This window comes from Arachis ipaensis, chromosome B8 (assembly GCF_059453495.1).
Source record: "Arachis ipaensis isolate K30076 ecotype BB chromosome B8, ASM5945349v1, whole genome shotgun sequence".
In the NCBI taxonomy this organism is placed as follows: domain Eukaryota; kingdom Viridiplantae; phylum Streptophyta; class Magnoliopsida; order Fabales; family Fabaceae; genus Arachis; species Arachis ipaensis.
Genome location: NC_142443.1, coordinates 109996674 through 110068762, shown reverse-complemented (window position 1 = coordinate 110068762; position 72089 = coordinate 109996674). Strand labels below are relative to the sequence as shown.

Here is a 72089-nt window from a genome sequence, read left to right as displayed (position 1 = left end):
GCCTGACCTGAAGAGGTCGGTCGCTTTGTCGCCAATCATCCCAGGTCGGGTAGCGCGACCCGGGGTATGAACAGTACCCCTGCTTGAGCTCGGTCTTTTGTCGAGGTCGAGTCTTTGACTTTGGTCCTTTGAAGCCGAACTCAAGCATTTTGTCGCTTTCTTTGTAGAAGCTTTTGAATGTAGAACGTTTTTCCTCTAAATGCGCGCGCTTTTATATCGGCGCTTCGGGAACGTGCGAGGTTTTAATGTTTTCATTAATTTTAACATTAATTGCCCCGTTTCCCTTTGGCTCTTTATTTTGATTTTGAAAACCCAAAAACGGTTTCTCTCCTTCGCCCTTTTCGTAACTTCTTTTCTCCGCTCTCTTCGCTCTCTGTTTTTCATTTGCACTTTCTGCTTTCTTGTGTTGTGGCGTTTGTTTGGCGATTTTCTGGGCAGCTTTTATTTATGCGCCTCCATTTTCCTTCCTCAAAGCTCCTTTCGTCTCCAGGTTAGTCCCATTTCGTGCTTTCTCTTTGTTTTTGTGATGAGGTTTTGATTTTGGTTTTCCTTTAGAGAAAGTTTCGATCTTTCTGTTTCCATCGTGCCTTATTGTTGTTGAAATGTGCGTTCTGGGGGTTTCTCCACCTTCTGCATGATCCTTTTTGTTTTTGCTTGATGCTTTTAAGGCTTTTCATGTTCCTTGTTGTTTCTGTTCTGGTACCGCTATCCGCATCTGTCCCTTGCTTTATTTGACGGTTGTTTTTGTCTGATTTCTAAAAAAGGTTGTATCTTTAATGGTTTCTGTTTGGCGTGCTTGATGTTTGGGGATGGTTTTTGCTGGCTTAGATTGAAAGGCAATGTTTTTGAAGACTTTTGTGTTTTAATCTGATGGAAAATGCTTGCTATTTGAAGCCTTCTTTTCTTGTTTTGAGAGGTGCTGGGGTGCGAGAAGCATATTTTTACTAGAAACCTTGCTTTATTATTGCCTCCAAAGGATGCCCCAGGACTTTGGTTTGAGTCTTGGGGTTTCTTTTTCTGTGTGTTCGCCTGTATCGTATTGAGTTGTTTTCTCCCTTGTCCGAGATGTTTTTAGTAATCCCATCTTCTTTTCTTACTTGTAGGATTAGTTGGCCTTATGTCTTCTCGCAATAACATTGTAGAGATGTCTTCCAGAGTTCCCGAGGGAATGTCCGATTGCTGGACTCCCTTGTCTTGTTGTGTGTTTCTGTTGTGGATGCTGAATTTTACACAGAGCTGAGGAAGCGCCATAGGATTTATGATAACAGTGCCCGTGAGGGGATTATGAGCTTGTTGCCCCTGATTCTGATGAGAGAGTTTGTTTTCCGACTTCCATCGAGGGGGAGCATCCCTTCTTCTATGCTTATGAATACTTCTTTAGCCAATTAAACGTTACTTTTCCTTTTACTGCTTTTGAAACTGACCTGTTGTGGTCATGTAACATTGCTCCGTCCCAGCTTCACCCGAATTCCTAGGGTTTTATCAAAATATTTCAACTGCTTTGCCAAGAGTTAGGCATAACACCTTCTGAAACTCTTTTCCTTTATCTTTTCGTCTCGGCCAAGCCCGGAGGTTCCTCCAAAAAGAAAGCTTCCTGGGTCTCTTTCAGATCGGCCCAGGGGCATAAAGTTTTTGCCATGTATGATGAGTCGTTTAAAGATTTTAAGAACTATTTCTTCCGAGTTCGTGCTGTTGAGTGGGTCCGCCCCTTTTTTCTTGATGAAAATGATGAGCCCACTTTTCCTCTAGAGTGGCAAAAGAATGTGAGAGTGCCACGTTATACATGGGAGATGCTTAATGAGGTTGAGCGGGCCTTTGTAGTTATTCTTGAAGCTTTGTGGGGGAAACCTCCCCATCTGGATACGAAGAGATTCTTGAGTGATCTATCTTTGGTTTGAACTGCTTTGGGTACTGTCTGACTTGTTTTTATACTTGCTTCTGAGCTTTTCTCCTCCTATGTTGTAACTTGTCTTTTGTGGTTGATTCTGTATTTTCAGAGATGTTGAAAAATAATGATTCTATGAAGGCCTACAAGAAGGCGAAGAAGGCAACTACTGCTCTAAACATCTCGGCCAAGGCGGCCGGAGAGGGATCTTCTCAGGTTCCAGTGATGCCTCCTGTGCTGAGTTCTCCCGAACCGAGGAAAGCAATTCCTATTCCTCGGGTTCGTCTGGTCGATCCTCCACAATCTTCTGCTGCAGCTTCTGGTGCCCCTCCTAGTAAGAAGCAAAAAACAATTGAGCCTTTCAACCTTGATGCTCCTAACTTCGATGCGGTCGAGTTTGTAGATCAACAAATCGGCCCTTATGGTGTCCTTCCCATGGACAACGTGTCGCTTCTTCATCATTTTGATTATATAACTCGGAGTAGTATCAAGATGGCACACATGGGAGCGGCCCTATATCGAACTGCTCAAAGTCTTCCTCTCTATGCCACTAAAGCTTTTATGGAGGAGGCCAAACAGGAGTTTGATCGGATGAAAGGCTTGAAGGAGGAGCTTGAAGTGAAGGTGGCCAAGTTGGAAAAAGATTTGGAGAATAAAAAGGCGAGTTCCATCTCTCTGGCGGCTTCTGTGAGGCTGGCCGAGGACACGGCTATAAGGCATAAGGATAGTTATGTGACATCTTACCGGGAGGTGTTGCGCCTGAGGGAGGAGTTGGAGAATGCCCGAGCTAATTACTTCGAACTCCAAGGTCATCTTGTTGGTAGTGTAACTGCTGCCTATGAGAACCTGAAGGAACAAGTTCGGGTTATTGCTCCCGAGGCCGACCTGACCCTCTTTAGCCTAGATAACGTTGTCAGGGATGGCAAGATTGTCCCTGATGACGCGGATGATGATGATGTTGAACCTCCCCCTGTGTCCTCTGCCAAGGTGTCAACTCCTGCTGTTCCTGCCGAGGTCGGCCCTCTCGCTTCTGATCCTGACTGTCAGATCTTAAACCGGGATGATGGTACTGTAGATGCTGTTCCTCTCCAGACTTGCCCTCCGTCTCCTCGGACTGATGCTGCTAGAAAGTCTTCTGACCCTTAGCCCATTTATTCTGGATATTTACGTAGTTGGCCTGGCTTGTGGGCATTTTAAACTCTTTATGTTTTGTTAGCTGTTGGTACTTTCTCGTTGCTTGCCTAGCAACTTTTTGTTTTGACAAACAAAAGTAACTTTCCAGCTTTTGAGGTAGATTTTGGTGGCCTCTGAAGTTTTATAACTTTGTAGATTATATTATGCTTTTGCACTTAACTTGGTGTCTTTTGAGGTTATGGCTATGTGGGTCCGACTTGTTTTTTGGTTTTCTCACTCTTGCTTGTATTTCTGACGATTTATAACCGATTTCTTCAAGTTGGTCCTCCAAGTTGTTTTGGTAGTCCTTTTTCCCGTCTTTCTCAGGGGTTACCTTTGTAACTTGCTTTGTAGTAGGGCGACTTCTTTACGTCGTCCTTTTCTAAGTTATTTTTGTAATCCTCTTTCTTGGATCTTTGTCAGATCTCTTTCAGGGATTGCTTTTATAACTTTTTAGTAGTAGGAGTCCGACTTCGTTATGTCGGTCTTCTTTAAGTTATTTTTGTAGTCCTCTTTTTTGGACCTTTGTCAGGTCTCTTTCAGGGACTACTTGTATAACTTTTTAGTAGTAGGAGTCCGACTTCGTTATGTCGGTCTCCTTTAAGTTATTTTTGTAGTCCTCTTTTTTGGACCTTTGTCAGGTCTCTTTCAGGGACTACTTGTTTAACTTTTTTCATTTTGGGCCGACTTTGTTATGTCGGGCCCTTCTAAGTTAAAGTAATCCTCTTTAATAGGGTTGGCCAGACCTCTTTCCAGGGTTTACTTATAACTTGGTTTGACTTGGTCCAACTTCTTAACGTCGGCCAGTCTTTAAGTTATTATTTTAGCAATCCGTAAGACCTCATCAGGTTCTTTTTTAGATCACTTTCGATAACTTCTTACATTATTCTGTGTTCATCTTTGCCGATTTGTAGAAAGTGGTTGTCATCTCTAGATCGTCTTTTGGGTGAATCGCGTTTTCACCTTTATCGGACAGTTATCTTTATCATGATCGTGCAGTGAAATTGTTTTTCACTTTCTACCGATCTGTTGCTTTATAATCGGACGATGAATGCTTCAGATTAATGCATCTTGAAATCTTGTAGAATATCTAAAATATATATTTTATTCAAAGGAAAGTACAAATATATACATGTAGGAAATTTTCATCCCTTTACGTCGAATAGTGTTTGAGTCTCAACTTGGTGCCTCATTAAAAAACCTTTCCAGGAAAAAGAGTGCATCCAATAGTGAGATCTTTTTACTTTTCTAGCTGTAGTACCTTCTTAGGTTGCAGGCGTGCCATGATCTGGGAAGCTCTCGTCCATCGAGTTCGGACAGTCTGTAATAGCCCTTCCCAAGTACTTTTACAACTCGGTAGGGTCCTTTCCAGTTTGCTGCCAACTTTCCTTCTCCTGGTCGAGTTGTTCCAATATCATTTCAGATTAGGATGAGATCATTCTCCGTGAAACTTCTTGGTACTACCTTTTGATTATATCTGGAAGCCATTCGTTTTAGTGCTTCTTCCCTGATCCGAGCTCTTTCCTGGATTTCAGGTAGTAGGTCGAGTTCTTCCTTCTGAAGTTGAGAGTTGGCTTCTTCATTGTAGTGGACTACTCTGGGTGACCCTTCCTCGATCTCTACTGGGATCATTGCCTCCACTCCGTATGCTAGTCGAAAGGGTGATTCATTTGTCGTGGAGTGTGGCGTTGTTCAATATGCCCATAGGACTTGCGGAAGTTCTTCGGCCCAAGCTCCCTTTGCCTCTGGCAGTCTCCGTTTTAACCCAGCCAATATGACTTTGTTGGTAGCTTCAGCCTGTCCATTGGCTTGAGGGTGTTCGACGGAGGTAAACTGGTGCTTTATATTCAAGTCGGCTACTAGTCTCCTGAAGCCTGTGTCTGTGAATTGAGTGCCATTGTCTGTGGTAATGGAGTATGGAACCCTGAACCTTGTGACAATGTTCCTGTATAGGAATTTCCGGCTTCTTTGAGCGATGGCGTTGGTTAGGGGTTCTGCCTCAATCCATTTTGTAAAATAGTCTACTCCGACTATGAGGAATTTTACTTGTCCTGATCCCTGGGGAAAGGGTCCGAGAAGATCAAGTTCCCATTTTGCAAATGGCCAGGGCGAGGTTATACTGATGAGCTCTTCTGGCGGGGCAATGTGGAAGTTGGCATGTTTCTGACATGGTGGACATGTCTTTACAAATTCTATAGCTTCTTTCTGTAGGGTTGGCCAATAAAATCCTGCTCGGAGTACTTTTTTGGCGAGAGCTCGTACTCCGAGATGGTTGCCGCACACGCCGCCGTGCACTTCTTCTAGCACTTCCTTTGTATTATTGGTCGGCACACATTTTAGTAGCGGTATTGAGATCCCTCTTTTGTACAGGATGTTGTTTATAATAGTGTAGTACTGTGCCTCCCTTTTTAATCTTTTCGCCTCTTTTTCCTCCGTGGGGAGCGTCTCTGCTTTGAGGTAGTTAATTATGGGGGTCATCCATCCTTGGTCCTAACTTGTTATGGCTAGGATTTTCTCTTCCGAAATTGATGGGTTCTGTAGCATTCCCTGGATGAGGCTTTTATTGTTGCCCCCTGGTTTGGTGCTGGCTAGTTTTGAGAGTGCGTCAGCTCGGGCGTTTTGTTCGCGGGGTATGTGGCAGATCTTATATTCCCCGAGTTGTCCGAGCTGTTCCTTAGTTTTATCCAAATACTTTTTCATGGTGGGATCTTTGGCTTGATAGCTCCCTGTTATCTGCAAGGTGACTACTTGTGAATCGCTGTAAATGTTAAGTTTTTGAGCTCCAACCTCTGTAGCCAGCTTCAAACCGGCTAATAATGCTTCATATTCCGCCTGGTTGTTTGAGGCCGGGAACCCGAACTTGAGGGAGAGCTCAACTTGGGTTCCTTGGTTGCTTTCTATTATCACGCCTGCACCACTTCCAGTCTTATTTGAAGAGCCATCCACGTAGAGATTCCATTCTGTAGGGGTTTCCAAGGCGTCTGTGAATTCTGCGATAAAATCGGCCAGATGCTGTGATTTAATGACCGTCCAAGCTTCATATTGGAGGTCGAATTCTGATAACTCGACTGCCCATTGTAAAATTCTGCCTGCTAAATCCGTTTTTTGCAGTATTCCTTTTATGGGCTGGTTGGTTCGAACCTTAATGGTGTGAGCCTGGAAGTACGGCGAAGTCGTCGAGATGTTAGGATGAGAGCATAGGCAAACTTTTCTATCTTCTGGTAGTTCAGCTCGGATCCCTGTAGTGCTTTGCTAATGAAGTAGATGGGTTGTTGCCCACTTTCGTCTTCTCTGACTAGTGCTGAGGCTATTGCCCGGTTTCCTACTGCGAGATATAATATGAGCGATTCTTCTTCTCGTGGTCGAGATAAGATAGGCGGTCGTCCTAAGAACTCTTTGAAGTCTTGGAAGGCTTGTTCACATTCTGTCGTCCATTCGAACTGCTTTCCCTTTCTTAAGGTAGCATAAAAGGGGAGAGATCTTATCGCTGCCCCTGCTAAGAATATGGATAGGGCGGCCAATCTCCCGTTGAGTTGCTGCACTTCTTTGACACAGGTGGGGCTCTTCATGTTGAGTATGGCTTGGCATTTATCTGGGTTTACTTCAATTCCTCTTTGTGTGAGCATGAAACCTAGGAATTTGCCTGCTTCTACCGCAAAGGTGCATTTTGCAGGATTGAGTCGCATGTCGTGCCTCCTTATAGTGTCGAACACTTGAGTCAGGTCGGACAGTAATGTGTCTTCACTTTGTGTCTTTACCAACATGTCGTCCACATAGACTTCCATGATTTTTCCGATGTTGTCTGAGAAGACTTTGTTCATCAGCCTTTGATAAGTAGCACCTGTGTTCTTGAGACCGAAGGGCATCACGATATAGCAGTAATTTGCTTTCGGCGTTAAAAATGAGGTCTTTTCTTGATCTGGTGGATACATGGGGATTTGGTTGTATCCCAAGTATGCGTCCATAAACGAGAAGTATCTATATCCAGAGGAAGCATCTACCAGAGCGTCGATACTTGGGAGTGGGTAAGGATCTTTTGGGCAGGCTTTGTTGAGATCGGTATAATCAGTACACATTCGCCACTTCCCATTTGATTTTTTCACCAAGACGACGTTGGCTAACCATAGTGGATACTTGACTTCTCTTATGAATCCTGCCTCCAGTAGTGCCTGTACCTACTCTTCCACATCTTGGGATTGCTCTGGCCCAAGTTTTCTTCGTCTCTGCTGCACCGGCCGAGATCCTGGATAGACCGCTAACTTGTGGCACATTAGCTTGGGATCTATGCCTGGCATATCCGTAGCTTTCCATGCGAATAGATCAACATTATTGCGTAAGAATTGTATCAGTAATTCTTTTGAGTCTCCTCTTAGGATTGTCCCGATATTAGTTGTTTTGTCCGAGGTGTCTCCGATCTGAACCTTCTCTATCTCGCCTTCTGGCTGCGGACAGAGTTCCTCTCGTCGCTGCACTCCGCCAAGCTCAATTGTATGAAACTCTTCTCCTCTGCCTCTGAGGTTTAGACTTTCGTTATAACAGCGGCACGCCATCTTTTGATCTGCTTTTATTGTAGCTATCCCTTCTGTAGTTGGGAATTTCATGCATAGATGTGGGGTTGAGACTATTGCGCCGAGTTGATTGAGTGTTGTCCGACCTATTAGAGCATTGTAGGCTGAACTTACGTCGACCACAATGTAGTCTATTTTGAGGGTCCGGGATTGGTTCCCTTTTCCGAAGGTTGTATGTAGTGATATGTACCCTGATGGTTGTATCGGGGTATCTCCCAGTCCGAACAGACTGTTCGGGTATGCCTTAAGCTCCTTGTCTTCTAAACCGAGTTTGTCGAAAGCTGTTTTGAATAAGATGTCGGCGGAGCTTCCTTGATCTATTAGTGTGCGATGGAGATTGGCATTTGCCAGTATGATGGTAATGACCATGGGGTCGTCGTGTCCCGAGATGATTCCAGATGCGTCCTCTTTAGTGAACGTGATTGCAGGGATGTCGGGTGCTTCCTCCTTTCCTTCGACATGATATACTTCTTTGAGATATCTTTTACGAGATAATTTGGAGATTCCTCCTCCTGCAAATCCGCCATGTATCATGTGGACGTGTCTTACTAGTGTACGGGGTGACCGCGCAGTTCGTCCGATATCTTCATCCCTTCATCTCTTTCTTTGATCATCATCTCGGGTTGCTAGAAACCAATCTAGTTTTTCTTCCCTCACCAACTTTTCTATAATGTTCTTTAAATCGAAGCACTCATTGGTGGAGTGACCTCGCACTCGATGGTATTCACAATACTCATTCCAATTTCCTCCCCCTCTTTTGCCTTTGAGTGGCCAAGCTGGGAGTATTTTCTCTGTGTGGCAGACTTCTTTGTATACATCAACTAGGGATACCTTGAGAGGAGTGTAATTGTGGTATTTTTTTATTTTCTCCCCTTGCCGATCTTCTTTCCTTTTGGATTCCTTGTCTTTATCTTGGTAAGGGACCCCGAATTTGGAGGTTTCTCCCAACCGAGTGTTTTCTTCCATGTTGATATATTTTTCTGCTCGCTCCTGTACTTCGTCTAAGGAGGTAGGGTACTTCTTTGATATAGATTGGCTAAAAGGTCCCTCCCGTAGGCCGTTGATGAGTCCCATGATGGCGGCCTCTGTTGGTAAGCTTTGAATGTCCATGCATGTTTTGTTGAATCTTTCCATGTAGTTGCGGAGGCTTTTCCGTTCTCCTTGCTTGATCCCTAGTAAACTGAGGGCGTGCTTGGCCTTATCTTTCTGGATGGAGAATCTGGCCAGGAACTTTTTGGCCAGGTCGTCAAAGTTTGAGATGGACTTTGAAGGTAAGTTGTCGAACCATCTGATTGCTGTCTTCGTGAGAGTTGTCGGAAAAGCTTTGCAGCGAACGGCATCTGAGGCGTCGGTAAGGTACATTCTGCTTCTGAAATTGCTGAGATGATGGTTGGGATCTGTGGTGCCATCATACAAAATCATATCCGGGAGCTTGAAGTCTTTTAGAATTTTGGTTTTCATGATTTCCATGATGAATGGATCTTGTTCTTTGCGTGAATTTTCCTCAGGAGTGGTCCGAGGAGCTTTTGATTTGAGATCGGCTTCTAATTGCTGTAGTTTTTCCTCCAATTCTCGATGTCGCCGTACCTTTCTTTGCAGATCCTTTCCGATCTTCCATTGTTGTTGGGTTTCTTTCTCAAGTTGCTTTAAGCGATCTTGAAGCACTTCTATTGCTCCTGGATTTGGTGAGCTTTTTTCTCCGTTGGATTCTAGAGCATCCTTCAATGTAGTGTCCACGTTCTTGTGCGGTGTTCTGTTTTCTAGATCTGAGTCATGGTCGTTGTCATGGCCGTCCGCCATGGTGTTGGGATGATTTCCAGGTTCCCCGGTAATGGCGCCAATGTTCCGAGGATTACCTGAAACTGGAGGTCGATCTCGGATGAGATCTTCTGTACTGGTCGGAGATGGCGTGTCCGGCTGGCTGGTGACGGCCAGAGCTGTTGTGTCCGACTTGTTGGACTTGCTGCACTGCTGATCCTTGGCCACCGGAGGGTGGGGGGTACCTGCAAGAGACTCCGATGCTTAAGTTAGCACGGGTATTAAGCAGGTTTATTGTAGAGTCAGAGTATGAGTTATACCTGGGTGCTCCAGTGTATTTATAGTAGTGTGGGCTGACCTTTCTGATAAGATAAGTTAGTTATCTTATCTTATCTTATTTGGGGTGAGGTCAGCTTATCTTCAAGGGAACCGCCTTTATCTTTATAGGCTTGGATTGCCTTTGGATGTGGGTCGTGTTCCTCTATTTGGGCCCTTTGTTGGGCTTTCTTGTCGATTTGGCCGACCTCTTTGAGAAGAGGTCGGATAGCCTGACCTGAAGAGGTCGGTCGCTTTGTCGCCAATCATCCCAGGTCGGGTAGCGCGACCCGGGGTATGAACAATAGGTGTCAGGGTGAATACCTTTGGCCTTCACAGTATCACATATTCTCAAGAATGTGGTTAGATATTAATTGGGGTCTTCCTGGGAATTTCCTCCAAATGAGCAATTATTTTGAACAAGGGTGATGAGTTGACGTTTTAACCAATGTTCTGAAAACCGATTCGGACCGGCCAGTCGAACCGGTTAAACTGTGAACCGCTACAAAAAAGACTCAGACAAATGCTAAAACTGTTAATTTCAAAAACCACAATTGAACCGTTGAACCGGCCAAGAATCGGTCAGTCGAACTGAACCGTGACCCGGCCGGTTTTTGAATAAGGAACAGAACACTGTCGTTTCATTGTGTTGCAGACTAACTAGCCCTACCCAAACTCCATCGTCCAGACTCCAGAATCAAATTCCAAGTCCAGAACGCGCCTCTGCCTCAGTGCCTCTCTCACACTCAGTCCTAGGGCTCCTTTCATCGAGCTCTTTGTCGTCCGTCTAGCCACCGCCTACTACCGCCGCTGTCGGAACTTCGAACAGCCACCACATGCTCCCTCACTTCCTCTCCATCACGCCGCAGCCATCGCAACCTTCCTTCCCTTCCATCGCGCAGCCACTGTGCGAACGTGGAAGCCTCCGTCGCACAGGTTCCCACTTCTCCTCCTCCTCTTCATTCAGATACAGGTACACAGCCCCTCACCCCCAAAATACAAACCCTAGGTTAGTCCCCTACCGCCGCAAGGGTCTCACTCGTTCATACCCTGGGTCGAGTTATCCAACCTAGGATGATTGGTGACAAAGCGACCGACCTCTTCAGGTCAGGCTACCCGACCTCTTCTCAAAGAGGTCGGCCAAATCGACAGGAAAGCCCAATAAAGGGCCCAAACAGTGGAACACGACCCAAATCCAAAGGCAATCCAAGCCTATAGAGATAAAGGTGGTTCCCTTGAAGATAAGCTGACTTTACTCGAAATAAGATAAGATAAGATAAGATAACTAACTTATCTTATCAGAAAGGTCAGCCCACACTACTATAAATACACTAGAGCACCCAGGTATAACTCATATTCTGATTCTACAATAAATCTGCTTAATACCCGTGCTAACTTAAGCATCGGAGTCTCTTGCAGGTACCCCCCACCCTCCGGTGACCAAGGATCAGAAGTGCAGCCAGTCCAACAAGTCGGATACAACAGCTCTGGCCAGTACAGAAGATCTCGTCCGAGATCGACCTCTAGTTTCAGGTAACCTTCGGAACATTGGCGCCGTTGTCGGGGAACCTGGAAGTCATCCCAACACCATGGCGGACAGCCATGACAACGACCACGATTCAGATCTAAAAAACAGAACACCGCACAAGAACGCGGACGCTACACTAAAGGATACTCCGGAATCCAACGGGGACAAAAACTCATCAAATCCAGAGGTAATAGCAGCACTTCAAGACCGCTTAAAGCAACTTGAAAAAGAAACCCAACATCAACAAGAGGTCGGGAAGGATCTACAAAGAGAGGTACGGCGGCATCGAGAATTGAAAGATAAATTAATGCAATTAGAAGCCGATTGGTGCACGAAATTGTGATCTCCAGGCTTGAACAAATCCTGGTAATGGCTCCAAAGCTTGGTGCTCTGATCTTAATTCATAATTGTCACAACTTCGATACAAATAACCAGCAAGTGCACTGGGTCGTCCAAGTAATACCTTACGTGAGTAAGGGTCGAATCCCACGGAGATTGTTGGTATGAAGCAAGCTATGGTCACCTTGTAAATCTCAGTCAGGCAGATATAAAGTGATAATGGTGTTTTCGAATAATAAATAATAGAATAGGGATAGAGATACTTATGTAAATCATTGGTAGGAATTTCAGATAAGCGAATGGAGATGCTTTTCGTTCCTCTGAACCTCTGCTTTCCTGCTATCTTCATCCAATCGGTCTTACTCCTTTCCATGGCTGGCTTTATGCAAGGGCATCACCGTTGTCAGTGGCTACATCCCCTCCTCTCAGTGAATAATATGCTCACGCACCCTGTCACGGCACGGCTATTCATCTGTCGGTTCCCGATCATGCTGGAATAGGATTCACCCTCCTTTTGCGTCTGTCACTAACGCCCAGCACTCGCGAGTTTGAAGCTCGTCACAGTCATTCAATCATTGAATCCTACTCGGAATACCACAGACAAGGTTTAGACTTTCCGGATTCTCTTGAATGCCGCCATCATTCTAGCTTACGCCACGAAGATTCTGGTTAGGAGATCTAAGAGATACTCATTCTAGCTTAATTCATGTAGAACAGAAGTGTTTGTCAGGCACGCGTTCATAAGGGAGAAGGATGATGAGCGTCACACATAATCATCACCTTCATCATGTTCTTGGGTGCGAATGGATATCTTAGAAGCGAAATAAGAAGAATTGAATAGAAAACAGTAGTACTTTGCATTAATCTTTGAGGAACAGCAGAGCTCCACACCTTAATCTATGGAGTGTAGAAACTCTACCGTATGAAAATACATAAGTGAAGGTCCAGGCATGGCCGAGATGGCCAGCCCCCAAAACGTGATCAAAGGATCATAAGGTAATCCAAAGATGGTCAAAAAGACGCCTAATACAATAGTAAAAGGTCCTATTTATAATAAACTAGCTACTAGGGTTTACATGAGTAAGTAATTGATGCATAAATCCACTTTCGGGGCCCACTTGGTGTGTGTTTGGGCTGAGCTTAAGTGTTGCACGTGCAGAGGCCATTTGTGGAGTTGAACGCCAGTTTCTGTGCCAGTTTGGGCGTTCAACTCTGGTTTTGGATCCTTTTCTGGCGCTGGACGCCAGATTTGGGCAGAAGGCTGGCGTTGAACGCCAGTTTACGTCATCAATTCTTGGCCAAAGTATGGATTATTATATATTTCTGGAAAGCCCTGGATGTCTACTTTCCAACGCAATTAGAAGCGCGCCATTTTGAGTTATGTAGCTCCAGAAAATCTACTTTGAGTGTAGGGAGGTCAGAATCCAACAGCATCAGCAGTCCTTCTTCAACCTCTGAATCTGATTTCAGCTCAAGTCCCTCAATTTCAGCCAGAAAATACCTAAAATCACAGAAAAACACACAAACTCATAGTAAAGTCCAGAAATGTGAATTTAACATAAAAACTAATAAAAACATCCCTAAAAGTAACTAGATCCTACTAAAAACATACTAAAAATAATGCCAAAAAGCGTATAAATTATCCGCTCATCACAACACCAAACTTAAATTGTTGCTTGTCCCCAAGCAACTGAAAATCAAATAGGATAAAAAGAAGAGAATATACTATAAATTCCAAACTATCAATGAAACATAGCTTCAATCAAATGAGCGGGACTTATAGCTTTTTGCCTCTTGAATAGTTTTGGCATCTCACTTTATCCATTGAAGTTTAGAATGATTGGCATCTTTAGGAACTTCAGATTTTGAATAGTGTTATTGACTCTCCTAGTTCAGTATGATGATCCTTGAACACAGCTTCTTTATGAGTCTTGGCCGTGGCCCTAAGCACTTTGTTTTCCAGTATTACCACCGGATACATAAATGCCACAGACACATAATTGGGTGAACCTTTTCAGATTGTGACTCAGCTTTGCTAAAGTCCCCAATTAGAGGTGTCCAGGGTTCTTAAGCACACTCTTTTTTTGCTTTGGACCTTGACTTTAACCGCTCAGTCTCAAGTTTTCACTTGACACCTACACGCCACAAGCACATGGTTAGGGACAACTTGGTTTAGCCGCTTAGACCAGGATTTTATTCCTTTAGGCCCTCCTATCCACTGATGCTCAAAGCCTTGGGATCCTTTTTATTTGCCCTTGCCTTTTGGTTTTAAGGGTTATTGGCTTTTTCTGCTTGCTTTTTCTTTTTCTTTCTATTTTTTTTTTTTTATATTTTTTTTCGCCCTTTTTTTTTCTGCAAGCTTTGTTCTTTGCTGCTTTTTCTTGCTTCAAGAATCATTTTTATGATTTTTCAGATTATCAAATAACATGTCTCCTAATCACCATTCTTTCAAGAGCCAACATATTTAACATTCTTAAACAACAACTTCAAAAGACATATGCACTGTTCAAACATACATTCAGAAAACAAGAAGCATTGTCACCACATCAATATAATTAAACTAAGTTCAAGGATAAATTCGAAACTCATGTACTTCTTGTTCTTTTGAATTAAAACATTTTTCATTTAAGAGAGGTGATGGATTCATAGGACATTTATAACTTTAAGACAAAGTTACTAACTACTAATGATCATGTAATGAAGACACAAACACAGATAAGCACATAAAAAACAGAAGAAATAAGAACAAGGAATGAATCCACCTTAGTAATGGTGGCGTTTCCTTCTTGAGGAACCAATGATGTCCTTGAGCTCTTCTATGTCTCTTCCTTGTCTTTGTTGCTCCTCCTTCATTGCTTTTAGATCTTCTCTGATTTCATGAAGGATGATGGAGTGCTCTTGATGTTCCACCCTTAGTTGCTTCCAATAATTGTGTGGAAGAAAATGTATCCCTTGAGGTATCTCAGGGATCTCTTGATTTGCAGTCAAATGTTCTACCACTGAGCTATAGACCCTTGATGGAAGCTTTTGTCTTCCCTTTCCTCTTTCTAGAGGTTTCTCTGGCCTTAGGTGCCATCAATGGTTATGGAAAAAACAAAAAAGCTATGCTTTTACCACACCAAACTTAGAATGTTGCTCGCCCTCGAGCAAAAGAAGAAAGAATAGAAGAATAAGAAGAAGATATGGAGGAGATGGATGGGAGTGTGTGTTCGGCCATATGGGTGGGATTGGGTGGGAGAGAGATGTTGAATTTTGAAGGTAGTGGGTGTATGGATGTGAGTGGTAAATGGAAAGTAGAAGGGATGATCATGAATGGGAAGAGAGATGATGAGGTAGGTGGGGATCCTGTGGGGTCCACAGATCCTGAGATGATTCTGTGGGGTCCACAGATCCTGAGGTGTCAAGGCATTTACATCCCTGCATCAATTTAGGCATGTAAAATGCCCTTGCACACAACTCTGGGCGTTCAGCGCCAGGTTGGTGCCCATTTTGGGCGTTCAACGCCCCTTTGCTGCCATTTCTGGCGTTGAACGCCAGAACCATGCTTGTTCTGGGCGTTCAGCACCAGGATGCTCCCATTCTGGGCGTTCAGCGCCAGAACTATGCTCTGTTCTGGCGTTTGAACGCCAGACAGATGCTCCTCCAGGGTGTGATTTTTCTTCTGCTGTTTTTGATTCCATTTTTAATTTTTATATTTATTTTGTGACTCCACATGATCATGAACCTAAGAAAACATGAAAAACAATAAAAATAAGAATTAGATAAACATTGGGTTGCCTCCCAACAAGCGCTTCTTTAATGTCAATAGCTTGACAGTGGGCTCTCATGGAGTCTCACAGATGTGCAGAGCTTTGTTGAGACTCTCAAACACCAAACTTAGAGTTTGGATATGGGAGTTCAACACCAAACTTAGAGTTTGGTTGTGGCCTCCCAACACCAAACTTAGAGTTTGACTGTGGGGGCTCTGGTTGACTCTGCTTTGAGAGAAGCTTTTCAAGCTTCCTCTCCATGGTTGCAGAGGGAGATCCTTGAGTTTTGAATACAAGGGAGTTCTCATTCCATTGAAGGACTATTTCACCTCTGTCAACATCAATCGCAGCTCTTGCTGTGGCTAGGAAAGGTCTTCCTAGGATGATGGATTCATCCTCTTCCTTTCCAGTATCCAGGACTATGAAATCAGTAGGTATGTAAAGACCCTCAACCTTTACTAATACATCTTCTACTTGTCCATAAGCCTGTCTTCTTGAGCTGTCTGCCATCTCTAGTGAGATTTTAGCAGCTTGCACCCCATAGATTCCCAGTTTCTCTATTACAGAAAGGGGCATGAGGTTTATACCTGAACCAAGGTCACACAGAGCTTTAAAGATCCTGGTGCCTATGGTACAAGGTATTATGAACTTTCCAGGATCCTGTCTCTTCTGAGGCAATGTCAGTTGATCCAGATCACTTAGTTCATTGATGAACAAGGGAGGTTCAACTTCCCAAGCATCAATGCCAAACAATTTGGCATTCAGCTTCATGATTGCACCAAGAAACTTGGCAGTTTGCTCTTCAGTAACATCCTTATTCTCTTCAGAAGAGGAATACTCATCAGAGCTCATGAAGGGCATAAGGAGGTTCAATGGAATCTCTATAGTCTCTAGATGAGTCTCAGATTCCTTTGGTTCCTCAGAGGGAAGCTCCTTATTGGTCACTGGACGTCCCAGGAGGTCTTCCTCCTTGGGATTCACGTCCTCTCCTCTCCTCACAGGTTCGGCCATGGCACTTATGTCAATGGCCTTGCACTCTCCTTTTGGATTCTCTTCTGTATTGCTTGGGAGAGTACTATGAGGGATTTCAGTGATCCTTTTACTCAGCTGGCCCACTTGTGCTTCCAAATTTCTAATGGAAGACCTTGTTTCATTCATGAAACTTACAGTGGCCTTAGACAGATCAGAGACTAGATTTGCTAAATTAGAAGCATTTTGTTCAGAGTTCTCTGTCTGTTGCTGAGTTGATGATGGAAAAGGCTTGCTATTGCTAAACCTGTTTCTTCCACCATTATTAAAGCCTTGTTGGGGCTTTTGATCCTTCCATGAGAAATTTGGATGATTTCTCCATGTTGAGTTATAGGTGTTTCCATAAGGTTCACCTAAGTAATTTACCTCTGCTATTGCAGGGTTCTCAGGATCATAGGCTTCTTCTTCAGAAGATGCCTCTTGAGTACTGTTGGATGCAGCTTGCATTCCATGCAGACTCTGAGAAATCATATTGACTTGCTGAGTCAATATTTTGTTCTGAGCCAATATGGCATTCAGAGTATCAACCTCAAGAACTCCCTTCTTCATAGGCGTCCCATTACTCACAAGATTCCTTTCAGAAGTGTACATGAACTGGTTATTAGCAACCATGTCAATGAGTTCTTGAGCTTCTGCAGGCGTTTTCTTTAGGTGAATGGATCCACCTGCAGAAGTATCCAATGACATCTTAGATAACTCAGACAGACCATTATAGAATATATCCAGGATGGTCCATTCTGAAAGCATGTCAGAAGGACACTTTTTGGTCAACTGTTTGTATCTTTCCCAAGCTTCATAGAGGGATTCACCTTCTTTCTGTCTGAAGGTTTGAACATCAGCTCTAAGCTTGCTCAGCTTTTGAGGAGGAAAGTACTTGGCTAAGAAAGCCGTGACCAGCTTATCCCAAGAGTTCAGGCTGTCTTTAGGTTGAGAATTCAACCATAATCTAGCTCTGTCTCTTACAGCAAAAGGGAAAAGCATGAGCCTGTAGACTTCAGGATCTACTCCATTAGTCTTAACAGTATCACATATCTGCAAGAATTCAGTTAAGAACTGAAAAGGATCTTCAGATGGAAGTCCATGAAACTTGCAGTTCTGCTGCATCAGAGAAACTAATTGAGGTTTCAGCTCAAAGTTGTTTGCTCCAATGGCAGGAATGGAGATGCTTCTTCCATGTAAACTGGAATTAGGTGCAGTAAAGTCACCAAGCATCTTCCTTACATTATCATTATTTTCGGCTGCCATCTCCTCTGCCTGTTCGAAAATTTCTGAAAGGTTATCTCTGGATTGTTGTATTTTAGCTTCTCTTAATTTTCTCTTCAGAGTCCTTTCAGGTTCTGGATATGCTTCCACAAGAGTGTTTTGGTCCTTGCTCCTGCTCATATGACAAAGAAGAAGGCACCGAAAAATAATAATAATAATAATAATAATAGAGATCCTTTATACCACAGTATAGGGATCCCTTTGTAAGTGGAAGAAAAGAGGGGGAGACAAAGAATGTGATGTAAAGGAAGAAACACAACTGTACCGATGGAAGAGATGTGAGATGAGATGTTAAGATATGAATGAATAAATAGAATGAGATGGGGGAGGGATAATTTTCGAAAATTATTTTGAAAAAGAGTTAGTGATTTTTGAAAAATGGTTTTTGAAAAAAATGTTAGTAATTTTCGAAAATTTTTGAAATCAAAAATAAAAGATAAAAATAATTAGTTAATTAAAAAGAAATTTTTGAAAAAGGGGGAGATATTTTCGAAAATTAGAGAGAGAGAGTTAGTTAGGTAGTTTTGAAAAAGTTAAGAAACAAACAAAAAGTTAGTTAGTTAGTTGAAACAAATTTTGAAAAGATAGGAAGTTAGGAAGTTAGAAAAGATATTTTGAAAAGATATTTTTGAAAAAGATAAGATAAGAAGATATTTTTGAAGAGATATGATTGAAATTAGTTTTGAAAAAGATTTGATTTTTAAAATCACAATTAATGACTTGATTCATAAGAAATCACAAGATATGATTCTAGAACTTAAAGTTTGAATCTTTCTTAACAAGCAAGTAACAAACTTCAAATTTTTGAATCAAAACATTAATTGATTATGTTATTTTCGAAAATTATGATATAAAAATAAGAAAAAGATTTTTGAAAAATATTTTTGAAATTTTCGAAAATAACTAATAATTTTGAAAAAGATTTGACTTTTGAAAAAGATAAGATTTTCAAATTGAAAATTTGATTTGACTCATGAGAAACAACTTGATTTTAAAAATTTTTGAAAAAGTCAACTCAATTTTTGAATTTGATGAGAGAAAAAGGGAAAGATATTTTTTTTTTATTTTTGAAATTTTTATGAAAAACATGAAAATTATGCAATGCATGAAATTTTTAGATCAAAACAATGAATGCATGCAAGAATGCTATGAATGTCAAGATGAACACCAAGAACACTATGAAGATCATGATGAACATCAAGAACACATTTTTGAAAAATTTTTAATGCAAAGAAAACATGCAAGACACCAAACTTAGAATTCTTTAATGCTTAGGCACTAAGAATTCAAAAATGCATATGATAAACATGAAAAGACACAAAACAAAAAATCATCAAGATCAAACAAGAAGACTTACCAAGAACAACTTGAAGATCATGAAGAACACTATGAATGCATGAAATTTTCGAAAAATGCAAGATGCATATGCAAGTGACACCAAACTTATGATATGACTCAAGACTCAAACAAGAAACAGAAAAATATTTTTTGATTTTTATGATTTTCTAAATTTTTTTGGATTTTTTTCGAAAATTATATGAAAAAGAAAAATAAGGATTCCAAAATTTTTAATATGAATTCCAGGAATCTTGCCATATTAGTCTAAAGCTTCAGTCCAGGAATTAGACATGGCTCACTAGCCAGCCAAGCTTTCAATGAAAGCTCCGGTCCAAAACACTAGACATGGCCAATGGCCAGCCAAGCTTCAGCATGTAATTCAGACATGACACGCCTGACATACTCATTCCCAAAGGAATAGGACATGGCTTTATAGCCAGCCAGGCTTCAACATGCTTCATGAAACACTAGAATTCATTCTTAAAAATCTTGAATAAAATTTTTGAAAACATTTTTATTATTTTCGAAAACAGATGAGAGATTTTTGAAAATATTTTTGAAAATTTTTTGAAAAGAAAACGAAAAGAAAGTTACCCAATCTGAGCAACAAGATGAACCGTCAGTTGTCCAAACTCGAACAATCCCCGGCAACGGCGCCAAAAACTTGGTACTGTTGCCGGATCAAAAGGGAATCTGGCACTGATGTTACCGGACCAAAAGCTTGCCGAAAACTCAAACAATCCCCGGCAACGGCGCCAAAAACTTGGTGCACGAAATTGTGATCTCCAGGCTCGAACAAATCCTGGTAATGGCTCCAAAGCTTGGTGCTCTGATCTTAATTCATAATTGTCACAACTTCGATACAACTAACCAGCAAGTGCACTGGGTCGTCCAAGTAATACCTTACGTGAGTAAGGGTCGAATCCCACGGAGATTGTTGGTATGAAGCAAGCTATGGTCACCTTGTAAATCTCAGTCAGGCAGATATAAAGTGATAATGGTGTTTTCGAATAATAAATAATAGAATAGGGATAGAGATACTTATGTAAATCATTGGTAGGAATTTCAGATAAGCGAATGGAGATGCTTTTCGTTCCTCTGAACCTCTGCTTTCCTGCTATCTTCATCCAATCGGTCTTACTCCTTTCCATGGCTGGCTTTATGCAAGGGCATCACCGTTGTCAGTGGCTACATCCCCTCCTCTCAGTGAATAATATGCTCACGCACCCTGTCACGGCACGGCTATTCATCTGTCGGTTCCCGATCATGCTGGAATAGGATTCACCCTCCTTTTGCGTCTGTCACTAACGCCCAGCACTCGCGAGTTTGAAGCTCGTCACAGTCATTCAATCATTGAATCCTACTCGGAATACCACAGACAAGGTTTAGACTTTCCGGATTCTCTTGAATGCCGCCATCATTCTAGCTTACGCCACGAAGATTCTGGTTAGGAGATCTAAGAGATACTCATTCTAGCTTAATTCATGTAGAATAGAAGTGTTTGTCAGGCACGCGTTCATAAGGGAGAAGGATGATGAGCGTCACACATAATCATCACCTTCATCACGTTCTTGGGTGCGAATGGATATCTTAGAAGCGAAATAAGAAGAATTGAATAGAAAACAGTAGTACTTTGCATTAATCTTTGAGGAACAGCAGAGCTCCACACCTTAATCTATGGAGTGTAGAAACTCTACCGTATGAAAATACATAAGTGAAGGTCCAGGCATGGCCGAGATGGCCAGCCCCCAAAACGTGATCAAAGGATCATAAGGTAATCCAAAGATGGTCAAAAAGACGCCTAATACAATAGTAAAAGGTCCTATTTATAATAAACTAGCTACTAGGGTTTACATGAGTAAGTAATTGATGCATAAATCCACTTCCGGGGCCCACTTGGTGTGTGTTTGGGCTGAGCTTAAGTGTTGCACGTGCAGAGGCCATTTGTGGAGTTGAACGCCAGTTTCTGTGCCAGTTTGGGCGTTCAACTCTGGTTTTGGATCCTTTTCTGGCGCTGGACGCCAGATTTGGGCAGAAGGCTGGCGTTGAACGCCAGTTTACGTCGTCAATTCTTGGCCAAAGTATGGACTATTATATATTGCTGGAAAGCCCTGGATGTCTACTTTCCAACGCAATTGGAAGCGCGCCATTTCGAGTTATGTAGCTCCAGAAAATCTACTTTGAGTGCAGGGAGATCAGAATCCAACAGCATCAGCAGTCCTTCTTCAACCTCTGAATCTGATTTCAGCTCAAGTCCCTCAATTTCAGCCAGAAAATACCTGAAATCACAGAAAAACACACAAACTCATAGTAAAGTCCAGAAATGTGAATTTAACATAAAAACTAATGAAAACATCCCTAAAAGTAACTAGATCCTACTAAAAATATACTAAAAACAATGCCAAAAAGCGTATAAATTATCCGCTCATCACCGATCTCAAATCCAAAGCTCCTCGGACTACTCCTGAGGAAAATTCACGCAAAGAACAAGATTCATTCACCAAGGAAATCATGAAAACCAAAATTCTAAAAGACTTCAAACTCCCAGATATGATTTTGTATGATGGCACCACAGATCCCAACCATCATCTCAGCAATTTCAGAAGTAGAATGTACCTCACCGATGCCTCGGACGCCGTTCGTTGCAAAACTTTTCCAACAACTCTCACGAAGACAGCAATCAGATGGTTCGATAACCTACCTCCAAAGTCCATCTCAAACTTTGACGACCTGGCCAAAAAATTTCTAGCCAGATTCTCCATCCAGAAAGATAAGACCAAGCACGCCCCCAGTTTACTAGGGATCAAGCAAGGAGATCGGGAGAGCCTCCGCAACTACATGGAACGATTCAACAAAACATGCATGAACATACAAAGCTTGCCAACAGAGGCCGCCATCATGGGACTCATCAATGGCCTACGAGAAGGACCTTTTAGCCAGTCCATATCAAAGAAGTACCCTACCTCCTTAGACGAAGTGCAGGAGCGAGCAGAAAAATACATCAACATGGAAGAAAATGCTCGGTTAGGAGAAACCTCAAAATCCGGGGTCCCCTACCGAGATAAAGACAAGGAATCCAAAAGGAAAGAAGATCGACAAGGAGAGAAAATAAAAAAATACCACAATTACACTTCTTTCAGGGCATCCCTAGTCGACGTGTACAAAGAAGTCTGCCATACGGAGAAAATACCCCCAGCACGGCCACTCAAAGGCAAAAGAGGAGGAGGAAGCCGGAATGAATATTGCGAATATCATCGAGTGCGAGGGCACTCCACCAACGAGTGCTTTGATCTAAAGAACATCATAGAAAAATTGGTGAGGAAAGGAAAACTAGATCGGTTTCTAGCCACCCAAGATGACAACCAAAGAAAGAGACGAAGGGACGAAGATATTGGACGAACCGCGCGATCACCTTGTACACCGGAAAGACACGTCTATATGATACACGGCGGATTCGCAGGGGGAGGAATCTCCAAATCATCCCGCAAAAGATATCCCAAAGAAGTATATCATGTCGAGGGAAAGGAAGAAGCACCCGACATCCCTGCAATCACATTCACTAAAGAGGACACATCTGGAATCATCTCGGGACACGACGACCCCATGGTCATCACCATCATACTGGCAAACGCCAATCTGCACCGTACATTAGTAGACCAAGGGAGCTCTGCTGACATCCTATTCAAAACTGCCTTCGACAAGCTCGGCCTAGAAAACAAGGAGCTTAAGGCATACCCGAACAGTCTATTCGGACTGGGAGATACCCCGGTACAACCGCTAGGATACGTATCACTACATACAACCTTTGGAAAAGGGAACCAATCCAAGACGCTCAAAATAGACTACATTGTGGTCGACGTGAGTTCAGCCTACAATGCTCTAATAGGTCAGACAACACTAAATCAACTCAGTGCAATAGTCTCGACTCCACATCTATGCATGAAATTCCCAAATACAGAGGGGATAGCCACAATAAAAGCAGATCAAAAGATGGCATACCGCTGTTATAACGAAAGTCTAAACCTCAGAGGCAGAGGAGAATAGTTTCACACAATTGAGCTTGGCGGAGTTCAGAGACGAGAAGAACTCCGTCCGCAGCCAGAAGGTGAGATGGAGAAGGTTCAGATCGGAGACACCTCGGACAAAACGACTAATATCGGCAAGATCCTGAGAGGAGACTCAAAAGAATTACTGGTACAATTCTTATGAGATAATGTCGATCTCTTCACATGGAAAGCCGCAGACATGCCAGGCATAGAGCCCAAGCTAATGTGCCACAAGTTGGCGGTCTATCCAGGATCTCGGCCGGTACAGCAAAGACGAAGAAAACTTGGGCCAGAGCGATCCCAAGCTGTGGAAGAACAGGTAAAAGCATTACTGGAGGCAGGATTCATAAGAGAGGTCAAGTACCCACTATGGCTAGCCAACGTCGTCTTGGTGAGAAAATCAAATGGGAAGTGGCGAATGTGCACCGATTACACCGATCTCAACAAAGCCTGCCCAAAAGATCCTTACCCACTCCTAAGTATCGGCGCTCTAGTCGATACTTCCTCTGGATATAGATACCTCTCGTTCATGGATGCATACTCGGGATACAACCAAATCTCCATGTATCCACCAGATCAAGAAAAGACCTCGTTTTTAATGCCAAAAGCAAACTACTGCTACATTGTAATGCCTTTCGGTCTCAAGAATACGAGAGCTACTTATCAAAGGCTAATGAATAAAGTCTTCTCAGATCACATCGGGAAAATCATGGAAGTCTATGTGGACGACATGTTGATAAAGACACAAAGTGAAGAGACGTTATTATCCGACCTGGCTCAAGTGTTTGACACTATAAGGAAGCATGACATGCGACTCAATCCCGCAAAATGCACTTTTGCAGTAGAAGCGGGAAAATTTTTAGGTTTCATGCTCACGCAAAGAGGAATTGAAGCAAATCCGGATAAATGTCAAGTCATACTCAACATGAAAAGCCCAACCTGTGTCAAAGAAGTACAGCAACTCAACGGGAGATTGGCCGCCCTATCCAGGTTCTTAGCAGGATCAGCGATAAGATCTCTCCCCTTCTATGCTACTTTAAAGAAGGGAAAGCAGTTCAAATGGACAACAGAATGTGAACAAGCCTTCCAAGACTTCAAGGATTCTTGGGATGGCCACATATCCTATCTCGGCCACGAAAAGGAGAACCGCTCATATTATATCTCGCAGTAGAAAGCCGGGCAATAGCCTCAGCACTAGTCAGAGAAGACGAAAGTGGGCAACAACCCGTCTACTTCATTAGTAAAGCGCTACAGGGATCCGAGTTGAACTACCAAAAAATAGAAAAGTTTGCCTATACTCTCGTTCTAACATCTCGACGACTTCGCCCATACTTCCAGGCTCACACCATTAAGGTTTGAACTAACCAGCCCATAAAAGGAATATTGCAGAAAACAGATTTAGCAGGTAGAATTTTACAATGGGCAGTCGAGTTATCCGAGTTCGACCTCCAATATGAAGCTCGGACGGCCATCAAATCACAGTATCTGGATGACTTCATCACAGAATTCACAGATGCCCCAGAAATTCCCACAGAATGGAATCTCTATGTGGATGGTTCTTCAAATAAGACTGGAAACGGTGCAGGTGTGATAATAGAAAGCAACCAAGGAACCCAAGTTGAGCTCTCCCTTAAATTCAGGTTCCCGGCCTCAAACAATCAGGCAGAATATGAAGCGTTATTAGCTGGTTTGAAGCTGGCTAAAGAGGTTGGAGCTCAAAAACTCAACATTTACAGCGATTCACAAGTAGTCACCTCACAGATAACAGGGAGCTACCAAGCCAAAGATCCCACCATCAAAAAGTATTTGGATAAAACCAAGGAACAGCTCGGACAACTCAGGGAATATAAGATCCGCCACATACCCCGCGAACAAAATGCCCGAGCTGACCCACTCTCGAAACTAGCCAGCACCAAACCAGGGGGCAACAATAGAAGCCTCATCCAGGAAATGCTATAGAACCCGTCAATCTTGGAAAAGGAAAAAGTCCTAGCCGTAACAAGTCAGGACCAAGGATGGATGACCCCCATAATTAACTACCTCAAAACAGAAACACTTTCCACAGAAGAAAAGGAGGCAAAGAGGTTAAAAAGGGAGGCACAGTACTACAATATCATAAACAACATCCTGTACAAAAGAGGGATCTCAATACCATTACTAAAATGTGTGCCGACCAACAACACAAAGGAAGTGCTAGAAGAAGTACACGGCGGCATTTGCGGTAATCATCTCGGAGCATGAGCTCTCGCCAAAAAAGTATTCCGGGCGGGATTTTATTGGCCAACTCTACAGAAAGAAGCTACAGAATTTGTAAAGACATGTCCACCATGTCAGAAACATGCCAACTTTCACGTCGCCCCGCCAGAAGAGCTCATCAGTGTAACTTCGCCTTGGCCGTTTGCAAAATGGGGACTTGATCTTCTCGGACCCTTCCCCCAGGGATCAGGACAAGTTAAATTCCTCATAGTAGGGGTAGACTATTTCACAAAGTGGATCAAGGAAGAGCCCCTAGCCAACGCCATTGCTCAAAGAAGCCGGAAATTCCTATATAGAAACATTGTCACAAGGTTCGGAGTTCCACACTCCATCACCACAGACAATGGCACTCAATTCACATATGCAGGCTTCAGAAAATTAGTAGCCGACTTAAACATAAAGTACCAGTACACCTCCGTGGAACATCCGCAAGCCAATGGACAGGCTGAAGCTGCCAACAAAGTCATATTGGCCGGGTTAAAATGGAGATTATAAGACGCAAAGGGAGCTTGGATAGAAGAGCTTCCACAAGTCCTATGGGTGTATCGAACGATGCCACACTCCACCACAAAGGAATCCCCCTTCCGGTTAGCATACGGAATAGAGGCAATGATCCCAGTAGAGATTGAGGAAGGATTGCCTAGAGTGGTTCATTACAATGAGGGAGCAAATTCCCAACTTTAGAGGGAAGAGCTCGACCTACTACCTGAAATCCAAGAAAGAGCTCGGATCAGGGAAGAAGCACTAAAACATCGAATGGCTTCCAGATATAATCGAAGGGTAGTGCCAAGAAGTTTCGCAGAGAATGATCTCATCCTAATCGAAACGATATTGGAACAACTCGACCAGGAGAAGGGAAGTTGGCAGCAAACTGGAAAGGACCTTACCGAGTTGTAGAAGTACTTGGGAAGGGCTACTACAGACTGTCCGAACTCGATGGACGAGAGCTTCCCAGATCATGGCACGCCTGCAACCTAAGAAGGTACTACAGCTAGAAAAAGTAAAAATCTCACTACTGGATGCACTCTTTTTCCTGAAATGGTTTTTTAATGAGGCACCAAGTTGAGACTCAGACACTATCTGACTTAAAGAGACGAATTCCCACATGTATATATTTGCATTTTTCTTTGAATAAAATATATTTTAGATATTCTACAAGTCTTCAAGACGCATTAATCTGAAGCATTCATCGTCCGATTATAAAGCAACAGATCGGCATAAAGTGAAAAATAATTTCACTGCGCGATCACGATAAAGACAATCGTCCGATAAAGGTGAAAACGCGATTCACCTAAAAGACGATCTAAAGATAGCAACCACCTTCTACAAATCGGCAAAGATGAACAAAGAATAACGTAAGAAGTTATCAAAAATGATCCGGAAAAAGAACCTGACGAGGTCTTATGGATTGCTAAATAATAACTTAAAGACTGGCCGACGTTAAGAAGTCGGACCAAGTCAACCCAAGTTATAAGTAAACCTTGGAAAGAGGTCTGGCCAACCCTATTAAAGAGGATTACTTTAACTTAGAAGGGTCCGACATGACAAGTCAGCCCAAAATGAAAAGTTATAAAAAGTATTCCCTGAAAGAGACCTGACCAAGGTCCAAAAAAAAGGACTACAAAAATAACTTAGAAAGAGGACGACGCAAAGAAGTCGACCTCCTACAAACAAGCTATAAACGTAGTCCCTAAAAGAGATCTGACAAAGATCCAAGAAAGAGAACTACAAAAATAACTTCGAAGAGATCGACATAGTGAAGTCGGTCTCCCAAAACATAAAGTTATAGAAGTAATCCCTGAAAGAGACCTGAACAAGGTCCAAGAAAGAGGATTACAAAAGTAACTTAGAAGGGCCCGACATGACGAAGTCGGCCCAAAACATAAAGTTATAGAAGTAATCCCTGAAAGAGACCTGAACAAGGTCCAAGAAAGAGGATTACAAAAGTAACTTAGAAGGGCCCGACATGACGAAGTCGGCCCAAAACATAAAGTTATAGAAGTAATCCCTGAAAGAGATTTGAACAAAGTCCAAGAAAGAGGATTACAAAATAACTTGATTCGACATGACGAAGTCGGCCCAAAACATAAAAGTTATAAACGTAATCTCTGAAAGAGACCTGAACAAGGTCCAAAAAAGAGAATTACAAAAGTAACTTGAAGGGCCCGACATGACGAAATCAACCCACGTAAAGTGCGAAAGGCTACAAAAAGTAATACTTGGCCGAGACCTCACAAAAGGTCCAAACAAAACAGGATTTTTTGTTTGTTGCCTCAAAGGAATCAAAGCCACAAGACTACCAAAAGCCTAGAAAAAGTGCCTAGACGAGATAAAGATCGACACGATACTAAAGGCGCGAAGTTGTGATGAAAACAAATTCAAAGGGGCTACCCAAATCAGCCCCAAGAACTTGAAAGCTATTTTTTGTTTTTTAGCCTAAAGTTGTTAAATAAGCAACTAAACAAGTGTCAACAGTTAGCAAAATGAAATTTACAAAATAAAGAGTTTAAAAGTCCACAAGCCGTGTATATCTACACAATCAAGATAAAAAGTTCAATTAAACATCAGAAGCCTTCTCAATAGCATCAGTACGGGGTGAAGGAGGGCGAGTCCGAATAGGCACAGCATCCACAGTACCATCGTCCCGGTTTAAGATCTGGCAGTCAGGATTAGAAGCGGGAGGGCCGACCTCGGTAGGAGGAACAGCAAGAGCAGACACCTTGGCAGAAGACACAGGGAGGGAATCGACATCATCATCATCCTCGTCATCAGGGACAATCTTACCAGCCTAACAACATTATCCAAGCTGAAGAGAGTAAGGTCGGCCTCGGGAGCAATAATCCGAACTTGCTCTTTCAGGTTCTCATAAGCAGCAGTCACGCTGCCAACAAGATGACCCTGGAGCTCGGAGTAATCAGCTCGGGCGTTCTCAAACTCCGCCTTCAGACGCATTCCCTCCCGATAGGATGTAACATAGCTGTCTTTATGCCTCAGTGCCATGTCCTCAGCCAGCCTTACAGAAGCTGCCAGAGAAAGTGAACTTGCCTTCTCATTCTCCAGATCCTTCTCCAACTTAGCTACCTTTACTTCAAGCTCCTCCTTCAGGCCCTTCATCCGATCAAACTCCTATTTAGCCTCCTCCATAAAGGCTTTGGTGGCGTGGAGAGGAAGATTTTGAGCAGTCCGGTATAGGGCAGCCCCCATATACGCCATTCTAACACTACTTCGAGTTATAAAGTCCAGATGGCGAAGGAGCGACACATCGTCCATAGGAAGGGCACCGTAGGGACCGATTTGTTGATCCACAAATTCAATTGCATTAAAGTCAGGAGCATCAAGGTTGAAAGGCTCGGCTGTTTTTTGTTTCTTGTTGGGAGGAGCACCAGAACTAGAGGTAGAAGTTGGTGGAGGGTCAGCCAGACGAACCCGAGGAGTAGGGATCACCTTCCCCGGTCCAGGAGAACTCGGCACAGGTGGCTTCACTTGCACTTGGGAAGATCCCTCCCCGGCCGCCTTGGCCGAGATGTTCTGAGCAGCAGTCACCTTCTTTGCCCTTTTGAAGGCCTTCATGGATTCATTATTTTTTGACATCTCTGCAAACACAAAATCAACCACAGTAAAGGGTTACAATCACAAGATGAGGAAGCCAAAACTAAGAAACAAGTATAGAAACAAGTCAAGCAAATACCCAAAACAGCCCGGACCAGGGATGGGTCATTCAAAAACCTTTTTGTATCAAGATGGGGTGGTGCTCCCCATAAATCCTCAAGAACAACAACAAAGGCACACTCAACATCGTCAAGCATATCCCAGGAATAGCGAGACACTCTCACATCCTTCTGCCACTCTAGAGGGAAAGAAGGCTCATCATTTTCATCAAGAAAAAAGGGGCGGGCCCCTTCAACAGCACGAACTTTAAAGAAGTAATTCTTGAAATCCTTAAAGGACTCATCATACATAGCAAACACTTTATGGCCCTAGGCAGACCTGAACGAAACCCAGGAAGCTTTCTTTTTCGAAGAGCCACCAGGCTTGACGGAAACAAACAGATAAAGGAAGAGAGCCTGAGAAGGTGTTACACCTAACTCTTGGCAAAGTAGCTGAAAAATTTTGATAAAACCCCAGGAATTTGGGTGAAGCTGGGATGGGGCAATATTACACGACCACAACAGGTCAAACTCAAAAGCAGTCAAAGGAAAAGTAACGTCCAGTTGACTGAAGAAATATTCATAGGCATAGAAGAAGGGACGCTCCCCCTCAATGGAGGTCGGAAAACAAACCCTCTCATCAGAATCAGGAGCAACAAGCTCATAATCCCTCTCCCAGGCACTGTTACCACAAATCCTATGACGCTTCCTCAGCTCTATGCAAAATTCAGCATCCACAACAGAAACACACATCAAAACAAGGGAGTCCACCCAATCGGACATCCCTCGGAAACTCTGGAAGACATATCTACAATGTTATGGCGAGAACACATGAGGCCAACTAATCCTACAATAAGAAAAGAAAAGGGGATTACTAAAAACATCTCGGACAAGGGATAAAACAACTCGATCAATACGATACAGGCGCACAAACAGAAAAGAAAAATCCCAAGACTCAAACCAAAGTCCTGGGGCATCCTTTGGAGTCAGTAACAAAGCAGGGTTTTCAGGAAAAATCTACATCTCGCACCCCAGCATCTCTCAAACAAGAAAAGAAGACTTCAAACAGCAAGCATTTTTTCATCAAAGTAAAACAAAACACAAAAAGTCATCAAAATCACGGCCTTACAGTCTACCAGCAAAAAGCATCCCCAAACATCAAGCACGCCAAGTAGAAACCATCAAAGGCGCAACCTTTTTTCAGAATCAGATAAAAAGCAATCTTCAAATAAAGCAAGGAAAGATGCAGATTTTCTGGGTATCGGTATCAGGCAGAAACAACAGAACATGCAAAGCCCTAAAAATATCAAGCAACAGAAAAGGAAAAAAAGGTCATGCAGAAGATGAAGAAACTCCCAGAATACACATTTCAACAATAATTAGGCGTGACAAAAACAGAAAGATCCAAACTTTCTCTAATGCAAAATCAAAACTTCATCACAAAACCAAAGCAACGAAAGAAAAAGAAAATGCGAATGGAACTAACCTGGAGAAGAAAGAAGCTTCGAGGGAAAATGAAGACGTAAAAATAGAAACTGCCTAGAAAATCGCCGAACGACGCCGCAACGCAAGAAAAGCAAAATGTAGGCAAAGGACAGAGAGCGAGAGAACGAAAGAAGTTACGAAGAGGAGCGAAGAAAGGAAACCGTTTTCTGATCGCAAATTCAAAATAAAAGGCCACAAGGAAAAACGGGGCAATTAATACCAATTAATGAAGGTATTAAACCCTCGCACGTTCCAAAAGCGCTGATATAAAAGCGCGCGCTTTTAGAGGAAAACGTTCTACATTCAAAAGCTGCTACAAAGGAATCGACAAAATGCTTGAGTTCGGCTTCACTAGAGAAGGACCGAAGTCAAGGACTCGACCTCAAAAAAGAAGGCCGAGCTCAAGCAGGGGCACTATTCATACCCTAGGTCGAGTTATCCGACCTGGGATGATTGGTGACAAAGCGACTAACCTCTTCAGGTCAGTCTACCCGACCTCTTCTCAAAGAGGTCGGCCAAATCGACAAGAAAGCCCAATAAAGGGCCCAAATAGAGGAACACGACCCAAATCCAAAGGCAATCCAAGCCTATAGAGATAAAGGTGGTTCCCTTGAAGATAAGCTGACTTCACTCGAAATAAGATAAGATAAGATAAGATAACTAACTTATCTTATCAGAAAGGTCAGCCCACACTACTATAAATACACTGGAGCACCCACGTATAACTCATACTCTGATTCTACAATAAACCTGCTTAATACCCGTGCTAACTTAAGCATCGGAGTCTCTTGCAGGTACCCCCACCCTCCGGTGACCAAGGATCAGAAGTGCAGCCAGTCCAACAAGTCTGACACAACAGCTCCGGCCAGTACAGAAGATCTCGTCCGAGATCGACCTCTAGTTTCAGGTAACCCTCGGAACAGGTCTCACTCAACGCCGCCGTCCGTTATGCTCAAACACCAGCGTGTCTTCGTCCAGTAGTCTGCGCCTCCATACTTCTTCCTTATTCAACAATTGGTACATCTTCCTCGAGCTCACGAAGGCAATGGCTTCATTTTTTAAAAAAATTTCGTTCTCTATTTTTTTATCTTTGCTCAAAACATTGATTCAATGATTTTTTTGAGATTCTACTAGAACATTGATTTTTTGTTTTTGGACTCTGTTAGTGCTACTCAAATTGAAATTTGAATCATTAGCTCTGCTCCTGTGCTTTATTATACTATTTTCTTGTTTTGGATTAAATCGTTGAATAATTAATTGATTTAGTTCAGTTAATCTTTGTTAAAATTACACTGATTTAGTTCACTGCTTAACCTTGTTAACCTTGCTTTAGTTCTCAAGTTGCTTGCTGCTTCAATTTAAAGGGATTGTGAATTTTGGTTTAAGCTGTGATTGAAGTTTCCTTTGTTTGGGTGTTCTTCACTTTCCCAGTGAAGCTTAGCCTTTGATTCTTTGAGCATACACGTTCAAGTTATTGTTCTCAGCAATGCTGATTCTTAGATATTTCTTTCTTTGTTGCTTTGTTTTAAATGTTCCTACAGGCGTTGTGTTGTTGCTGTGTTTTAAATGTTCTTTTGATTCTTTGTTATATTATTGCTATGTTGTCTTTCTTTTTCTTGAATGTTTGTATTTATTTGCTGTCTGAGGACCTGCACACCGACTTGCATTGTTGCATTCTCGCAATGAAGTTTTTCATGTTAAAACTGTTTTTGCATACAAAATGAATGTGGTTTGATAATTTCTAATATATAACTTATTGTGGAATGAGCTAGAGATTACTTTGAAGGTGTTGGGAAGGAAAGGAGGTTATTAAGAAATTGGAGAGTTGACAGTGCTAGTATTCCGAGGGTTACCTGAAACAGTAGGTCGATCTCGGTCGAGATCTGCGGTGGTGGCCGGAGCTACCGTGTCCGACCTGGTGGAACTGGTAGAGCCGGAGATGCTGCTGATCCTCCGTCATCGGAGGGTGGTGGTACCTGCAAGAGACTCCAATGCTTAAGTTAGCATGGGCTTTAAGCAGGATTTTAGTAGTGTAGAGTGACCTTTCTGGAGATAAGATAGTTATCTTATCTTATCTTATCTTTGAGTGAAGTCATCTTATCTTTAAGGAGAACCGCCTTTATCTTTCTAGGCTTTGGCTGCCTTTAGATTGGGCTGTGTTCCTTCGTTTAGGCCTGCTTTGGGCTCTTTTGACCATTTGGCCGAACTCTTTGTGAAGAGGTCGATAATGGGCCAGCTTTCCAAGAGGTCGGTCATGGGCCAACCTTCTAAAAGGTCGGTCATGGGCCAACCTTCTAAGAGGTCGGCCAACCCGGTCCTTTATGGCTCGAACCGTTGTATGAACAGTGCCCCTGCTTGAGTTCGGACCTTTCCGTGAGATCATGCTTTCAGAGCTTCGATCTCTTTGAGGAAGTCGTGCTCAAGCATCCTGACTTTGGTCGATCTTGAGTAGTTTCTCCTTGTGCGAGTCTGGTATTGCCCTTTTTAGTTTGTTGAGAGGTCTTTTCAGCCTTCTTCTGACTTGTTTGTCTTCACTGCTCGGGCTTTTTAGTCATAATCTAACAACTTTTTAGGTAGTGTTCCGATGGAGAACCTTTTTATAGTTTGTTTGGATGACTTTTTAGCATCGTTTTGATTTGTGCTTTTGCCTTTTAAGTAGTGTCTTTTCAAGACTTCGTACCTTTCAGCAAAGCATTCCTGGCCTTCCTCTGGCCGTTGCGAGATGTCTTTGTCCCTTTTGTGGATCTTTGTAGAGTGTTGGTACTTTGTTGTCTGACCTCTTTTTTATCACTTTTGGTTTTCTCCACTTTCTGCTTGGTCGAGGTGGTCCTTGGAGCTAACTTGTCCGACAACTTTTTAGTGTTCTCGTAGAACACTTTTTAGTCAGTCTGAACAATTTTGATAGCCTTGTCGCGGAGTCGTGGCTTTTTGGGCAGAGCTGTGTCCCTTTTAGCGCGCGCTTTTCGTTGGTCCGACTTCTCTTGTCGATTCTTCTTAAGTTATTTTTAGTTATCCATTTTTAGTCAGACCTCGTCAGGCTACTTTCTATGAATTACTTTTTATATCTTTTTTTGCTTTCATCGGTTTGGTCTGACTTCTTCTTTGTCAGTCCTTCTTAAGTTATTTTTAGTAGTCCACTTTTAGTTAGACCTCATCAGGCCACTTTTTATGGATTACTTTTTATAAATTTTTGCGTTGGTCGTTTTGTCCGACCTCTTTGTAAGTTATTTTTAGTAGTCCATTTTTAGTCAGACCTCGTCAGGCCGCTTTTTATGGATTATTTTTTATAACTTCTTGCATTAATCTGTTTTTATCACTTTCATCTTGCCGGGCTTTTCGTGATCGAGCGGTGAATTTGGTTTTCACCTTGCCGACCTTGTTGTGATCGGGTGGTGAATTTGGTTTTCACCTTGCCGACCTTGTCGTAATCGGGCGATGAATTCTTGTGCTCAGATTAATGCATCTTGGTAGAAAACTTTTTAGGGAATATGCAAACTTTTAAACAATAAAATGAAGATATGAATAAGAGTGTGTACATGTTAGTGCTTACCCTTCTAGGTCGGGCAATCTTTTTAAATCTTGGCCTGGCGCCCTTCTTAGATTACAGGCATGCCATGACCTTGGTAGCTCTCGCCCCCTCGAGGTCGGACACTTTGTGGTGACCTTTCCCCAGTACTTCTGAACAACTTGGTATGGTCCTTTCCAGTTGGTTGCTAGCTTCCCTTCTCCTGACCGACCTTAGGTCCATTCGACGCTTTAGTGCTTCCTCTCTAATCCGAGCTCTTTCTCGGACTTCTGGAAGTAGATCGAGCTCTTCCCTTTGAGTTTGGGAGTTAGTATCTTTGTTGTTCTTGATTTGAGCCGTTTCTCATCTTCTTTTTCTGCAGGTTACTCATTCTTTTCTCTCTCTTTTTTTAATTTTGACAACTGTGCATGCTTTTGATGTAAAGCTTTGACTTTGTATTTGGGTTTTTGCTTTGAAGAACTTTGGTTCTTTCTGCAAAAAGTTTGCGTCTTTGATCATTTGTTGTGACTTTTCTTTTGTCATTCGCCTTTGAGAAGAATGTGTGCTTTGCTTAGGGTTTTGTTGCTGTTCCTGTTTCTTTTCATCATTGCCTGACTCCTTTTGTTCAAAAGTTCTAGCTTTTGTTTTGACCTTTTGTTTGAGAGGTGTTCGGACTGTTTGGGTATAGATTTTTGACTTCTCTTCTCTGTGTTTTTGCCCTGTTGTTGCCTCCAAAGGATGCCCCTGGACTTTTGTGTGAGTCCTGGGGTTTCCCTTTTACTGCTATATCTAACACTTGATGTTTTGCTGTTATTGTCCGAGTTGTTTCCTTATTTGCCCGAGTTATTTGGTAGTAACCCCATTTTTCTTTTTCCTACTGTAGGAATATTTGACCTATGTCTTTCCGCAAAAACATTGCTGAGATATCTACTAAGATCCCGGATGGCATGTCTGACTGGCTAGATTCCATAGTTTTAAAGTGTGTTCCTGAGTACTGTGTGTGACTTAGGAAGTTTCATAGAATTTGTAGGTATAGGGATGAGGAGAAGAATCATGAGTTGGTGTCGCCGGACCCTGAAGAGAGGGTTTGTTTTCCTTCCTTGACTCCGGGGGAACGACCCTGACCTGATATGGTTAGGACCTTTTCTTCCTCCGAGATTGATGGATTTTGCAGTATTTTTTGGATGAGGCTTCTATTATTTCCCCCTGGTTTGGTGCTGGCTAGTTTTGAAAGTGCATCAGCTTGGGCATTCTATTCCTGAGGTATATGTCGGACTTCATATCCCTCGAATTGTCCGACTTGTTGGTAGTGGCTAGTTTTGAAAGTGCATCAGCTCGGGCCTTCTGTTCCTGAGGTATATGTCAGACCTCATATCCCCCGAATTGTTCGAGCTGTTCTCTGGTTTTGTCCAGGTATTTTTTCATGGTGGGGTCCTTAGCTTGGTAGCTCCTTTCTATTTGTAAGGTGACTACTTGTGAATTACTGAACACGGTAAGCTTTTGAACTCCTACCTCCTTAGCCAGTCTTAAACCAGCCAGTAGTGCCTCGTATTCAGCTTGGTTATTTAGCTCGATTTGGGTTCCCTGATATCTTTCTATAATTACACCTGCGCCATTTTCGGTTTTGTTTGAAGAGTCGTCCACGTAGAGATTCCATTTTGTGGGAGTTCCCGAGGTGTCAATGTACTCTACAATAAAGTCGGCTAGATATTGTGATTTGATGGCTGTCCGAGCTGAAGATCGAATTCGGATAACTTGATTGCCCGCTGTAGGGTTCTTCTAGCTAAGTCTGTTTTCTGTAGGATGCCTTTTAGGGGCTGGTTGTTCCGAACTCTGATAGTGTGAGCTTAAAAGTATAGGCGGAGTCGTTGAAAAGTGAGTATGAGGGCGTAGACAAACTTTTCTATCTTTTGATAGTTTAGTTCGGCCCCTTGTAGAGCCTTGATGATGAAGTAGACGGGTTATTATCCACTTTCGTCTTCTCTGACTAGTGCTGAGGCTATTGCCCGACTTCCCACTACGAGGTATAATACGAGTGCTTCTCCCTCCCGTGGCCGGGTAAGAATGGGTGGTTACCCCAAGAAACATTTGAAATCTTGAAAGGTTTTTTCACACTCTTCCTTCCATTCAAACTTCTTTCCCTTCCTTAATGTGGCATAAAAGGGGAGGGATCTTATGGCCGAATCGGCTAGGAACCTGGACAGAGCTGCTAGTCTTCCGTTAAGCTGTTGTACTTCTTTGACACAAGTCAGACTTTTCATGTTGAGTATAGCCCGGCATTTATTTGGGTTTCCCTCAATTCATCTCTGTGTGAGCATGAACCCTAGAAATTTACCAGCTTCTACCGCGAAGGTACATTTTACAGGGTTAAGCCGCATACCATGCTTTCTGATGGTGTCGAACACTTTTGCGAGGTCGGTTAACAAGGATTCCTCATTTTGTGTTTTTTACCAACAGATCATCGGCGTATACCTCCATCAGTTTCCCAATGTGTTCTGCGAAGACTTTATTCATTAATCTTTGGTAGGTAGCTACAGCGTTCTTAAGTCTGAATGGCATGACGATGTAGCAGCAATTTGCTTTGGGAGTTAGGAACGAGGTCTTTTCTTGGTCGGGTGGATACATCGGGATTTGGTTGTATCCTGAATAAGCATCCATGAAGGAGAGGTACTCGTATCCCAAAGATGCATCCACTAGAGCGTCTATGCTTGGTAATGGGTAGGGATCTTTTGGGCAAGCTTTATTGAGATCGGTGTAGTCAGTGCACATCCGCCACTTCCCATTCAACTTTTTCACCAGAACGACGTTGGCTAGCCATAGTAGGTATTTAACTTCTCTTATGAATCCTGCCTCCAGTAAGGCTTGTACATGCTCTTCCACAGCTTGGGACTTTTCTGGTTCGAGCTTCCTACGCTTCTGTTGCACTGGCTGAGATCCTGTGTATACCACCAGTTTGTAGTACATTAGTTTGGGTTCTATGCCTAGCATGTCTGCAGCCTTCCATGCAAAGAGATCGATGTTCTCCTTTAGGAACTGTATCAGAGACTCCTTCAGGTCTCTTTTCAAGGTTCCTCCAACATTGGTCATTTTATCCTGAGTATCACCGATTTGGACCTCTTCAGTCTCACCTTCAGGTTGTGGGCGGGATTCTTCGCGAGCTCGAACTCCCCCGAGCTTAATGGTGTTGATTTCCTCTCCTTTGGGGTTGCCTTTGAGGTTTAGACTTTCATTGTAACAGCGTTGTGCAATTTTTTGGTCTCCTTTTATTGTTGCGATCCCTTCTGGAGTTGGAAACTTCATACATAGATGTGGAGTTGAAACTACTGCTGCGAGCTGATTCAATGTTGTCCGACCTATTAGGGCATTGTAGGCTGAGCTCACGTCGACCACTATGTAGTCTATGTTGAGTTTCCTTGACCGGATTCCCTTTCCAAAGGTTGTATGTATCGAGATATATCCAAGTGGTTGGGTTGGAGTATCTCCTAGCCCGAATAAGCTATTCGGATATGCTCTGAGCTCTTTTTCTTGTAGGCCGAGTTTATCGAAGGCGGATTTAAATAAGATGTCCGCAGAGCTTCCTTAGTCTACTAGTGTTCTGTGAAGATTAGCGTTGGCCAATATGATGGTAATGACCATGGGATCATCATGTCCCGGGATGACACCTATTGCATCTTCTTTAGTAAAGGTAATTGTGGGGAGGTCTGTTGACCTCTCTTCTTTCCCGACATGATATACTTCTTTAAGGTGTCTTTTGTGAGATGATTTAGAGATTTCTCCTCCTGCGAACCCTCCATTTATCATGTGGACATGTCTCTCAGGAGTGTGAAGTGGTCGTTCAGTTCGCCCGACCTCTTCATCCCTTCTTCTTTTCCTCAGTTCTTCCATCTTGTTAGCTAAGTACCGATCTAGTCGACCTTCTCTTGCCAATTTCTCTATGACATTCTTCAGGTTGAAGCATTCATTGGTGGCATGTCCATAAATTCGGTGGTACTCACAGTACTTTGTCCGATTTCCCCCTCCTTTTTTGCTTTTGATTGGTCGAGGTGGAGGGATCTTCTCAGTGTTACATATTTCTCGGTAAACATCTACAAGTGATACCCGAAGTGGGGTGTAGTTGTGGTATTTTCTTGGCTTCCCAATGGGTTGATCTTCTTTTTTCTTGGACTCTTTGTCCTTGTCCCTAGGTGGGTAGGAGAATCCAGATTTTAAGGCCTCTCCTAGTCGCGAGTTTTCCTCCATATTAACGTACTTTTCTGTTCGCTCTTGTACCTCGTTCAAGGATGTCGAATGCTTTTTTGATATGGAGTGGCTAAAGGGTCCTTCTCTTAGGCTATTGATGAGACCCATGATGGCTGCTTCTGTTGGCAGATTTTGTATGTCCAAACACAATTTGTTAAATTTTTCCATGTAGTTGCTGAGACTTTCCCGTTCTCCTTGCTTGATTTCCAGCAAGCTTGGAGCGTGTTTGGCTTTATCCTTCTGGATGGAGAACCTAGCGAGGAACTTTTTAGCAAGGACCTTAAAACTTGTGATGGATCTTGGAGGCAAACTTTCGAACCACTTTATTGCTATCTTCGTTAGGGTAGTCGAGAAGGCTTTGCATCGAATGGCGTCCGAGGCGTCAGTGAGATATATTCTGCTTCTGAAATTGCTGAGATGATGGCTGGGATCCGAGGTACCATCGTATGAAGTCATGTCAGGAGCTTTAAACTCTTTTGGAATTTTAGCTTTCATGATCTCTTTGGTGAAGGGATCTTGGTCCTTGTGGGAATTATCCTCATGGTTGGAATGAGTAGTTCTAGTCTTGAGGTCAGCTTCGAGTTTTGAGAGCTTGTCCTCTAGCTCTCGGTGACGTCTAGCTTCTCTTCAAAGGTCTCTTCTAGCCTCCCGCTGATGTTCAGCCTCCTATTCAAGCTGTTTGAGATGATCCTGTTGTCTTGGATAGCTTTCAAAATTTCTGTGTTGGAAGGTTGTTCATCGCCCTTATTTTGGGGTGCATCTTTTGATGTGATCTCCGTATTTTTAAGCGGAGTTCTTTCTTCCAAACCGGAGTTGTGGTCGTTGTCAAGGTTATTCGCCATGATGATGGGATGACTTCCAGGTTCCCCGGCAACGGCGCCAATGTTCTGAGGGTTACCTGAAACTGTAGGTCAATCTTGGTCAAGATCTGCGATGGTGGCCGGAGCTGCCGTGTCCGACCTGGTGGAACTGGTGGAGCCGGAGATGCTGCTGATCCTCCATTACCGAAGGGTGTTGGTACCTACAGGAGCTCCGATGCTTAAGTTAGCATGGGCTTTAAGCATGTTTTTAGTAGAATCAGAGTATGAGTTATACCTGGGTGCTCTAGTGTATTTATAGTAGCGTGGAGTGACCTTTCTGGAGACAAGATAGTTATCTTATCTTATATTATCTTTGAGTGAAGTCATCTTATCTTTAAGGGGAACTTTCTTTATCTTTCTAGGCTTTGGCTGCCTTTAGATTGGGCTGTGTTCCTTCGTTTGGGCCTACTTTGGGCTCTTTTGATGATTTGGCCGAACTCTTTGTGAAGAGGTCGGTAATGGGCCAGCTTTCCAAGAGGTCGGTCATGGGCCAACTTTCTAAGAGGTCGGTCATGGGCCAACCTTCTAAGAGGTCGGCCAACTTGGTCCTTTATAGCTCGAACCGTTGTATGAACAGCTAGCCTTTTTTTTCTATTAATCATTGTGCTTAACTTGTTAAAATTGGTTTGAAAACTCTGTTAATTTATCTTGTTAATATTGATGTGTTTATTTATATTTTATTTATTATTTTATTATAAAACGGTTATTTCGGTTAAACCACGGTTGAACCGGTTAGACCAATAAACCAGTAAACCAGTCACTAGAATGGTTCGATAATCGGTTCGGTTTTCAGAACCTTGGTTTTAACTCGAAGTTGTTGTCATGAATGGTTGGTCTTAGGATGCTACTTCCATAGTTTCCCGGGTTTGGGTTGATGAAAGAGCCTAGAACTCTTCTCTCCTACCCAACATGATTACCAGCACCTTCCCCAACATGATTATGTACTTCTTCCTCTATAGTAATGTCTAGATCTTCTTCCAAAGCTTCCTCTCCAACTATTTCTTTACCTCTTTCCTTTTTAGTCTAAAGATGGTCCTCTCTAGTTCACTATCAAAAGAGGTTGAGGTTTCTCCTCTTCTACCTGTCATACACTCAGCAAACAAACAAGTTGAAAGTACTGAAGAAGTCACTTCTTGTTAAGAATTATAGTTAGAGTGAGTGGTGTAAATTATCAAACAGTTAGTGGGTTAGTATGCTAAAGTGTAAATAAACAATAAAAGATACTTGAAATTGCTGAAAATGAAGATAAACAAAATGAAATTAAACTAAACAACAAAAGAACAGAATCTAGTTATCCTCCCATTTAATCATTGTCAATACAAAATCATCCCCGGCAATGGCGCCATAAACTTGATGTACGAAAATCTGTATTGCTAGAAATTTCCTTCGACAAGTATACCGAATTGTCGTCAAGTAAAAACTCACAGTAGAGTGAGGTCAAATCCCACAGGGATTGATTGGTTGAGCAACTTTAATTAGAGGAGTATTCTAGTTGAACTGAGCAGACTTAAATTGGAAATTGCAGAAATTAAAATGGCGAGAAAAGTAAATAGCAAAGAATGTAAATAATAGAAAGTAAATGGCAGAATATAAATGGTAGAAAGTAAATTGCAGAAACTTAAATGGGAATGGGGATATGAACATAAATGTAACACAGCAAAAGAAAGAGAATGGGAAGATCAGAGATGGGAGATTCATTGGGCTCAGGATATATTGTATTCTCCGGATCAAGTTCATTCTCATCTCTTCCTCAATCCATGCAACTCATTGATCTCTTGGAAATCTTAGGTGATTGAATCCCAATTCCTTGGCAATTCAATCTCTCTAAGCTTGAACATTTGCCCAATTTCTTGATCTAATTGCTCATGGGAAGAGATGAAATACGGTAACTGATTATACCACATGTTTTCCTAGATCAAAGTATTGGTAGGATTATATGTCACTATATCTATCCAACCCCCAACCCAGTCCAACATGAGAAAGCATTTCTAGCATGATTTCCTCATTCCTTTTCCAAGGTTCAGAGGAAATCCAAGTATGAATATCTTCTCTTCCGAGACAGTTACCAAATTGGATGAAGATCGAAAGCTTTCAAGTAAATCAAAGAGAATGCAAAGAAGAAGAAGAATAAGAACTACAATTGATCTATTGAATTACAACAGAGCTCCCTAACCCAATGAAGGTGGGTTTAGTTGTTCATAGCTCTGGGAATGGAAAAGTGGAATGTAAATTGCATTGAAAGTAAAAACTGAATTACAGAGAAAAGTAAAATACAGAGTGTTTTCAGTCCTAGATCCCCAGGTCTCAATCACCTAATCTAGTTCAAAACTACTCCTATTTATACTACTCCTCTGATCCTCAGTTGAGTTTGCAAGTCTTTGGATGTGGGCCCTTGGCCTCAGTTGAAGCAGTTAACTAACTCATTGGGTTTTGTTCAGCTTACTGGAACGGTTGAGGTTGGGCAGCACTTCACGTTAGTCCCCACATTAGTGGCATTAACGTGGGCTTCTTTGGCCTATCAAAAGTTAGTGGAACTAACTTTTCAACTAACTTTTCATGCAGCTCCCATCTCCACGTTAGTGCCTCACGTTAGTGGCACTAACGTGGATCTCCTTAGCTTTGAACAAGTTAGTGGCACTAAGTTTTTCACTAACTTTTCATTGTGCCCCTTTCTTCCACGTTAATGCCCACGTTAGTGGCACTAACGTGGGTCTTCCTTGTTTTGAACAAGTTAATTGAACCAACTTTTGTATCAACTTTTGAAGCTGCCCTTCTCTTCCACGTTAATGCCCATGTTAGTGCCACTAACATGGCCACTAACGTGGGTCTTCCTTGCTTCGAACAAGTTAATGGGACCAACTTTTGTATCAACTTTTGAAGCTGCCCTTCTTTTTACGTTAGTGCCCACATTGGTGGCACTAACATGGGTCTCCTTGCCCTTCGCTAAAGTTAATGGTGTTCACTTTTGCACTAACTTTTCCAAGCCTTCTTCTCTTCCACGTTAGTGCCCACGTTAGTAGTACTAACGTGGCCGCTAACGTGGGCCTCTACTTCTTGCTATCTGAAATCGACCAAGCAAGGTGCATCAAAGTCTTGCTCTAATCATGAGATGATGCATCATTCATTCTTTCATTCAACTCTTGCATTATTCTCATGAAAAATGTATAGAATTAACAATGTTTGTTTGAATCAAGGTATGAATGCATATTCAACCAAATACTTGCTTATTATCTAAGAAAATGCATGAAACTACCTTAAAACATACTAAAAATGGCTAGTAAAACTAGCCAAGATGCCATGGCATCAAGCATCCTCAAAATTAGTTTGAATGTGGTGCCTAACTTGAGGTTTAAAGTTAGGCACCACCCAATCCGAGCTTAGCTTCTCCAAGGTGTCCGAAATTCTGTCTTAGGTACCTGTTTCTGTTCTAATTACTCTGCATGAGCCAAATACTCGTAAAACAAAGGAGAAATAGTAGAAACTCAATTAAAACAAAATAAATAACAAAATCAAAGTAAAAGAAATAAAACTAAAGGATATGAAAATATCAGGTTGCCTCCCGACAAGCGCTTCTTTAACGTCACTAGCTTGACGGTCATTTCTGCTCGTTCAGCAGATGAGTGGACCTTTGGCGATCAATCTCGCCTCCAAGATAGTGCTTCAACCTCTGGCCATTAATTGTAAACCTTCTGTCAGAATTCTCTTCCTGAATTTCCACATGACTATATGGTGATGCTCTAGTTACCACAAATGGTCCTGACAACTGGATTTCAGCTTCCCGGAAAAGAGTTTGAGCCTTGAATTGAACAGAAGCACTCTCTGACCTGGCTCAAAGACTATGATGGCAATCTTCTTGTCATGCCATATCTTAGTTCTCTCCTTATAGAGCTTGGCATTCTCATAGGCCGAATATCTGAATTCATTAAGGTCATTCAACTGAAGCATCCTCTTTATTCCTGCAGCTTGAGCATCAAAGTTCAGAAACTTGATTGCTCAGTAATCTCTATGCTCCAGCTCAACTAGCAAGTGACAGGCTTTACCATAGACCAACTGATAAGGGAAAATGCCAATAGGAGTCTTGTATGCTGTCCAGTATGCCCAGAGAGCATCATCAAGCTTCCTAGACCAATCCTTCCTTGAGATACTGACGGTCTTCTCTAGAATCCTCTTGAGTTCTCTGTTAAAAACCTCAACCTGTCCACTTATCTGAGGATGATAAGGGGTTACCACTTTATGATGGACTCCATATCTCTGCAGAAGTAAGTCCAGCTGTCTATTACAGAAGTGACTTTCACCATCATTAATGAGTGCTATTGGGACATTAAACCAACTAAAAATATATCTCTGAAGAAAGCTCATCACCACCTTGGCATCATTGGTGAGTAGAGCCACATCTTCCACCCACTTGGACACATAATCAACTGCCACCAAGATATAAGTGTTGGAGTATGAAGGTGGAAAATGTCCCATGAAATCAATACGCCATACATCAAATAGCTCAATCTCAAGAATCTCCTGCTGTGGCATCTCATGGTTGGCAGGGAGATTCTTAGCTCTCTCACATCTGTCACAATTCTTTACAAATGCTCTTGAGTCCCGGAAGAGAGTTGGCCATTAAAAACCGCTCTGAAGGACTTTTGTAGCTGTCCTTTCACCACCAAAGTGGCCTCCATAATCGGAGCCATGACAGTGTCAAAGAATCTACTGTGTTTTCTTATCTGAGACACACCTCCGGATTATACCATCTGAGCATCTTCTAAAAAGATATAGTTCCTCCCAAAAGTAGTACTTTGCATTAGTCAGTAGTTTCCTCACTTGTTGTTTACTGTACTCTTTTGGGATGAACTTCATGACTTTGTAATTTGCAATGTCTACAAACCATGGAGCCTGCTGAATGACAAAAATTTGCTTGTTAGGGAATATCTCAGTCACAGCTGTGGGTGGGTGCACTCCTTCTTCATGTTCAATTCTGGAAAGGTGGTCAACCACTTGATTTTCTGACCCTTTCCTGTCTTTGATCTCAATATCAAACTCCTGAAGGAGCAACACACATCTGTCAATCTTGGTTTAGAATCCTGCTTGGTTAGAAGGTACTTCAAAGTAGCATGATCAGTATAAACAATAACCTTAGAACCAATTAAATAGGACTTATACTTATCAACAGTATACACAACAATTAATAATTTTTTTTCAGTAGTTGTGTAATTCTTTTGAGCATCATTCAATACACGACTAGCATAGTAAATGACATACATTAGCTTGCCTTGCCTCTGTCCTAAAACAGCTCCTATAGCATAATCACTAGCATCACACATTAATTTAAATGGCAAATCCCAGTCAGGGGGAGCTATGATGGGAGCAGATGTAAGGTTTGCTTTCAGAGTTTCAAAAGCATGCAGACATTCAGCATCAAATACAAAAGGAACATCAGCAACCAATAGGTTGCTCAATTGTTTAGCAATTTTAGAAAAATTCTTTATAAATCTTCTATAAAATTCTGTATGACCCAAGAAACTCCTAACTACCTTAACATTAGTTGGTGGTGGTAATTTTTCAATTACCTCCACCTTGGCTCTATCAACCTCAATTCCCTTGCTTGAAATCTGGTGTCCAAGAACAATACCTTCTGTGACCATAAAGTGATATTTCTCCTAATTTAAAACAAGGTTTGATTCTTGACACCATTTCAAGACCAGAGATAAATGCTTAAGGCAGGATTCAAAAGAATTACCGAAAACAAAAAAATCATCCATAAATACCTCAATAAAATTTTCAACCATATAAAAAAATTGAAAGTATACGCCTCTAAAAAGTTGCTGGGACATTACAGAGTCCAAATGGCATTCTTCTGTAAGCAAATACTCCAAAAGGACATGTGAATGCCGTCTTCTCTTAATCTTGAGGGTCCACTACAATTTGCTTATATCCAGAATATCCATCTAGAAATCAATAAAAAGCATGACCAGTTAACCTCTCAAGCATCTGATCAATGAAAAGCAAGGGGAAGTGATCCTTCCTTGTAGCAGTGTTGAGCCTCCTGTAATCTATACACATTCTCCATCCTGTGACGGTCCTTGTAAGAATTAGCTAATTCTTATCATTTTTTATCATTGTCATCCCTCCTTTCTTGGGAACTACTTGCACAGGATTCACCCAAGGGCTGTCAGAAATAGGGTATATAATGCTAGCTTCCCATAGTTTCATTACCTCTTTTGGGACCACCTCTTTCATAGTTGGATTGAGCCTCCTTTGTAGTTGCACAACCGGTTTAGCATCATCTTCAAGAAGGATCTTGTGCAAAGGAAGAGCTATTTTATGGCTTTTGAGCACTGTAATCAGCGCCTCTACCTCACCAGGTTTCAAGGAAGAGCTAATAATCACTGGATATGAATTATTTTCACCTAGGAACACCTATTTCAAAGAAGGAGGCAAAGGCTTGAGCTCAAGCTTAGGAACTTCTCCTTCCACCTTAGGCGTGCTAGCTATGTCCTTCTGAGCTGGTGAATCATCAATCTCAAGTAATTCATACTCAGAAAAAGGGTCCAGAATATCACCAAGTACTTCAGCTTCTAGTACCTCTTGAACAAGTGGTTCAACAACATCAACTCTCACACACTCCTTAGAATTATTAGGGTGTTTAATATCTTCAAACACATTAAAGACCACCTGTTCTTCATTGACCTTCAGGGTTAATTCACCCTTTTGCACATCAATCAAAGCTCTACCTGTAGCTAAAAAGGGTCTTCCAAGAATAATAGAGGAATTTTTATCCTCTTCCATATCTAATATGACAAAATCAGCAGGAAAAATAAATGGCCCCACTTTCACAAGTAAATCTTGAACAACCCCCACAGGAATTTTAATAGAAAGATCAGAAAGTTGAAGAGAAATACGAGTGGGTATTACCTCCTCAATATGGAGCTTTTTCATCACTGAAAGTGGCATGAGGTTGATGCTAGCTCCAAAGATCACACAAAGCTCTCTGAATAGTGACATCTCCAATGGTACAAGGAATTACAAAGCTTATTGGGTCCTGCGTCTTCTTAGGAAGGTTATGTTGGATAATACCAATGCATTCCTTTATTAACACCACTGTCTCATTTTCCTTCCAATTCCTCTTGTTAATCAACAGTTCTTTCATGAATTTAGCATAGAGAGGCATTTGCTCAAGGGCCTCAGTAAAAGGAATGTTGATCTAAAATTTCTTGAAAACTTCTAAAAATCTGGAAAATTGCTTCTCTTTGGAAGCCTTCTGAAGTCTCTGAGGATATGGCATTTTAGGCTTGTACTTAGGAGGCTTAGGCAATGTAGGATGAGTGTTAAGAGAGATTGGGAATGGGTTATCTACACACCTAGGAGGGACGTGCTCCACCTCTCCTTTCTTTTTCTCTGGAGCTTCTTTTTCAACTAGCTCCTTATTGATCTTAGTCTCAGAACTAGCTACTTTACCATTTCTTAATTGAATGGCCTTACAATCTTCTCTTGGGCTCACCACTGTATCACCAGGAAGTGTATTTGGAGGCCTCCCAGGTACTTGCTTGCTCAACTGGCCTACTTGCACCTCCAAGTTTCTGAGTGAAGCTCTAGTCTCCTGCATAAAACTAGCCAATAATGCTTCCAAATCAGTGTTCTTCTGGGGTTAAGAATTTGCCAGCTGAGGTGGCTGTTGTTGATGAGACTAAAACTGGCGGTTATTGTAATGATTCTGCTGAAAATCGCCCTTAGCATCATCCTCCAATAGGATCTTGTGCATGCATCTAGCTGGACTTATACCCTTAAGGTCACTTGTGGACCACCCAAGAGCTGTCTTGTGTGTCCTTAGCACTTGAAGTAGTGCTTCCTCTTCCTGTGAATTCAAAGCAGAGCTTATGATCACTGGAAAAGTGTCACCTTCTCCCAGAAATGCATATTTCAGGGATGGTGGTAATGGTTTGAGCTCGGGTTTAGGAGGTTTTTCCTCTTCCTGAAGAATTTCCAGAGGCTCTTTCAATTCCTCTGAATCCTCCATATCAGGCTGAACATCCTTAAAGATGTCTTCCAGCTCTGATTCGAGACTTGCAGCCATGTTGATCTCCTCTACTAAAGAGTCAATAAGATCAACTTTCATGTAGTCTTTTGGTGTGTCTGGATGCTGCATGGCTTTGACAGCATTCAACTTAAACTCATCCTCATTGACTCTCAGGGTTACTTCCCCCTTTTGGACATCAATGAAAGTTCGTCCAGTTGCTAGGAAAGGTCTTCCTAGAATGAGAGTAGCACTCTTGTGCTCCTCCATTTCCAGCACTACAAAGTCAGTGGGGAAGGCGAATGGCCCAACCCTGACAATCATGTCTTCAATCACGCCTGATGGGTATTTAATGGAGCCATCAGCAAGATGGAGACATATCCGGGTTGGTTTGACTTCTTCAGTTAAACCAAGCTTTCTGATAGTGGATGCAGGTATTAGATTGATACTTGTCCCAAGATCACATAAAGCTATCTTGGTGCAATTACCCTCTAATGTGCATGGTATCATGAAGCTCCCGGGATCTTTAAGCTTTTCTAGGAAGCTTTTCAGAATAACTACACTGCATTCTTCAGTGAGGAGAACTCTTTCAGTTTCTCTCCAATCTTTCTTATGACTCAAGATCTCTTTCATGAACTTGGCATAAGAAGGTATTTGCTCAAGTGCCTCTGCAAACGGAATCTTTATTTCAAGAGTCCTGAGATAGTCTGCAAAGCGAGCAAATTGCCTATCCTGCTCCTCTTGGCGGAGTTTTTGAGGATAAGGCATTTTGGCTTTGTATTCTTCAACCTTGGTTGCTGCAGGTTTATTTCCTACAGAGGTGGTTGGAGAAGCCTTTTTAGAGGGGTTGTTATCAGCACTTGTGTGTGTCTGATCCCTCATTGGCGTTTGAATGCCAGGGGTGGAAGCTGGATTGGCATTGGACGCCAACTCCTTACCTGTTCCTGGCGTTTGAATGCCAGAACTGAGCTTCCTTTGGGCGTTTAACGCCAACTCCTTGCTTGTTTGTGGCATTTGAACGCCAGAACTGAGCATGGGTTGGGTGTTTAACACCAGATCTCCATCCTTTTCTGGCGTTTAAGCGCCAGAATCATTTCTCTCTGGGCTCTTACTGTACTTAGAGGGATTTTGGATGATATTTTGCTCATCCTCTGTCAGTTGTTCTTTCCTTGGCTTTCTGCTGCTCTGAAGTGAGGTATTTAATATTTTTTCACTTCTTAATTGAACTGCCTGGCACTCTTCTATTATCTGCTTTGATAACTGCTGTTTTGTCTGATTCAATTGTGCCTCCATATTTTTATTAGTATTTTTAGTGTCTTGTAGCATCTCCTTGAATTCTGCTAGCTGTTTTGTTAGAAAGCACAATTGTTGATTGAGTTCAGCAACTTGTTTTGGAGGACCAAGTTTAGTAGATACTACTTTGGCTTCTTCTTTTATGGAGGACCCATTACTTATGTACAGATGCTGGTTTCTGGCAACTATATCAATAAGCTCTTGAGCCTCTTCAATAGTTTTTCTCATGTGTATAGATCCACCAGCTGAGTGGTCTAGGGACATCTGAGCTCCTTCTGTAAGCCCATAGTAGAAGATGTCTAACTGCACCCACTCTGAAAACATTTCAGAGGGGCATTTCCTTAGCATCCCTCTGTACCTTTCCCAGGCATTATAAAGGGATTCATCATCCTCTTGTTTAAAGCCTTGGATATCCAGCCTTAGTTGTGTCATCCTTTTTGGAGGGAAATATTGATTCAGGAATTTGTCTGATAACTGTTTCTATGTCCTTATACTTGCTGTGGGTTGGTTATTTAATCACATTTTAGCTTGATCTTTTACAGCAAATGGAAACAGTAACAGTCTGTATACATCCTGATCTACCTCCTTGTCACGTACTGTGTCAGCAATTTGCAAGAATTGTGCCAAAAACTCAGTAGGTTCTTCCTGTGGAAGACCAGAATACTGACAATTTTGCTGCACCATGACAATGAGCTGAGGATTTAGCTCAAAACTACCTGCTTTGATGGAGGGTATACAGATACTACTCCCATATGCAGCAGTAGTGGGGTTAGCATATGACCCCAGAGTCCTTCTGGACTGCTCATTTCCACTTAGATCCATGACGGAGAAAGGGAGATGATGTGAATTGCAAGTAAAATATATTTTTATTTTTATTTTTTTTGTTTTATTTAATTAAAAATAACTGAAAAAAATGAAATAAAATAAAGTAAAATAATTAGAAAATAAAATATAGACTTCGAAAATTAAAAGAAAAAGAAAATAAAAAGAAATTTGAATGTTGAATTGACTAATTATTTGAAAAGATTTGAAAATTTTTTAATATGATTTTTGAATAAGATTTTGAATTTTGAAAAAATTTGATTTTTAAAATAAAAATCTGAATTTTTAAAGGTAATTTTCGAAAAATCAGTTAAAATAAAGGGAAAAGATATTTTTGAATTCAATGAGGAAAGAGAAAAACAATAAAAAGACACAAAACTTGAAATTTTTAGATCCAATGCTCCTTATTTTCGAAAATTTTGGAGAAAAAACACCAAGGAACACCAAACTTAAAAATTTTAAGATCAAAATACAAAGAAGACTCAAGAACACCTTGAACAACAAGAATAAGATTCAAAGATTCAAGAACATAAAAGGGAACACCATACTTAAAACTTTTAGAAAACTAAGAATAACTTTTCGAAAATTAAAGAAAAATAACAAGAGAACACCAAACTTAAAAGTTTGGCACCAGATTTAATAAAAAAAAATTATTTTTGAAAAAGTTTTAAAAGGAAAATTCCTAATTGCCAGGAACATAAACACAACGCTCTAGCCAATTGAGTTATAAATTTAAAGTGTTTTAATAAGGTATTTAATGTATAAAATTTTTTTTGAAAACTGATATTTTGAAAAAGCATAAGAAAAACAAGAAAAATCACAAAACAAGAAAAACTAAAGATCAAACAAGGAAAATAAACAAGAACAACTTGAAGATTAAGAAAGAACAATGAATATAAATTCGAAAATTTAAAAGAAAATAAAAACATGCAATTGATACCAAACTTAAAATATGAAACTAAACTCAAACAGGAAAACTCAATTATTAGTTTGTAAAAATTTTCGAAAAATTTAAAAAGAGAAAATAAGAATTTAAAAAAAAATTCAACCAAAAACAATGATAGAAGACTCTAAACCAAAAAAAGAAAAATTTTTCCTAATCTAAGCAACAAAATAAACCGTCAGTTGTCCAAACTCAAACAATCCCCGGCAACGGCACCAAAAACTTGGTGCACAAAATTGTGATTCACACTTTTCACAACTCCGCACAACTAACCAGCAAGTGCACTGAGTCGTCCAAGTAATACCTTACGTGAGTAAGGGTCGATCCCACGGAGATTGTTGGCTTGAAGTAATCTATGGTTACCTTGTAAATCTTAGTCAGGAGATTAATTATGATTATCAGTTTGAATTGCGAAAAATAAAAGAGCATGAAATAAATACTTGTTATGTAGTAATGGAGAATATGTTGGAGTTTTGGAGATGCTTTGTCTTCTGAATCTCTGCTTTCCCCTGTCTTCTTCTTCATGCACGCAAGGTTCTTCCTATGGCAAGCTGTGTGTTGGTGGATCACCGTTGTCAATGGCTACCATCCGTCCTCTCAGTGAAAATGGTCCAGGTGCGCTGTCACCGCACGACTAATCATCTGTCGGTTCTCACTCATGCTGGAATAGGATCCATTGATCCTTTTGCGTCTGTCACTACGCCCAACCCTTGTGAGTTTGAAGCTCGTCACAGTCATTCAATCCCTGAATCCTACTCGGAATACCACAGACAAGGTTTAGACTTTCCGGATTCTCAAGAATCCTGCCAATGGATTCTAGCTTATACCACGAAGATTCTGATTAAGGAATCCAAGAGATACTCATTCAATCGAAGGTAGAACGGAAGTGGTTGTCAGGCACGCGTTCATAGATTGAGAATGGTGATGAGTGTCACGGATCATCACATTCATCATATTGAAGTGCGAATGAACATCTTAGATAGAAACAAGCGTGTTTGAATAGAAAACAGAAATAATTGCATTAATTCATCGAGACACAGCAGAGCTCCTCACCCCCAACAATGGAGTTTAGAGACTCATGCCGTCAAAGAGTATAAAGTTCAGATCTAAAAATGTCATGAGGTGCAAAATAAATCTCTAAAAGTTGTTTAAATATTAAACTAGTAACCTAGGTTTACAGAAAATGAGTAGACTAAGATAGATAGTGCAGAAATCCACTTTTGGGGCCCACTTGGTATGTGTTGGGACTGAGACTTGAACTTTACACGTGCTTAGGCTGTTTCCAGAGTCAAACGCTAGGTTGTAACCTGTTTCTGGCATTTAACTCCAACTTGTAACCTGTTTCTGGCGTTTAACGCCAGAATGCAACATGAAACTGGCGTTGAACGCCAGTTTACGTCATTTATCCTTGAGCAAAGTATGAACTATTATATATTGCTGGAAAGCCCTGGATGTCTACTTTCCAATGCAATTGAGAGTGCACCATTTGGACTCCTGTAGCTCCAGAAAATTCATTTCGAGTGCAAGGAGGTCAGAATCCAATAGCATCTGCAATCCTTTTTCAGCCTGAATCAGATTTTTGCTCAGCTCCCTCAATTTCAGCCAGAAAATACCTGAAATCACAGAAAAACATACAAACTCATAGTAAAGTCTAGAAATATGAATTTTGCCTAGAAACTAATAAAAATATACTAAAAAATAACTAAAACATGCTAAAAACTACATGAAATTACCCCCCAAAAAGCGTATAAAATATCCGCTCATCAATATTCAAATTTTAATTAAGCCGATTATTAATAATTACATCATACACTATTGCATAGACATATTTTAGGTTCTAATAATCAAATGTACCTTGTTAGTCTACAATAGATGGATGTTAATCTACGATAGATGGATGCACCACGTGAAAACCCACTACTCTTCATACATTCATATTGAGTGTTTTATTATTTTTTTTTTTGCTCTTTGAACTAGGGGCTTGCAGTGCTATATCATGTTAATGGAATAAACTTGATGACTATTTCTTCTTCTAATTTATGGTAATATCATTATAGATTAGTTGTTTACGGTAAATCCTTTTCTCAGTGCAATCTTATCATTATGTTGTACAGAATATCTTTTAAACTAATTTAACTGGAACATGCTAATTCAAATTTAATAACACTTTTTTAATTTATTTCTTATTTGACAGATAATCATGGCACCAAAAGGTAGAGGTGGACGAATAGTACGAAACACTCGTCTCGATCAATCTCAGCTTTCCTCACGTAGGCCAAGTATACATTCGCCGTTGAGTTTATTTTACCATTAACAACTCTTGATTTAGGAAATATGATGTATGCTTATTTTATTGAGTTTAGGTGAGCAAACTGTTGACATTGATTCTTCTCAACCACCGATACAGGTGTTAGGTATGTAGTTGTACTATACGTTTGAGCTGTATGTCTTTATTGTAATTTAATTAATCCTAGGCGAGGAAGTGGTTTTATCGTATCTATTTTTTTTTTTTTGGCTTTTTTTTGTTTAGGTCAACAGAGCGATAATAATGATGAGCTTCATCTTACACATTTGAATGTGGGATCAGCATCACACCCATGCCTACAAGTTTTATCACAATCATCACCTCAATTAGATGGTATGATTTATTTCAGCTAAATGTTTACATATTCACAAATAACTACACATCAAATTGAAAATTCTCTTATTCATTGTAGGTGTGAATTTGTCTGACGCATCTGCTTTAGACGCAGAAGATAATGAGCTACCTAATGTTAGACAATCAAGTGTGCATGCTAAAACTAGGAGTAACAGAAAGTTGAAAATAGCTATAGAGAAAGGCGATAAACCGTAAGTAGTTATACTATTATGTTGACCTTCCTATATCAGCATACTTTCTACTTAAAATGAAAAAGAAGGGTATCACTAGGTGCAGTATCTAAAAATTATTAGTTTATTACTAGATTTATTAAAATTGACCCAATTTGAACCTAGTTTTTTTCATGCAATCACAAATTATCAAAAAGGTATGTTTGCTATTAGAGTCTTATATATGTCTCATTTATGTTATATTATTTATTAATTTATTATATTTATTTTTATAAAATAAACAAAAAAATAAATATAAATATGTGGATATTCTTTTTCTTTGTAAAACATTAATATTAATCTAAGTTTAAGTTCACGACACAGGAAATGCATTTCACTAAAGTCCAAAACATATGGCCATTCCAGATCACAATGAAAAAATCTATTAGTAAATAGTTTCAAAGAAATAAAGCATCTCTTTTCTTTTATATCCTTTTATCCAGTATTATCACTTCTGCTCAATTAAGAAAAATAAATATAAATATGTGCATATTTCTTGTATTCCTTTCATCTGAAATTTGTCAAAACAGCAAACATAAATACGGATAACAGTAACTCCATGAAAATGATATGTGACCAACAGTTAATACATGCTTCTTGAGTAAACTAAATATTTGCTCTGATTATTACTTGTTTTTTTCTGATATGTTCTTAATTTAATTGATGCGGTTTTTTTTTATTAATTTACTTGATGCACTCATGGGAGCTTTACATTCTTATGATCTATGTTATTTGTATGAATTATTTTAAAGTTGTGAGTAGTATAGCTAAGCCCATTCTTTATTGTTGCTTTAATGATCTATGTTGTTGTGTGTTAAACTATTTTTAATAATCGTATATTTTTTAATGTAGGAAGAGATTTACAGATCATACGGTAACTCGTGACATTACGAAAGATTTGCTAAGCATGATACCTTCTCCAGCGCCAAGATGGCAGGATTATTATCCGAACATGAAGGACGAGTTGTTTAAAGGTTTCCTGGTAAGTGATTATGATGTTGCTTCAATGCGATTTTAATAGATAATTGGATTGAGTAGTTACTAAGTCTTTCGATCACTTAAATTTAGGAAAAATACGAATTTGCATCAAATTATGATAAGGCTATGGCCAGAGTTGTTTGGAATAGGACAATGCTTGACCGCTATCCTGATATTTTAAAAAGAGCAAGGGAAAGAGCTTTTAAGGAGGCAAACTCAACCAGTATTACTGACATTAAGGGTCATGGACCTAAAGCAATGAAAGTTGATGTTTGGAATGGTTTAGTTGATCACTGGTTAGATTCAAAATGGAAAAATAAGTTTGTGGCTGGTCAAAAAAATAGTGCTGCTATGCCTGCTCATAAACTACACACTACAGGGTCTATTAGTTTTGGCGAACACAAGAGAAGAAATGTATAAAGAAAATTTTTACCTATCTCAAATGCATTTTGTTAATATATTCTAATAAATATTGTTACAGGAAGCTAAGTTGAAGCGTCGTGTATCTTTCCTTGAAGTATATGATGATGTTCATAAGAAAAAAAGTGGAGAATATGTTTCTGAAGTATCCAAGAAAATTATTGTAAGTGTCTTTAATTTTGTAGTATAATTTACTTTTTCAATTTTCTTAATAATATTTTTCTACTGTAGGACTTATATGGAGACGCAATATCACAAAAATATGGAGAAGATTTATTAGATCAACCTGAAGTTGATCCTGATGTATGGACAGAAGTTGCAGGAACCAACAAGAAAGGACAAGTTCATGGGTTAGGCTGCAGTCTAGATATTGGTATTTGTGATCATAGAGATGTGTCATTACCAAAAGATACAGATGTTTCTACAGTCAAACTGGTTTCACAAGAGGACATTACTGAAGCTATTAAAGAAGCATTGCCTAATACTATAAATGCAGTGTTGCCTAGTATTGTAAATGAAGCTATACAGAGTAATCTACTGTCTTTTCTTTCTAAGATTCCAGGATTCCCCCAAGAAAAGGACCATTAGAGTGATTTTGCTCGCAATAATATTGATTAGGTGGCTTATGTTAATGCATTTTATTAGGCTTAGCTTATTTAGGTAGTTTATTTGTTTGATAGATAATTGATTAGGCAATTTGTTTCATTTTCAGGTTTTATAGAAGTTAGCTTACTTTTATTGGTAGTTTACTTAGTTGATAATAATTTCTTGGATTGATTTTTATAGTTACTAATATTGTTAGATTTAGCGTGTTTTGGTATTTTATTTGTGAAGTGCTTATGTTGGAGATGTTACATTAGACTTTTATTTTAATGAATATATTGGGTTTGATTTTTTTTAAACTGGTATAATTTTGATGAACTAATTTTATTTGTATGCATTATCTTAGTTCAATCACTAAAATAAAAAAAATAATATGATGTTTATTTTAGTATAGCAACAAAATTGGAATCCTAACCGATATTCTAGAAAAATTAGTGACATACTCATTGTTGACGATGGTGACAAATTAAAGACTATATTGCGACTGAAATATTTGTGCGATACCTATAGATTTGTTACTAATTTAAAAGGAATTTGCGATGATATTTTGCGATAGTATTGCAACTAATTAACTACATATTATTTCCTAGTAAATTGGCGACTATTTCATAACTCTACTTTCTCATTTTGAATAGCTTTGGTATAGCGACAATATTCCTACAAATTTGATTAAGGATTTTCAAAGATTAGCTATAGATTTGCTACAAAATGTGACAGATTTGCGATCACATTAGCGGACAACTTGCGACAAGTTAGGTTCAGAAAAATTCCTCGCTAATTAGTATCAACTAAGCATTCTATTTTGTCTACGAAGTTAGCTTGCATTTAGTGATGACTCTGCTACATTAGAGTTTGTCGCTAATTAGCAACTACCGTTTAGTCTATTTCTTCTTTGGAATTAGCTTTTACTTTAGTGATGGATTTGCGACTATCTATTCGGTAGCTAAAAAATTTTTCGATGAATTAGCGACTACTGTGTTTGCCTCACTGATCTGCGACTTGTAATTAGCGAGGAAAGCATTAGTTACTAGGCGGTAGCTAATCCGTCACAAATTCTATTTTGCGTCAGATTAGCGACGATTTTACGACTCTTTTTGTAGTAGCTAATTGGCCATATTCTTGTAGTGGACGCCTGGGTAGTAGCAGCAGTAGTGAATTATTTCACTTACTCCAGGTTGAGCTTTTAAACACACGCCTGGGTAGTAGCCGCATTAGTGGTTATTCTACTGGCTCTGGGTTAAGTGAGTAGTAGCAAAGGGGTTGTAGCTCAAATCTACTTGCTCTGTAATTGGTGTTTCTGGCCATGGTTAGCTACCAAGATGTGTCGGGTTGGCTATATAACCGACAGATGATATCATCAGCCATAGAACAGGCATACATCATATGCATATGTGTGTTTTGTTTGATTGTGCATTAATTGCACTTGCCTATGTGATCATTATACCTACTTGCTAAATTTGCTACCTGTTGTAATTGTATTTTACTTGTATTTGCATTGTCTGTATCTTGTTTGTCTGTGCTATGGAGTTCTAGAGGAACGGAAGAAGGTGAGAAGCTAAAGGATCAAGTTAGGTTTGAGTTAGAATTTTGAACCCTTAGCTACCCCACCTTATTAATGGCTTATTTATGGTGGTAAAGAATAGTTTTTAAGTTTGTAATCTTTTGTCGGAAGTTCTAGGATCGCCTTTGGCTTTCCCGGGATATTATATGTTAGATATGTGGACACTGTTACCATACTGAGAACCTCTGGTTCTCACCCCACACATATTTCGTGGTTTTCAGATGCAGGTCAAGCGGCACCTCACTGAGGGATTATGGGAGCTCTTGTCAGCGAAAGATCCTTGTGTGTTGGGTTTACATTTTGGTTAAGATGTACATATAGATATTATTATAGCTCCACTATGTATATTTTATGTTTTATCCCTTTTAGAGGTTGACTTGGAGAAACAGGTTCTATAAATTGTGTTTTAAGTCTCTTTAGGGTTTTTCTCATGTATATATGTATATATGCTCTGGCCGGTTTTAACTTTGCGAGCCGAGTCAAAAGCTTTGCCATTTGTGTCTTGGAACTCTTTTCCTAGGTGTAAAGTTTCATGTGGTAGGATGTTACATGCGAGGCCTCTGACAAAAAAAATAAATAATCACAATTAGAAAAATATTGTATATGTGCATTGACATAACAAATTGAGTTAACTATTATATACATTTATTTAACAGAAATTTACACATATGTACTAACTGAATTTACAAAAATAAAATTTTTTACGTTAATATTTACTTAGTTAATTAATAAATATTTTTCAATATGTTACTTAAAATAAAAACATTAACTAAAGTAATTAATAATCTTATTAACAAATTTTTACTTAATACTTAATAATTTAATTTAGGTAAATACAAAATTACATAATTATTCACTTGAAAAATAACTTTTACTTGGATAGTAAATAACTAAATTAATAAATTAAGAAACATGTAACTAATAAATTAGGTTCAACGGTTCGAAAACATCTGTCACATCATCTAATATCTAATTAACAACTATGTACTTAAAAACTTAATTACAAAAAAAAAAAAAAATCAAAACCACATTCCTAAAATCATATTGAGATATGCCTCAAAGTAGTCCCTGAAGTTGCACTCGAGCCTCGAAGTAATCCCTGAAGTTAATAATTCCTCAAATTCGTCCCTAAAATTGCACTTCGGGATTCATAGTAGTCCTTGAAATAATTTTCGTCCATCCTTGCTACCGGAAAACTGAGCTGGACTAAAACGACGCCGTTTTATATTTATTAAAAAAAAAACCTAATCCCCAATACGACGTCATTTTATATTTATAAAAAAAGAAACTAATCCTTATCTTCACCAATTCTCTTCTTCACTATTCTTCTTCTTCTTCTTCAATTTCATAGTAGCAACAAGAACAACATCATCAGAACCAACAAAAATCACAGAGTTAAGAAAACTAACAATTACAAAAAATCACAAAAAAACCAACAACAATTAGAAAAGATCAATTAACCTAAATAACAAGCATAAGTCAACCTAAATAGCAACAATCACAAAAAACAGCAACAATTACAGAATAAAAAACAACAAAAAATCAACCTTGGCAACTACATTAAAACATAATCACCAGCAACAATAATCATCCAAAATATTAAACAATAATGATTAAATAACTAAAAAAAACTCACCTTTGCTGCAGAGAAGAGAAAAAGAATGCAGAGGAAGACAAAGAGGAGAACAGAGAGCAGACGGCGACAAGTAGGGAGGGACTGTCAGTCGGGACAATGGAGAGCGCCTGGAGCTGATCGTGAGAGACATTCTGTTTGTGGCTCGGAGCGCCTGCCTCGTTGTGGAGCTGTTGGTGGGCTTTGGAGTCGCCGGCGAGTGCGGCGGGCTCGAGAGCGATGATGGTGACGACGGAGGGTTGGGGGTGGTTGACAGAGCGCTTGAAAATAGTGGGAAAGTGTGAAATTTAGACGGTGAGGTCGGAGAGCACTTGGATCTCGTGGTGGTGCGGAGAAGCAGATTGGGAGTGTGAGAGAAGGGGATGGGAAAAGGGTAGGTTAGGGAGGGGCGATCGGCGCGGCACCGAAATAGAGGCCGACGACAAAGAGGGTTGAGGAAAGCTTGCTTGTGAGTGAGAGAAGGGGAAGGGAAAATGGTAGGTTGGAGAAGGGGAAGAGTTGGGGAAGGGGAAGGGGTGGGGTTTAACGTGTTTTTATTTTTTTATTTTTTTAATAAACATAAAACTACATCGTTTCCAATGTTTTTTTTTGTTTTCTTTTTTTTTTTACTTCTCAAAACGACGTCGTTTTAAGATTTCGACAAACGGAAAATTCCTCAAGGACTACTATGAGTCCCGGAGTGCAATTTCAGGGACGAATTTGAGGAATTATTAATTTCAAGGATTACTTCGAGGCTCGAGTGCAACTTTAGGGACTACTTTGAGGCTTATCTCAATCATATTCTATCAGTGACCTGTTGCTAACGATATATTTAGTCACCTAAACTATAAATTGTATTATAGTTCTTAGCAAGTATCCTAACCATGGCTATACATATATGGAATAACATAAACGTCAAGAACTAATCACAAAGTCGGCTGCGCCGGCGACGTGCCATGTCGCGTTCAGTCGATTAATGTCCGAATCACGTGAATCTGTGCGCGCTATTTTCGTCTTACTCAATAATATGGTCAGAAAAGGATAGAAGAGACCAAAAAATGGTGGAAAGGTTGAAAATGGGCCCAATAAGTTGATGTGAATTACATCTATATATAGACCTCATCCAATCTTATATCGTTTTTAATGTAAACGAGATAAGTTTACACGTATCTCTCGTTTACACGATAAACGAGATAAGTCATCCTACGTATTTTTGTAATAATTTTTAAAATTATTTATTTCAATAAATGAAATATTTTTTAATTTATTTAAATAAAAAATTCGTAATAATGAAGGAAACAAAATCCCAAAATTAGAGACATCTAAAGCTATACATGATACACAAACAACAATCTCAAGTCACAAGATGTCCTCATTTTGTTTTTTGTTTTTTTTTTTTTCCTTATGACAACAATGTGATGAGGTGGTGCTTTTTCCACCGTCCCATTTTCCAATTTTATGAGATGCCATGTTCGTAGTTTTATTTTTCTCCGTCATTTTCTTCTTCTCCCCTTTTTTTTCCCTTTCTCTTCGTGAAGATTCTCTCCTTGTGTGTGTGTCTATTCTTCTTCCATTCGTTCAGAAGCACAACCCTTTAAATAGCTTCTCTATTCAAAATCCTATTTTCCAACCCAACAATTAAAAAAATAAAAAGAAGGAATTTTTTATTATCTTTTTAAGGATACACACACAACAATCCACACCGTGCTTCTCGCCCTTTTCTTTCTTTTGCCATCACTTGTTCTGCCAGAAAGGCCCCCCTTTTTTTCTTGCTGATTTTTCGCCCCAGAAATCTAGAGAGTAACAAATCAAAAAGATAATCCATACCCAGAATTTCTGTCTGAAATATATTGTGGGGTTTATCTATTTTTTATTTTTGGTTTTTTCCAAAACAACTTTTTTTTTTTTCCTTTCAATTTTTTCAACTTCCTAGTTGAAGACGACGTGTAAAGCTGAAAACATAAAAAGGGTGTTTTTGTTTATTTTGCTTATTTTGCTTATTTTTGGTGTTTTGGATGATCTGTATTTTCCCTTGTTCAGTGGATTTGTTGTTGAAAGGGGGTTTTGAGAATATTTTGGTGAAGATTTTGAAGCTGAGATTTTTCTGGTGAAGTACTACTCCTATGGCTGCTCAATTGCAGAAACGTATTTCCTCTTTCTTTTCTACTATTTTCATGCATGGTTTATTATTATTATTATTTCCTCAATTTTTACTGATTTGAGTTGTATTTTTTGGTTTTGACAGCTGCGGATGAACTTGTTAGGAAGAAACCTCATGGTGATTCTTCAACGGTTGAACTCAATAATTCCAACATGGTAAAATTCCCATTTATGCCCCCACATGTCTTTCTTTCTGTTGCATGTGATCTGTTAAGTACAATTTTAGCTTCAAATTTGTGAGAATTTTGTTATTTTGCTGTTTTCTTTTTTTGTTTATTTATTTTCCTGTTGATGTGCTTTCATTAAGGATTAACTGTTTCATTGGTTATGTGTAAGGCATGTTTTCTCACTGTGGTTACGGTTTTGTATATGTTGATCAGGTTCCTTCAAAGGGTGGAAGCTCTCCATCAGATGCAAGATCATGTGTGTCATCTGTAGGAGATGCATCTGGGAGTGGTAAAGAAGGAGATGTGGATCATGAGTACCTTGCCATGGATCAGAGTGTTCCTTTTCCTGGTGGTGGCTATTATGGCTACTACTATCCAGGTGAAAGAACGCTCCTTCAGATGGTTCTCTATTTCGTCTTGATTGTAATTGTATATTCATATGTTTCTCTTTCTTACGTTAGAATGATCACAGGTTATGGTGGTTTCTTTGGAGAGCCAGATAATCAAGGATACTATGTTGGTGCTGATGCAGTTGATCTTCAGTATCCTGTAAGCCTTCTACGCTGACCCGTCATTGGTCATGTTGAGTCGTCTTGTGTGGTTGACTTGCTTTTTGTTTGGTCAATTTGAGTCGTGCCGGCAATGCAATGATACGATAGTCTATTTGATTTCGATAACATATCTTGTGCTGGGCAAGGTAGAATAAAAACTGGGGGAATGGATTCTGCTTATGTCCCTAATTCTTGTGAAGTTTAACAATTAACATGGTCACCAAGAATCATATTCTTGGGGGCAAGGGTTGAATGGAAATTATAATAATTATAATAACAGTAATGTATTTCTTGGCGGCCTGATTTGCTTGATTTTGTGTTTTCTTTGGGACTTGAATGGCATGCTGTAACCAGTGTAGTTGGTATCTGAGATTCCAACTTCAAATTTTTTGAAACATTAAACAGTTCTTATTAAACTGTTAATTTAGGGCAAATGTGGCCAGTAAATGGGGTTTCCTTAAATATAGGAATTGCTGAATGCTGTCTAGTTCTTTGCATTCTCATTTTCTGGTCATCCAACCACAGAATTGATCCTTTTTTCTTTTGTTCTGTGATATCTTTAATAAATGTCTCAGTACATATTTTTGTCCCCTTCCCTTTTCTTTTTTCTTTTCTTTTTTTTTTTAATTTATTTTTTATTTAGGTTGTGCCAGCAGATAATGGATCTTATGCCTATCTCATGCCAGGATTTCAGACTGGCTACTCTTCATACTTTGCTCTGAATACAGCTGGCGTCGACGGGCAGTATGTTGGCCATCAAGTGTATCCCCCTGGCTCCATATTCCAACAACCAATTGGTTCACCTGGGTACTTCTCGGCTTCTCTACCTTATGGGGAGTTTCTGCCGTCAACACATTTGTGGGATTTGTCTTCAACCACACAAGATCGGTCACAAGGTGATGGCCGTAATGAGTTTTCCGGGAAACCAAGTGGTAGAACCAATTTGTCTACACAGAATCATGCGGGTGGTATAGTGTCAAAGTCCCCACATGCAGCTAACTTAACCAATCAATTGGAAGCGAAGGGTTCAACCCCATCGTTGGATGTATTGTCAACTCATGTTAAGCCAAAACAAGTTAACAAGGTAACTTTGCTCCATCATTAGGTGTTGTGGTTTATCTATCATTGTTTATATTATAATTTTAAATTTGCAATCTTTTCTCAGGCACCGTTTTCGGCCCTCCATTCAGAAACAATGGCAAAGGGTTGTTTGTCTGTCGCCAAATTTCCAACATACAATCAAGGGAAGAGTGGATACCTCTATCCGAATAACTTGCTTAACGTGAAAGCATCTACAAAGAGTTGGGTTAGTACTGACAAGTTAAAACTGCGAAGCAAGGTTAATGGTTCGCTCAATGAGCAAAATCAGGGTCCTAGAACGACTAATGTGAAAGGTTCATCTGTATCTGTGGGAGCTGGGAGTGGAAATGCTAGTAGCAAAATCAGGATAGATCTATATAACAGTCCTGATTTTGTGACCAAATATGATCATGCACTTTTCTTCGTCATCAAATCATACAGCGAAGATGATGTCCATAAGAGCATCAAGTACAATGTGTGGGCAAGTACTCCTAACGGGAATAAGAGGTTGGATAGTGCATTTCAGGATGCACAAAAGCGGATGGAAGAGAAAGGAAGCAAGTGCCCCGTATTCCTTTTCTTTTCGGTATGTGTGAAGTTCAAATCTGATTCTGTTTCAAAAATTTCAGATACATCAACCCTCTTCTTTACTTTTTCTTTTTTATTCTTTTGGTGTAATTCTTGTTTACTACAGGTCAATGCCAGTGGTCAATTTTGTGGAGTAGCCGAGATGACCGGGCGAGTCGATTTCAATAAAAGTATGGATTTCTGGCAACAAGACAAATGGAATGGATACTTCCCTGTCAAATGGCACATCATAAAGGATGTTCCAAATCCTCAGCTACGACATATAATCCTAGAGAATAACGATCATAAGCCAGTAACAAATAGTCGAGACACACAAGAGGCAAGTCTTTTTTCATGTTTGAGTAAAGCAATTCTTTACTGAGAATTCCTAAAATTATTCTTTTTGTATGTTATTGAGGTCTTGTTTGTTTCCAGGTGAGTTTTGCGCAAGGTATCGAAATTCTCAACATCTTTAAGAACTATATAGCAAGAACATCCATATTGGACGATTTTGAATTCTATGAGAGCCGCCAGAAGGTCATGCAGGAAAAGAAAATGAGGCAGTCTGTGCCCCACGCCAACATGCAGGTATCGATGCTCTTTCACTTGTTCGTAACATTATTCTAGGGTTCTTCCCGATTATAGTACACCAATTTCTCAGCATAATCTGTTCTATATAATTGGTATTGGCATCTGTGGTTGAGTGCATGTGATAGTGGGACCACGATGGCATAATTTCATTTGTACTAGCAGGGAACCTTTTGCAATAACTGGTTATATGCTATGCTTTGCCTAGTTGATAAAAGATCCTAAAGTTGATTCTCTTTACAGAATAATTTTGGAGTAGGAATTTCATAATATAAGCTCTTTTAGACTTTGGAGCATGTTATGTTATTCTTGACTTTAGCATTTCCTAGTTTATTAGCTGTAATTATATTCTCTGTTTGTTTATTTATTTAATGTGATCATGCTCATGTCCCTTTGAGATGCTTTGATAATTCTTTGGGACTTAATCAACTTTTTCATCCTTTGTAAAATATCAAATTTTTCTTTTTGATTCTTACCCTTAATTTGCATTGTTAAAATACATTTAACAACCTGTCAGGTTAATATTTAACGAAACAAATTGAAACTAAGCACCAACCTGATCTTATTTAAATTTTGGTTTTTATTTTTTATTGGTGTAAAGTGTTTTGATCTTTTCACTTATTGATTTATGTCTTCTTTTGTTGGCAGCATGTAGATGAATTAACAACTACACTTGAGTCATTAGACATATCAAATGTGAAGAACAACAACATGATGCAGGATCCGAAGTTGGTTGAGAAAGTGAAAGATTGAAGTGTTGGGGTTGATGCTCTTTCCAATGGACCCCGCCACGTCAGCATGCCGGTTAAGATTGTTACAGCCAGTACAGTTTGGCACTTCCACTTGGACTAAAAGTCTAAAAAGTAAGCACAACATGAAGTTCTCTTTAGGCCATAAAAATAAAAGGAAAAACAATGTTGGTGATGCTTTTAGGAAGGAAAAAAAAAAAGACAAAAAACTTGTGAGGGGAAATTGATGGATGCATTTCCAAAATTGTACAAAAAAAGTTTACAAATTTATGGAGTTTTTTTAGAGTTAGTGAAATGGACCCGTCGCTGATTGATGCCATTTTACAAAGGTGCTATAACCTGAGGGCATAAGTTCCTTTGTTTTCATTTTATTTTATTTTATTTTGCACATCCTTCTTGTTTCTTGTTTTAGTTCAGAAATTTTAACAGAATAACAGTTTAAAATTGCAGTAGTATGTTGTCCAAAATGAATGGGTTCCAAATGGGTGATAGTGGAAAAATCATTGGGGTTGGAAAGTTTTGCATTATTTTTTTCCTGCAAGAATATAATATTAATTGTGGCCACGAAGTGGGTGGTGCACTATTATATGATGAGATTTGAGTGTTCAAATTGTTTAGTCTAACTGGAATTATCAACCGGTAGAAATATAAAAATGGGCTAAAATTGAACTAAATAATGATTCCCTTTGGTCTACCATAATTGTTGATTTGACATTTCTGGTACCTTCATGATTTATTAATGACGGGTATGTATGCTTAAAATAAACACAATAATTATGTGTTTATTAGATGTGTTACGGTATATAAATTATTATATTTTATTAAATTTATATTTTATTAAATAAAAATTAAAGGTTAATATGCAAATAAAAATCAAAGGTTAATATGCAAAGAAAGTATTAATGAATTTTAATAAATATAGAATATTCTAATATATAAATAAATGTTTTAATCGATAATATTTTAATATATAATATTTTAAATAATAATAAAATTTTTTATTTTTAAATAATTAAATATAAAATATATAAATACAAAATATATGAGTATTTTTTATTCATTAAAATTAATTATTATGTAAAAAAATTTATAATATTAAAAAATTATATTAAAATAATATTTTAAACTGTAACATAAAAAGATAAAATAATTAAAATTTTATTTTATATTATTTAAAAAATAATTAAATTATTATATTTAAAATTTATTGATTAACTATTTTTGTTAAAAATATTATATAATATAATTTTTTATTAAAATTTAAAAATATAATTTATTTAAAATATTATATATAATACATGAAAAGATTAATTTTTTTATTTGTTTCAATTGTTTTTATAAAAACGAAATAAATAATATAATTCTAAATACATATTTATTTTGTGATAATATTAAATAGATAATAATTTAAATTTAATATTTATTGTTTTAAATATATAATATTTATAATTATATATTTATAATAAGATAATTTTTTTATTATTTTTAAATATTTTTTTATTTTGTTAGTTAAATTTTTTATTTTCTTTAACTTGACCAAACTTTAATATATGGTGAATTTTACCATACCCTTCCAATTTTAAAGGGTAATTTATACCTTGTTACATATTATAATATTAGTGATTGAATTAGATTGATTTGTGATGATTAAATTTAACCTTTTATTTAATCTAAATTTTGATAAACCAACTATAACTAACTATGGTATAATTCTTTTTGCAATTTATAAAAATTATTAAAAAATATCATTTTGCAATTTAATTTTTCTCAAACCACATGTCTATTAATCATTTCAAACAAAAAAATCTCAAAAACTAAAATAAGACAAATATACAAAAAGTATTTATTAATCATTTTGTAATTTTTTTTCTCAACCCACATATTTATTAATCATTTTTAATCAAGAAAATTTTAAAAAATAAAACAAATAAATAAAAAAATTCAAAAGACAAAAATTTTTTTATAACACTATTCTGTCTTACTCCCTTCGTATTATTAAAGAAAAATTTATTTTCCGAGAGATAAATTACTCTTTAAAATTAGAAGGGTATGGTAGAATTTACCATATATAAAAGTTTGGTCGAGTTAGAAAGAATAAAAAATTTAACTAGGAAAATAAAAAATATTTGGAAATAATAAAAATAAAAATGATCTTATTATAAAGACATAATTATAAATATTATATATATAAAACTATAAATGTTAAATTTAAAAAATAAATTTAAATTATTATCTACTTAATATTACCGTAAAATAAATATGAATAAAAAAGATTAGAGGAAAGAATCATGAGGTGGCATATATATTAAAAAATTTAAAAAATAAAAAAATATATATCAATCCTATATTAGTAACTATTACATACACACATATAATACATATATGTAGTTGATACATATTATTTATTCAATTTTTTCTACAAAAAATTAAAAAAAATATTTTCATGGATTATATATAATAGCTTAAATAAACTATCTTTTGACAAATATTTGATAAAAAATTATATTATATAATAATATTTTTAACAAAAATAATTAGTTAATAAGTATTGAATATAATAATCTAATTATTTATCAAGTAATATAAAATAGAATTTAATTATTTTATATTTTTATATTCCAGTTTAAAATATTAATTTAATATAATTTTTTAATATTATAAAAATATTTTTTGCATAATAATTAATTTTAATGAATAAAAAATATTTATATTTTTTATATTTATATGTTTTATATTTTTAATTACGTAAGATTAATCAATTCAGGTCTTATTAATATAAGTAAATATATAATGTAATAGGCATGTATTTAGAATTATATTATTTATTCTGTTTTTCTAAAAAAAAAATTGAAACAAATGAAAAAGTTAATATTTTCATGTATTATATATAATATTTTAAATAATTTATATTCTTAAAATATTTTGATAAAAAATATATTATATAATAATATCTTTAACAAAAGTAGTTACTTAATAAATTTTGAATATAATAATCTAATTATTTTTTAAGATAACATAAAATAAAATTTTAATTATTTTATATTTTTATGTTACAGTTTAGAATATTATTTTAATATAATTTTTTAAAATTATAATTTTTTTACATAATAATTAATCTTAATAAATAAAAAATACTCATATATTTTATATTTATATATTTTATATTTAATTATTTAAAAATAAAAGATTCTGTTATCATTTAAAGTATTGTGTATTAAAGTATTATTATTTAAAATATTTATTTATATACTAAAATATTCTGTATTTATTTGAGTCTATTAATACTCTCTTTATATATTAGCATTTGATTTTTATCTAATAAAATCTAATAATTTATATAACATAACACATCTAATAAGCATATAATTATTGTTCTCATTTTAGACATATCCATTAATGACCACTAAATCTTCTATGCTTCATTTGTATTGAGTCGGAAACGGATGCTCAAGACTTATCATGATTTCAGCATCCCAAGTTTTCAATTTTATTTTTCATTTTATTAGAAAAAAAAGCAAACTAAACTGGATAAAACTTAGGGCCATGCAACCGTGAAGGAGGTTATTTTTTATCCTCACCTTTTGAAATGTGTTGGAGGAAGGAGAAGAGAACACGTGGAATGTTGGTCGTCCTTTGTCCGGCAGGTGCATATAATATCAGGATTGATTATTTGAGTGTTTTTGGTATAGGTCATTGTTTGGGAAGCAAAGTGGAAGTGGGCTAGGTTTAAGTTTGGAAGTTAATTTTTTTTTCTTTGTGGATGTGTGGGGCTAACCAAAAACTAATAATAATTGTTACAAAAACACCATGAATAATAATAATAATCATAATAATAATAATAATAATAATAATAATAATAATAATAATAATAATAATAATAATAATAATAATCTCAAACGTTTTTCCACCGTTTCTCCAATTTATTTCAAATAAGTTTTTGACATTGCCAAATACCAAAGATTTGCAAGTCGAAGCGGTCGCCGGATTATCTGACTGGAGCAATGGGGTGGTACCTACAAAGACACTCCAACACTCAAGTCAATAGATCTGAGAGGTATAAGGTACGTAGAATGAATGACGTATCTGAGGGGGCTTCTGGCTCCCCTTTATATACTTAGTGGTAGTTATTTCATCCTATCTTATTTGGCTAAGATAAGGGAAGTATTTAAATTCGAATGTTGGATAAGATTGTGGGGCCAGTTTGGGCCGTTAGAAAAAAGGGGGGCCAGCCCAAGGTATCCGAGTCGGAGGCCGTTCCGGTGTGGGACCCAAAAGTCGGGTCTATAACAGTTGCCCCCGCAGTGAGAGAGCGAGTATGCTCGGTCTCATCGCTAGAGGAATTTTTACTCGCCATTGGGGCTTGGTTAGGGGCTCATTGCTTTGTTTCCCCGATCGAGGTCGGGGACTTGGGGAGTTCCTGTCCGTTTCATGGTTTGGAGAAAAGCGCATCGTTTATGTGAGATTAGTAACCGTCGAATGGTTTGAGCGTCTCATCATATGCCTGTTGCTCTTTCTAAAGGGGTTTTGTTAATTGCGCTTCCCCAGGTGTCATAATGACATTTAATGCGAGGGGACATTTTTCTTTCTTTTCCGCTTTTGCCCTTTGCCTTTTCGCCTTTTTTCTTTAGGGCGTTTTTGGTTTATTTGTAACTGTTTTGATTTTTAATCTCCCTCTCTCTCTCTTGCTATGTCTCTTCCATTCGTTTTGCTTTATAAACCGTTTCGCATTCTTCTTCTATCGCTTGTAGTTTCTGGCCCGTTCATGTGTTTTATGAGTCCATCCAGTGCTTCGTGCCTCTCTCTGATATTCGTTTTACTCCAGTCTTCTATCAGGTTGGTATTTTTCTTTTTCTCTTAGCGCATGTTTTGAATGTTTCTGCAATCCTTTCATCTATTTGGTATTCTGTATTTCTTAATGTTGGGTTGTTTTCTAGGTAGCATTAGTGAATTACTAGAGAGGGTGAGCACCAGTGTTCTGGGATTAGTTTTAGTTTGTGTTAGGTAGATTGTTATTTGTATGACTTTCTTCCGTCTGGTTCTGGTGGGTTGACGGTGCGCGAAAATGAAACTCGCACAACTGAACCGGCAAGTGCACCGGGTCGTCCAAGTAATACCTCAAGTGAGTGAGAGTCGAATCCCACGAGGATTGCCGGATTGAGCAAGCTGTGGTTATCCTGCAGATCTTAGTCAGGCGAATAGAAAGTTGATTGTTGTTGTTGTAGGCGCATAAACAAAACAATAACAAAAGCAATAAAGAATTGACGTAGAAACAATAGTAGAAATCAGTTAAGGCCTCGAGATGCTTATTCTTCCGGATTAATACTTCTTACTGACTACTTTAACAATGAGTGATTCATTCAATGGAAAGACTGTAAGTGATTAAGTCAGGGGTAGTGGTCATTAATCCCCTATGGTCCAAACCAAATACCAGGATGCTGGTCATTCAACCTGGACGAGGGTGAAGCTCATGCAATTCAATCTTTGATGATCTTACTCAAAACGCCACAGACAAGGTCAGATCTTCTGGATCAGAGAATGAAGCTCTATGATTCTAGCCTTAGCGCCACAGGGACCTCAATTACCCTTGACATAACGAGATTTCATGTCACATATCTCAATTAGCCCAAATAACTTGTTGGAACCTGTGATGTACTCTCAAGCTGTAGCTCAATACTATCCGGGTCAGGACTCGTAAAGAACTCATATAGAATAAGGGGTCATACTTTTGTTCCACCCCAGATTCATAAATATGAAGAATGACAATACATCATAGAATAAAATCAAACATGTATTAAAGTAGAAAAGTAATGATATTAATCCATAGGGATGAGCAGAGCTCCTATCCTTAACCTAAGAGGTTTAGCCACTCATATTTTACAGAGAAAATAGAAAATAAGTTTTGAGAGGCTGAAAATCCTAAACATGGGTGATCTTTGCCTATATATACTAATCTAATAATTAAAAATTATAAAAATGAAATAAACTAAGAAGAAAGGTGCGAAAATCTATTTTTGGGCCCACTTGGTGAGTGTTTGGGCTGAGCTGGCATCTAACTTGGAAGAGTGGGCATTGAACGCCTACTAGGGAGTGTCCATGTTGCTTCCTTGCTCCCTTAGTGGCGTTGAACGCCAGTGTGGGCGTTCAACTTGGGAGGTTGGTCCTGTTTGGGCGTTGAACGCCAGAAAGGGGGTAAGTTGGGCGTTCAACGCCCTTTTTGGGCAGTAAATTCCAAAGAAAAGTATATACTATTATATATTTTTGGAAAGCTCTAGAATTTAGCTTTCCAACGCCGTTGAGAGCGTGTCAATTGGACCTCAGTAGCTCCAGAAATGCTCGTTTGAATGCATGGAGGTAAGGATTTGACAGCATCTGCTATCCTTTCTTTGCCTCTTAACCAAACTTTGCCAAAACTTGCCAATTTTACGCAAAAATCACCTAAAATCATAAGAAAACCACAAAAACTCAAAGTAGCATCCAAAAAGTGAATTTTGTACTAAAACCTACTAAAACATACTAAAACTTGATAAAATATACTGAAAACACTAAGAAAATGACCTTAAAAAGTGTATAAAATATCCGCTCATCAATTGATGGTGGTGCACCTCCCCTTTTTTTAGGTATCGCCGGCCGGAGGAGTGAGGGTGCTGGAGCTCTATGATCCCGACCGGTGGCGTTCTCTGGACGTATTATTGGGTGACTTCCGATGGGTGGGGAACGCCGTCTCAGGTGACGGAGGCAGATCTTCAGCGGCTCCGAGACCAAGGGATGATTTGTGGGGACGGTGATGCAGAGTGTCACTATGAGCTCGTGCTCCCCGGGTCCGACGAAAGGGTTTGCTGCATAAACCTTGACTCACCCAGTGTGTCCAACTAGATATGGGTGTACGAGTCGATGTTTATGCGGCTGGGGGTGCGACTTTCTTTCTCGTATTTCGTCCAAGCGCTATTAAATTGCTGTTCAGTGGCACTGTCTTAGTTGCATCCTACTAGCTGGGGTGTCATCTAGAAGTTCGAGCTCATATGCGAGTACTTGGAGCTTCCGGTGCGGGTGGAGGTTTTCCTGTTTTATTTTTTGTGTACCTTGCCAACCAAGCAGGGGAAACACAAAAAAGGATATGTGTCGTTTAGGGTTCGACCCAACCGACGTATATTTAGTTTATTTGAGGACTCCTAGGTTCAAAAAGGAGTATTTCAAGGTGCGTCCTGCTCTGGGGCACCATCCCTTCTGGCTGATTCTGGAGGGCGAACGTCGGTTTGCGACGTATTGGAACTTCGGGGCCGGGGCGTCATACCTGACGTGAGTGACGTTAAGATGTTTTCTACCGAGAACAAAGACATTGCTGGTGTTTTATGGTCGATCTTTGGGGAGCGACCGTTGAATCCTCGAGACGTCATGGGTGACCCGGAGATGTGCCAGACATATATTTGTTTGTGTTGTTTTGAATGCTCATTTATATGTCCCTATTTTCTGAGTTTAAGATTTACGTTTTTGCATTTCCCTTTTCAATCCAGATGACCGGTGGGTTGACCAGTTGGCGAGGCTGAAGGCCGCTATAGCCTAGGAAGCGCGCTCGGATGCTTCTTTTTTTGACTCCTCAATCCCGTTGATGAGTCCATATTTGATGGTATATTTTGACTCAATTTGGATGGATTTCATCACATAAACTCACACTTAAACACCAAAATAGCATACTTTTGTGTTTGATCCCTAATTTGGACTTAAATGTGAAAACATGTGTTTTTGTGCTTAAATTAGTGATTTTAATTCCACTTTCATGCCATTCTATGCCGTGATATATTTTGTGAGTGATTTCAGGTTGTTTTGGCAACATTGGCTAGGCAAAAGTGGAAGAAAGCATGTACAAGGGAGAATACATGAAGAAAACAAGGAAAAACACACACAGACAAGTGTGTGTGCGCACAAGAAGAAATTTGAATGTGTGCGTGCGGACAAGTACCTGTGCAAACGCACAGGAGGAAATTCAGCCAAGGACCCTGCACGTGATTTCATTAATGAAACACGTGCTGTGCGATTTCTGAAGGCTTTTGGCCCATTTTGGAAGGCTTGAAGGCTGAATTTGGATGCTATATGAAGGGGATATCAACACATATGAAGGCATTAGATAGTATTAGGTAGTAG

The 72089-nt window shown here is 39.4% G+C and overlaps 2 protein-coding genes and 1 non-coding gene across 4 annotated transcripts; all 3 read left to right on the top strand.

Annotated features, from left to right (window-relative positions):
• Window positions 1–17085: 17085 nt before the first annotated feature.
• LOC148549231 (small nucleolar RNA R71) lies at window positions 17086–17193 on the top strand. Its single transcript, XR_015897482.1, has one exon. It is a non-coding gene; the product is annotated as a small nucleolar RNA R71 (small nucleolar RNA).
• Window positions 17194–52246: 35053 nt separating this feature from the next.
• On the top strand, window positions 52247–54900 carry LOC148549230 (uncharacterized). Its single transcript, XM_088497711.1, has 8 exons — window positions 52247–52325; window positions 52410–52460; window positions 52577–52684; window positions 52764–52896; window positions 53767–53896; window positions 53983–54306; window positions 54374–54475; window positions 54544–54900. The coding sequence occupies exons 1-8, from the start codon at window positions 52247–52249 to the stop codon at window positions 54898–54900; spliced, it is 1284 nt and encodes a 427-aa protein (XP_088353837.1).
• Window positions 54901–59429: 4529 nt separating this feature from the next.
• On the top strand, window positions 59430–64466 carry LOC107613054 (YTH domain-containing protein ECT2). Of its 2 annotated transcripts, none has more exons than XM_016314895.3 (9): window positions 59430–60233; window positions 60334–60404; window positions 60629–60794; window positions 60888–60964; window positions 61610–62050; window positions 62132–62632; window positions 62741–62953; window positions 63049–63201; window positions 63850–64466. In XM_016314895.3, exons 1-9 carry the CDS (start codon window positions 60212–60214, stop codon window positions 63952–63954), a joined length of 1749 nt encoding a protein of 582 aa, XP_016170381.1. In that variant the 5' UTR covers window positions 59430–60211; the 3' UTR covers window positions 63955–64466. The 2 variants fall into 2 exon arrangements, with proteins under 2 accessions (XP_016170381.1, XP_016170382.1); XM_016314896.3 differs by having other exon boundaries at window positions 59567–60233; window positions 60877–60964.
• The last annotated feature ends 7623 nt before the right edge of the window (window positions 64467–72089 follow it).

What these genes read in the sequence shown, in the direction of transcription:
- LOC148549230 (XM_088497711.1), top strand. Translation starts at nt 52,247, where the DNA reads ATGGCACCAAAAGGTAGAGGTGGACGAATAGTACGAAACACTCGTCTC. An exon ending in ATAGAGAAAGGCGATAAACC is followed by an intron (nt 52,897 to 53,766) that starts GTAAGTAGTTAT and finishes TTTTTAATGTAG; the next exon opens with GAAGAGATTTACAGATCATA. An exon ending in AGTTGTTTAAAGGTTTCCTG is followed by an intron (nt 53,897 to 53,982) that starts GTAAGTGATTAT and finishes ACTTAAATTTAG; the next exon opens with GAAAAATACGAATTTGCATC.
- LOC107613054 (XM_016314895.3), top strand. Translation starts at nt 60,212, where the DNA reads ATGGCTGCTCAATTGCAGAAAC. An exon ending in ATAGTCGAGACACACAAGAG is followed by an intron (nt 62,954 to 63,048) that starts GCAAGTCTTTTT and finishes GTTTGTTTCCAG; the next exon opens with GTGAGTTTTGCGCAAGGTAT. An exon ending in TGCCCCACGCCAACATGCAG is followed by an intron (nt 63,202 to 63,849) that starts GTATCGATGCTC and finishes TTTTGTTGGCAG; the next exon opens with CATGTAGATGAATTAACAAC.